Here is a 69,607-nt window from a genome sequence, read left to right on the forward strand (position 1 = left end):
CTGGACAGTCACCCTTCTGGGACAATGGCAAGAACGGTAACCATGGCCAAGAATTAATGCTGACGACGTGGCAGAAGCCACTGCAGGCTTCACATCACGGATGTCTGCGAGGCCCAGCTTGTCAGCATCAGTATCCCGACTTGCTAAGGAGGTCCCAGCTGCCCAAGTGGGCCAGTGGCCAATCTGGGATTCAAACTTGAACTGACTTTGGAATCCATCTGTGGCGCCTCCACAGCTTGGCAGATTCAGCTCTGATAGGTCTGACTCAAGTCCCTGCATGAGCATGAGCCAAGAGGACTTCACAGCCACCCCCAACAGCTACCAGAGGGGTGGCAGCAGCCCCGCTGTCCCTGGGAGTACCTGTGGTCCAGAGACATGGGTGATGGTGGAAGAGAGGCCTGGGTCTTAACCTTACTGCCTGACTCCAATTCAGAAGCAGGCACTGTGATCCTGCTGAAATCTTGATTCTGCCTGCTGGTGGTGGGGTGGGGAGGGGCACTGGAGCCCATGTCCTGACATTGTGCAGCCCAACACCCCTTTCCTAGGGATTATCTGAGGTGCTGTGTGGGTGGAGCCTGTGCGGAGACCCCAAGGCCCTACCCTGGAAGATGAGGTGCTGTCACAGCTCGTGGAGGAATGCTCCTAGGACGGCCCTGTCAGTCCCTCTCCAGGGAGGCCAGTCCACTCCTGGGCTCCCCCCTGGCCATGCCTACTGCTTGTGGACAATGCCTCTCTGTGGGGTGCTGGGGACTGGAGCCAGGGCCGTGGGCTGTGGCAGCACCTGCTTCCTGTCGCTGTGCCCTGCCACCCTGGGGTCAGCCAGCACAGCTGTGGTTCAGTTCCTGCACCTGCTGTGATCCATGGTGGAGTGGGGCTACAGTGGGGTTCATTGGAGACCACCAGCAGTGAGACTCAGGGAGAGGACGACGCCATCACTGTTGTTGCTGAGTTGACACTGCTGGTTCCAAGGCCCCAGCAGGCCCCACATCCTGCCCCATCTCCCTGAGACCCCAAAGCACTAGCTCTTTATACCCTTGGGGCTCAGAGCCACCCAGCCTCAAGGAACATGTTTTTCCACTCTCCTTTATGCACATTGTAGCAGTCTTCCTTTAGTGCCCCTAGACCCTACTACATGTTCCACCCCATGGCTGGGGTTAACTTTGTAAAGCTCTGCTCAGATCCTCCCCGGAGACCTCCAATGCCTACCCCTGTGTTATGTCTGTCATCCACCACTCAGCCCCTCTTCTCTGCTGCTTCCACTCCTGCTCCAGGGCCGTTGCACAAGCTGAACCCCCTGCCAGGGGTGCTTGGGTCCACAGTTTGAAAAAGCCCTTTGCTGGCACCAAGTTTGCAGCAGCAGCAGCAGCGGCAGAAGCTGGCCACTCCCATGCCGCTTCCAGGCTCCTGCTCACAGCTGTTGCCATTCTCAGCGCTCAGCCCAAGAGAGTGCAGGCATGGATTAGCAATGTCTGCTGCGGGCAACTGAAGAGGCTGCATTGGGACTGCATGCTCCCTGTCTCTGGTTAGAGATCATGGATTCGCTTGCGAAATCGGAAGGCGACAACAGTGTAGGGAGGGCATCTCTAGAAGACCTGAGTGTGCCGCTGCCTTAGGGCTGGTCTGCGATGAATGAGCTCTGATGTCTGCCCTCAATCACCCCAGTCGGGGTCCCTTGGCACCGTGGTGCAGGTGGACCCACAACCTGGGGTCTCCATAGGTGCTGTTGATGGAGCCGCTCTGAGGATTGGGCAGAGGACTGGCAGGGCTCTCCCTGCAGCATCGCCTGGCACAGGCTGCTATGGATCGGCAGAGTGAGATCTCCAGTTGCTGAGGACTGGCCACCAGGCCACCTACATCAAGCAAGGCAGGGAGAGGAGCATAAACCCTGTCTGGGAGGGAAGCCAGGATTTACCGGCTGGAACGGGCTTCAAAGGCGACCCAACACTCATGGGCCCCTGTGGTGTGATCGCAGCTTCCTCCTGCCCTCTTGGGAGTAACTTCCAGAATTTCAAAATCCTTACGCTGACTTCACTTTTGGAATCAGCAAACATCCCCTCTAAGTGGCTTGGAAATAAGCAAATAAAGGTTGGGCAGAGGAGGAGGAAGTGAAGGAGGCCCAGCTCCCTTCCCCAGGCCCCTCTGGCTCAGGGGGAGACAGCATGACATTGCTGATAGCAGCCACAAAAGCAGTCACGCCCATCCCAGCAGAAATCTGTTCTGTAAACTCAGGCGTCATCTCCAGTCCCGGAACTGCAGCCGAGCGAGGAAGAATCCGTTCTGGAAACTCGGGTATAATCCCTCCTTTGTGGGGCAGACTGAGATTAGAGTCAGTGCAAACAAACCATCTAAGCCAGAAGGCCTCCTCTGCCCTGCGTGGGGCTCCAGGTCAAGTCCGTGGAGGTGGAATGACCCCTCGGGCAGAGGGATGCGGGCTGCCTCTGTGGTCAGCCCAGGCCAAGCACATGGAACGCTGGGAGGGTGAATGGCCTGGGGCCGGTGATGGAGGCCAGCGGGTCATGGGGACCAAGTGTGGGACAGGGTCTAACAGAGGTGAGCACACAGAGGCCTGGTCACCATCTGACTGGTGTGCAGGGATCAGCCATAGCTCCCTGGAACCCGGAGGGGGTACCCTGCTAGACTAGGTGAGAAGATGCTCAGGAGGGCTTCCTAGAGGAGGTGACATTTGATCTGGGCCTGGGAATTAGGGTGGTATGGAAGGAAGGAGAGAAAAAAGGACAGGGCCTTCAAGCTTGTCAGACAAGCCCCTTCAAGCTTGTTTGAGAGCGTGGCTGGGTTGCTCACATCAGAACCCAGAAAGGGGAGCTGGAGGGGCAGTGGGGGTGGAGATGAGAGCAGAGCCCAGGGGCCAGGCTGGGTTCTCCACGTGTCCCAGAATGCTGCAGGCTGCGGCGGAGCCCCTGTAGGCCGGGGACAGTCCCTTCTGACCCCACAAGCCCCAGGTCCCTGCTTGCCTTTAACCTACGACCCCAGGGCTTCCAGTCTCTCTGTCTTGTCCTTTTGTTCTGCCCCCTTCTTTCTCTGCCCTTGGCTTGTCTCTCCTTCTCTACTCTTTCTCTGTCCTCTGCCCATCCCTTGGGTCTCAGCTCAAAGGCCGACACCTGCACACACCGGCAGGTGATCCGTTCCCTCTGTGTGGCCTTGGGTAAGGATCTTCACCTTTCTGAGTCTGGCTGGCAGAGGGACCATGGAGCCCAGCCTTCAGCCCTCTGCTGTACCTGACCTTGACTTAGCTCTGGGTGAGGGAAGCCAGGCAGATCCTGCTCCCTGGTGCTGTACTTACTGAACCCTGGCAGGAGCCTGCTGGGAAGAGGGCGTGGGAGTGCTGTAGGAGCTCTTAGCACAGAGCTGCACTCAGGTGGGGAGCGCCTCTTGTTTGGCTTCTGGCCTTGTTCCTGCACCTGCTGTTACCCCTGTTGCCAGCTGAGACTGTGTAGAGGAAACACAGAGGCTCACACCGTCCCGGGTGCTGTGATAACTCTCCCTTGGAAGCAGCTGCCTGTCTGTGGGCACAGAGGTTCCTGGGGGGCTGCTAAGTCCCTCAAAGCTAAAGCCTCCACTGGCACATCACCCCCAGTGACCTTCATGGGAGGGAGACCCAGACCCAGGCACCTCTGTGTGAACAGCTCAGGAGACTGGGCAGGTCCCAGCAATTGCAAGGCTGGGCTGGAGAGGCCGTGGCCTGATATTGGGTTGGGCGGTGTTGGGCTCTCTGTGTCCCATCTCTGACTTCCTTTCTGTAGCCATGCAGGCCGGGAGAGTGGGGGACAGTCAGCCAGCAGGCCAGTCAGTGGCACCGGCAGCTCTGCAACTCCAGGAGCCTTTGACTGCCCTCCTACCACTCAGTCTCCTGGCGAGTCAGAGGGCAAACAGGAAACAAAGAAGGACGTGACGGTGAAGAGGCTTCAGGTCCCTTCCCCAATGCACAACACACACACATATCCACACTCACCCATGCAACACACATGCATACACTCACACATACACAATCACAGGTCAATATGCAACGCACACAATTTACCCACAAGACACATATGCACACATGTAGCATGTGTGCACATACCTGCATGTGTATCCACACACACACACGCACCAGGTGCTTCTCCCTTTTCAGCTCTTACCCACTTGACTTGGGATCATAACTTTGGTACTGGAGGAAGGAGATGCTGGAGACTAGAAGCCATCCTCCCACCCTCTTGCCCTCCCCGCAATGGGCTGAGCCTGGAGCCCGCAGGTTCACTGCTGTAGACCCCAGGCACAGGTGAGGAGACAAAGCTGCAGACAGGCCGGCTCGGGGTGAGGAAGGAGGGGTGTTGTAGTTCTCAGGATAAGAGCTGGGATCCACCCTGGGATCTCGCCTCTTGCTCAACCTCTCAGCTCGTTTCCCTGAAGCAGCTGCTGTCTGTATCTGCCTCCAGCCTGCCAGTCCCCTGCCCCCCTTATGCTTCACCGCATCTGTCAAACTACGGGCAAGTGACAACAGGACTACCATGATCAATCAGCTAGTGACAGCATCTAGCTGGGTGAGCACCCTCTGCCCCCATGCCAGTCACTGCACTGCTCCCTGCTGTGTGACTCCCTTAATGCCTGGGAAATGGGCAGAGATGGCCACGAGAGGCAGCAGAAGAGGACGTCCCTCTCCAAAGCCTCTGTGAAAACAACAAGAGGCCGCAGGGCGCTGGCTAGCACGCCATAGGGCACCTGCTCCTAGAAGCCCATGCTTCTAGAACAGCCTACAGTGAGCTATCTAGGTTGCACAGGAAATGCCTTGTGGGAGCTGGAGTAGTGGATTAGCTAACTAAGCTGCTGCTTGCCACTCGGCATCCCATTTGGACACTGCTTTGAGTCCCAGGTGCTCTACTTCCGATTCTGCTCCTTGCAAAAGTGCCTGGGAAAGCAGTGGAGGATGGCCCAGAGCTTTGGGACCCTGCCATCCACATGGAAAATCCAGATGGAGTTCCAGGCTTCTCCAGGCTATTGTGGCAGATAAAAGATCTCTCTCTTTATTCTGTCACTCTGACTTTCACATTAATTAACCAATTACTTACATTTTTTTTAGATTTATTTATTTTTATTGGAAAAGCAGATATACAGAGAGAAGGAGACAGAGATCTTTCTGTCTGCTGATTCATTCCTGAAGTGGATGCAACGGCGAGAGCTGAGCCTATCTGAAGCCAGGAGCCCAAGAGCCTCTTCTGAGCCCCACACGTGGGTGCAGGGTCCCAAGGCCTTGGGTCATCCTCGACTGTATTCCTAGGCCACAAGCAGGGAGCTGGAAGGGAAGTGGAGCAACTGGGACATGAGCCAGCACCCATATGGGATCCCGGTGCATGCAAGACAAGGATTTAGCCACTAGGCCATCACACCAGGTCCAAATGTAAAAGTTCCTTCGTTGCTCCTGAGTGCGTCGGAGGGAGTCCAAATCTCTTACCGTGTGGGCAGCTGTGTCCACTGAGGACGAGGTTGAAGCCCAGGCGAAGGGAGATCTCCAACCTCCGAAGCCTCCCTCAAGGTCGTTGCCAGAGTTGGGTTCTTGTGCTACCTTTTATTTGCTCATGAGGTCACCAGGTTGCCCAGATGAGGAGCCCAGCCCCTGGGGATGGGGTGGGGATGCCAACCTTGCAGGAGGGGCCATGGCAGCGGCCCTCCACTGCCAAAGCCTTGGAATGGCCCGGCCTGGGGTCCCCCGCCCTCCCCACTGGGTCTCTCTGTGTAGTCACTCCCTGCTGTGCTAAGTTCTGGGAAAGAGGACCCGCTGTTCCCACACGTCTTCTTTTCTGAAGATTTACTTATGTATTCAAAAGGCACAGTGATAGATTGAGAGAGGGGGAGAGAATGAGAGAGAAAGAATCTGCTAATTTCTGGTTCACATTCCAGCATCCCAAATATCTGCAACAGGCAGCCTCAGTCCAGGCTGAACCCAGGAGTTCGGAGCTCCAGCTAGCTTTCTTTCTTGAGTGCAGGGGCGCTGACACTTGGTCCATCTCTGCTGCACTCCCAGGAGCATCCGTGGGGAGCTGGATGGGAAGCAGAGCATGGCAGGTAGTGGCTCGCTCTGCAGCCTCACAGCCCTGAGTTCCTTTCCCGGATAGCACCCCCAACTGCCCCTCTATCTGCCCACCCCTCCCCCAGCCATGCTTTTCCGGGTGCTGGAATTGGTGTTTGCTCTGGGGCTCTTGACCAGAGGCCCCAGGCAGCTGTCTTTTGTTTTCAGCATCCGGGTTCACCCGTACCACCCAGGTCCAGCTGGGAGGAGGTCAGCTGGAGTGCACTCTCCGCCCTTGTAGCCCACATGGCAGGACTTGGCGGCACCCCACCTGCCCACCTGCTGTTTTCCTGGAAGTTGTCTTTTGGGCCCAGGCCAAGGGAACAGGTGGCTTCCGCTCACCGAGGAGGTGGCTCTGGCTGATGCGGGGAAGCCTAACTGGGACTAGTTGTGAACACAGCAGGACGACCAGGCATGTACAGTTTAAGGGAGGATGAACCCTGCCCTGGGTTCAATGCTCCTATCTCATTGCAGGAGCAGCTTGGGACCATGACATGCGCCTGCATGAGCCAGTGTCCACTCCCACGCACATTCACCTCCACGGAGACAAAGGACATGGGTGAGTCCCGTGTCCCCGGCTGTCTGACAATGATCTCTGGTGGACAGCTGCTGTGTGCCACAGCCTGGGTACATCACACACAGGGGTGGGGGGCTGGCAGCCCTAGACCCCCAGATGCTTCTGCTCAGGCAGTGCCCAAGTCCTCCTCCCTGTTTGGGTCTGTCTTCCAAACAGGTAGATGTTGGCATCACCAAGGCAGCCAGTGGCTGCAAGGGTTTAATGACCCTGGTGAGACTGGCCACTCTGAACAGATGGACGTGGAGGACAGCTGGGGCGTTCTGCCTCTGTCCTGGCTCTCTGGGTATCAGGGACCTCAGAAACTACAGTGGGGAGGCTAGAGGCGCCTGACCCTTGGCCAGAGAATTCTGGGTCCAGGGAGGAGGTTCCTGGCACCGCTGCGTCTGTGGCTGTGGTGTTTACTCTAGAGGAGCACACTGGGGTGTGAAGGGAGGGGCACCTGGCCAGGTGGGAGCTGTCATGTGTTACAGCCAGAGCCCCATCCTAGCTTGGAATCCATCCTATTTCCCCCACTGGAGTCCCCAGCTCTTCCTCGAGCCCATACAGGATCTTACACGCATCCCCATCACAATTCCATGTGCTCTGTCTGGTCTGGTGCTGCGACCCAGCTGAACAGACAGTACATGCCTTTGGGTGTGTGTCTTGTTCCAGCAGATGTGCTGGTCCGACTCCTGCCCCGGCTGTGGTGACTGTGGCCACCTGCTCCTTGTGGGGCATTGGCTGCCATGTACAGATCCCACATGGGGCACTTCTCTAGGGGAGGGAGCTGGGAGGCAGCTGGGTGTTAACATTCAGCGAGGATTCCAGACCCACAGTAACCAGGCTGTGGTCCCCTCCCTGTCCCTGCAGCTTTAAAGCTGGGGTGCCTGTTGAATTTCACTTTGTTCCTCTTCCCTGACTGTTTGCCTCTTCATGACATTGGGATCAAGGACCCCTGAAGTCATGGTGACTCCTTATTTCACCTGCAGGCCCCTGGCCCCTCAGTGACAGCCGCAGCCTTCAGTGCAGCCACATCCTGACTGCGTCCAAAGGAAAGCATCCCACACCCCGCACACACGGAACCAAGGCCTCCAGGTGTTGCAATGGCTCCCTCTGGTGGCCACGCAGTGTGATGTGAGCGCCGAACCAGGAATTCCAGCAGTCAGGTTGGTCCCACTTGGGAGGAACTGTCCCCAAGCTCCCCGGTGTCCAGTCATTCACGTGCCACTCTTATTTGCTAATTATTGTCCTTTCCATTGTCTCCTTGGTCTTCATTCCAGCAACCTATTGTAATAGGAGACTTTGTATCATGAGAGTGAGCCAGGGTCCAGCGCCTGTTTCTGGAAGCAGAAGACAGCTGCCCAGAGGACACGGGAGCAGAACTGTGTCCTGTGTGATGTAGCAGGTAGAGGACTAGGGAGCCAGCTCTCTCGGGGTCTCGCCTAAAAGAATGGGCTGAGAGTATCCCCCAAAGCATCCAGCTCCTAGCTGAGTTGTGCTTGGTGCTGCCTGCAGAAGAAGGGGTAAGGAACTTGAAAAAGAACCAAGGAATTGCCCCACTGGGACACAAGGATATCCCACACCATGGCTGGGCACCACCTAAAGCCACTTTGGTCCACTGGCCCTGAGGCAGACGGGCAGGCACAGCCACCCCTTCCACCTTAGGGCCCCGCCTCCCTCTGGCTGGAGTGGAGTGGGATGAGAAAATCGCCTGTAAGCAAGCCACAAAGCAGGCATTCCAAACAGCGAAGATGCCGCGCTGCAGCCGCCTCCCCCACTGAGCGAAGGGAAGGATTTACTGAAGATGGGCAGAAATGAGCTCCCAGGCGGCTCATTGACCCTGGGAAGTGAGCCCCTGGGCTGTCGGGCGTGAAATATCATGCCTGGGGTAACGTCTGGAATGCGAAGGAATAGAGCAGCTGTAGGATACACCTGTGGATTTTTGAGACCAAGATGGACAGCATGTCACTGTAGCAGGCATGAGGAGCACTCTTGTGTCTGCCAACGGTCCTGGTTTAGGGACGAGCCCTCGGTCTAGTGACTGGGATACCGGTGTCCCATAGTGAAAGTGCTTGAGTTCAACTTCCTGCTGATGCCCCTGCCACCCAAGCAGGAGACCTGGCTTCGAGTTTCTGGGGCGTGAGTCAGCTGATGGGAATTCTGTCTGCCTCTCAGATACTTTGTAAAACAAATGATTTTGAAAGTTTCAAGCAATATTGTGACTTCCCACCTCAAATGCTGGAACTGTTTTTCAATTTCCCTGAACACAAGAATGGCTGTAGTCCATGGTAGGTTCTTGTTTTTTTTTTAAGATTTTTTTAAAATTGCAAAGTCAGATACACAGAGAGGAAGATCTTCTTCCGATGATTCACTTCCCAAGTGACTGCAACGACCAGAGCTGAGCCGATCCGAAGCCAGGAGCCAGGAGCTTCTTTCCAGGTCTCCCACACAGGCGTGGGGTCCCAATGCTCTGGGCCATCCTCGACTGCTTTCCCAGGCCACAAGCAGGGAGCTGGATGGGAAGTGGGGTTGTCAGGATTAGAACCAGCACCTATATGGGATCCTGGGGTGTTCAAGGCGAGGACCTTAACTGCTACGCTATCGCGCTGGGCCCGCATCTTACGTGTGTTGAGCACCTGTTAGGTGCCACACTGTTTTGGGCGTTTGGAGGCACAGCAGTGACCAAGAGAGACAATGAGGGAACCAGCAAATGAACAAGCAGTAAACACGCAGCGACTGCAGAGGGCGCTGAGTGACACAGAATAAACAGAGATGCGGAAGAGAAGGTTGAGAAAGGGTGACATGGACCAGGTGCCTCAGTGGCCTGCTGGTCCATATAGCTCTAAAGGCAACAATGGGACCTTTTACTGGACAGTGTAAGCCATTTACATATAATGCAATGACCGGCAAAGAGGAACTGCATGTGGCAATTTGTTATTTGTTTCCTTTATATATTTTTAAGATTTATTTATTTTTATTGGAAAAGCTGATTTACAGGGAGGAGAAATAGAAAAATCTTATATTCACTGATTCACTCTCCAAGTAACCTCAGTGGCCAGAGCTGAGCTGATCTGAAGCCAAGAGCCAGGAGCTTCTTCTGGTCTCCCATGTGGGTGCAGGGTTCCAAGGCTTTGGGCCGTCCTCCACTGTTTTCCCAGGCCACAAGCAGGGAGCTGGGTGGAAAGTGGAGCAGCTAGGACACAAACTGGTGCCCATATAGGATCCCAGCGCCTGCAAAGCAAGGATTTAGCTACTAGGCTATTGTGCCAGGCCCTGTTTTCTGTATTTTTAAAATGCTTCTGTCTTCCTCAATGGCTCCCTCTCTTTGAGTAAACTGTAGCTGCCTTAAGGAATGTAATAAACATCTTATTGTGAACATTAATTTTAGCATCATAGAATTTTTGCTCCTGAGTAGCTCTGTCCAACCCTCCACTTGGTGCTGCTTCTGTCGCATGCATTTCCTCTTTACACACTCTGTACCCATTTTAAATCAAAAAGGGAAAAAGAGTTACAAATGAAAATGCATTTACAGTGTGTGTCCATGCAGCGTAGAGAACGGCCCTTTGCCCCTCTCAGGGTCAGGGAAGAACAGAGGGGAGTGTTGAGTTTCCTGGGCTTCAGGAGGCTGGTGCTCACAGGGCAATGTGTCCAGCTTCCCCCGGGGGAAGGGCAGGGGAAACCGGAGTGATGACGTGGGCAGTTTGGGGATGGGGGACTGGAGCTAGGTGCCTCTGTGTGTCTGGTGTTTCCGTGCAGCAGCATGGGGTCCTTGGGGGTGTTTTGCCTGCCGGGGACTTTGACTCCCATTGTGAGTGCACCATGGCCGTTGGCCGTTTGCCTCCTTGTGTCGCAGAGTGTCACCACTACCCACCAGATCCTAAGTAGCCTGCTCACATTATATCACTACACACCTGCTCACTGCTGGGGTGAAACAAAATCAGAATGTATTTGCCGTCCTAAAAAATTAGGAGGAGGTTGTACTTGAATTTTTTCAGGAGCTATTATCAAGCCATGATTAGTCAAAACTTCGATTAATTGAGCAAGGGCTGTTTGTAGAAATGCTGTGTCCTTGTGAGAAATTAATATATCATCCATACAGTGAATAACATAAATTGTTGGAAATTTTTCCCTAAACTCCTGTAAGGCTAAGTCCACAAATTTTTGACATAAGGTAGGACTGTTTTTCATACCTTGGGGCAAAACTTTCCATCGAAACCGTCGAAAAGGTCGTTTTAAATTAGTGGAAGGCAGGCTAAAGGCAAATTTAGGCCTATCATTTGGGTGCAGAGGAATGGTAAAAAAAACCAGTGTTGTAAATCTGCAACAATGATATTATCTCCCCTCGGAACAGCAACGGGGGAGGGCAGTCCTGGCTGAAGAGCTCCCATGGGCTCCACAACAGCATTAACTTTCCTTAAATCCTGAAGTAATCTCCATTTTCCTGATTTTTTCTTAATGACAAAAATCGGAGTATTCCAAGGACTAGTAGAAGGTTCTAAATGTGCTAACGAAAATAGTTCGTGCTGAAAGGACAGCAGTCACTCTGTCACCACTTCGCTGCCCAGTAGGACTGGTCTGGAAGACCCCCCGATCAGCTGTGGACAGCAGCGGGCTGAACGCTGAGCTGCTCCCGTGATCCTTGCATGCCGGAGTCCAGCTCCAGCCGAGAGTTCGGAGCTCGGGAAGGGTGCGTGGCGTCGGCGATAAAGAAAGACACAGACACTGACTCTTGGTGTGTTCTTGCTATATGCTTTTTTTCTCCAAAAGAAGCTGTCCTTTTTATTTACTTAGACACATCACTAGCCTCTGCACAAACGTTTGATTTTTTATCTTTAACTTTAGAACTAAGACAGCATACACAGATGTCCAATTAATTTTTACTTCATGGTCAACCAGGTGCTCTTAAAGATAATTCTATAAGTTACTATAATCAGTTTCTTTAAAGCAAACCATTATTCATTCTTCAGAAGTAGCCATTAGGTGACAGCCAGAACTCCAAGGCCGAGGCACAGATGGTTACCTACTAATCAGTAAAACATTCCTACCTACTACATTTTATTTTCACAACTTATCTATCACATAATGGGAAAGTACATCAAAAGAAAAGAACATAAGGATCTAAGGGAAAAAGTTTCAAACATTAAATCCCCCTACAACTGCAAACCCTACAACCCCATAAACAATTAAACAATAATCAAAAGTATATCTCTGTGATGTTAGTAGAATTGCCCTATATTTCCTCTAGTTAAAAAATTATAAAAACGGCTAAAACAGCTGCATTTTCTATGCTCTAAAAGTTGCAAGGACAGGCTAACCTTTAAGGTCACAGTAACTATATATTTTTTGCCATAGCAGTTTCCACTCATACTCCCATCAATTCTGTTAGTTTGTAAAATTCTATTAAGCCATTTCCCAGAAGGCATGCTATATGTCTGGGCCAGATTTCAGGACAATGGGTAGGTACACAACAAGGTGTCCAGAAATGGCATGGGTTTAATTGTACTCCTGTGCGCGGTTAAAGGCCCACTCACCAAGACATTATCAGTAACATTAACTCTCAAGCTCATATTACTTGCCAAAGCCATCTCACAGGGGCAAACAATGCCTCAATAGATTACAGGATTCTTAGCGGGGTGCTTGAGTGTCCATGCAAAAGGGTGGTGAGACTGCATCAAGGTGGTCAGAGAGAAATCCGCCGGGCCCTGCCAAACAGCTGGAAGCTCCCCTGGGCCCTGCCAAGCAGGGGAGCTGTTCTCTTCACACCTTCGTGCCATCTACACCTACTGCACGGTCCCCTGCACTTGCAGGGCCAGTTACTGTCACCGCCCCTGAGATGGTGGTACCCCAGGCTGGAGTAGCCCGGTGCTGACCTGGCTAGTGCTGGTCGTCAGTCCTCTATGGGATGGAGATCAAGATCCTATGTTCCTCTTGCACTATTCTGGGGAGCTTTGGGACCTGCCTGCCTGTGAGCCAGATGGGGCCCATGCCACAGAAGTGAACTCCTAGGGCATGCTCACCCTTAGCTCTCAGCACCTGAGTTGCCAAGGGGGCTGCGACCTATACCCCTGGCTTGCTACCCGACACTGGTAGGGCGCTCTCACGTGATTCTGCAAATTGCTCTCACTAGCTGCTTCTGATTCCCATCCACAAAATCAGATGGGCTCTGTGGAGCCTGGCCAGCAAACAGAGTGCCTTGGTGGTCAGGCCCAACCTGGGCCCTAGGGTCCTATGGGCTCCGTTAACAATCCGCCAGCACACCTGAGGGGGTAGGGCAAACCAAGGAGGGGGGCTTCGACCCCTCCTGAGGCCACTGGGGCTGGATGCAGACATGCCCGCTGACCTGTGGTCCAGCTCATGGAGGCTCCGCTCAGTGAAAGAAGAAGGATCAGTTGCTGGGCACCACCACCACCTGCCAGAGATGGCCACCTTCTGACTGGGACTGGCATGGGTTCAGCAGGCAGCTGGTATAGGATCCACTGAGCTGGAGGTTCTCCATCCCACGTGTAATTCTTCCCTATGTGTCAATCAAAGCACCCCCTTTCCCAGAATGCATTTGCTCCATTCAGGACCTGGAGGAAGACACCTTGGAAATATGGAAATTAAGCTCTACATGGAATTTTTTATGGTGGGATCACAAAACACACAGCGTATTTATGCCTGTGAGGACACCGACCCTCTGACCTCATAAAAGAGGCCAACACCTGGGGACGCTCTCTTCCACTGGAGACCAGGACTGTAGGAGGTGGTGGGGTGCTCCCCCCGCTGCTCCCCTTCCTCCTCTCCTTGCTTCTGGGCCCGTTGCCTGTTCATGCTGAGTATCTCTCTAGGGCAATCCTGCTCACATGTGTGTATCTGCGTGTCTATATTCATTTTCTCACTGTTCACGTACAGTTCCTTTCTGTATGTCAGCACCCAGCTCCTAGCTTTGTGCATGACAAGAGCCTGGAACAGAGATCCACGCAGCCTGCTTCTCACCAGGGCCGACTTTCTCTGCCTGCTGGGCTGAACTAGTGTGGCAATGATGGCCACGCGCCACGCATCACACCTACCAACAGATGATTTTTTTTTTTCTGGACTGTGGCCCAGGACAGGGGAATGGCAGCTGGGTGGCCGGGTCATCTGTGTGAGGACGAGGACTGCAGCAGCAGCAGCTTCCTGCCTGGGAAGGACACGTGTCTGCCAGTCCTGTGGACACTTAGGAGGTACATGGCTAGTGCAGTGGTTCAGGCCCTGCTTGGGAAGCCTGCATCGGATTTCTTGGGTTTGAGTACCAGCTTCTCTGCTTTGGATCTGGCTTCCTACTAGAACGCACTCTATCAGGCAGCAGGTGATGGTTCAGGCGACCTGTGTACCTGTCACCATGCGGGAGACCTCAATTAAGTCTTTGGCTTCTGGCTTTGGCCTGGTTCAGCTGTGGCTGTTGCAAGTATTAGGGAAGTAACCCAGCAACATGGAATAATATTTTTTTCCATTCAAAGAATGAAAAACAATTGTAAATGCAGAGTGGATGGAGCTCGTGTGCCAGTCAAGCTTGTGCCCAACATGTGGCAATGGTCACCCACCTGATACATGAATGGGCAGGACACAAAGTCCCCGGCTGTGAGGGAGCCATAATCTGAGGGATGACAAGGAAGATGCCGAGATTAAGGACATAGTCAACACTAATGGATCTAAGTGAAGCAATGGGGCTTGTTAACTGAGGGCTCCGAGCTGCCTGGGTCTGCCAGACGTAGCACGTCAAGCCTCTGGCCCCTGCTGGGCAATGGGCAAAGGGGTTGGATGGGCCTCACCTGCTGTTTCAGTGTCAGGGCAGACCACCAGGAAGCCCATTGTGTGTCCTACCTGATCACATGGGGTTGGGCCTTGGGCCCAGAACAGCCTCATGAGAGATAAGGCAGCTGGGACGTGGGAGTGGGGCACCTGTGCTGCCTTATCTCGGGGTGTGGGAACACCTTGCCTGCTCAGACTCCCTGTGTGTTCCTTTGTTCTGCTTAAGCACCAAGCTCAAGGCTCTCGGGCAGGCTTTCAGTCCTGGGTGTTCCAGACCGGAGGGAAGCCTGACCAACGCCCTTCCTCTACAGCTCCAGCCAAGTGCACACTGGATGGTGGTCACTGGGCCAAGGCTCCTGTCACACACACACCTGCTGGCTGTGGGGACTGAGGCCCTGTCACACACACCCTGCTGGCTGTGGGGACTAAGGCTCTTGTTACACACACTTGCTGTCTATGGGGACCAAGGGCCCTGTCACACACACCTGCTGGCCATGGGGGATGAGGCCCCTTGCAACTCCAAGCCCGCTTTCTTCTTCCTTTTTTTTTTTTTTTTTTTTAAGGATATAGTCATTTTACTTGAAAGTAAGAATTACAGAGAGGGAAGGAGAGACAAAGATCTTCTGTACATTGGTTCACTTCCCGAATTACTGCAACATTCAGACCAGAGCTGGGCTGGTCTGAAACCAGGAGCCAGTAGCTTCTTGCACATCTTCCATTTGAGTGCAGGGTCTCAAGGCTTTGGGGGCATCCTCTGCTGCTTTTCTAGGCCCTAAGCATGGAGTTTAATTGAAAGTGGAGTAGTCAGGGGCCCAGTACGGTAGCCTAGTGGCTAAAGTCCTTGTCTTACACGCTCCGGGATCCCATATGGGCACTGGTTTGTATTCTGGAAGCTCTGCTTCTCATCCAGCTCCCTGTTTGTGTCCTGGGAAAGCAGTCGAGGATGGCACAAAGCCTTGGAATCCTGCATTCACAGGGGAATTCTGGAGGAGGCTCATTGCTTCTGGCTTCGGATCGACTCAGTTCCAGCCATTGCGGCTGCTTGGGGAGTGAATCATGGGACGGAAGATCTTCCTCTCTGACTCTCCTCTCTATATACCTGACTTTGCAATAAAAATAAATACATTTCTTTTTAAAAATGATTGAACAAAAGAAAGTGGAGCAGTCGGAACTAGAATTGGCACCCATATGGGAGGCCAGCACTGCAGACAGACGACTAGCCTGTATATCACCTTGCCAGCCCCAGGAAAACGGCCCTTTTATAAAACTCTATGTAATCATGTGGCATTGGCCTTGAGCAACTGCTGTCATCTGGTCTCTTGGGGCTGTGGCAGCTACCCGCTCCAAACCGTGTGTTGCCTCAACAGTACCCCCCCGCCTCTGCCTTTACTTCCATTTTGTATGGCATGGGGCCTTTAGTCAGGTGGAAGGGAGAGCTTAGGGCCTTCTCCGGTCTTTGTTAAATGCAACTGTGGCCCCCGGATATGCACGTGGCGTTTGGGGCTCCAGTAGTGTGTTGGAAACTTTTCAAGCTCCATGCGTTGGACTGTTCTCAATAGCTATCATGAGGTCCTAGAGGCGGGGGAGTTACGGGAAAAGCAGTACTTAGCTTGCACATAGATGTTGGAAGTCTGCACCGTATATGTGCCAGCCTTGGCAGAGGTCCCCTGGCATCATCCCCTGGCAAAGGGCATCATGGTGGCAGAGTGCATGCAGAGACAGGAAGTCCGAAAACCCTTGACCCATGGCCCCCACATCCTAAACCATCCACACCAGCTCCCCACACGGCCACGCCAGGGCCCCAGCTTCCAGGACATGACTCCTGCCACACCAGCCCACAGCAGCCACACAGATACCTTATGCCCTAGATCTCCCCAGACACTTTCCCTCAGTGTATTGTTTGTGCCACCTGTCACTGTGGCCCCCGGGGCAGCTGTAGTTACGCAACTCTCTCTGTTTTTGACAGTTATCTCTGGGGCAAAGGCTACTCACATTGGGTTATTCAGAACCCCTGCCCCCCACCCCAGGGGAGGGGAGTGGGTTGTCCCAGAAATCAGTAGTCAGGTGCAGTAATGACAGCTCCCTGGAAATGAGGGCTGGAGCCTGCTCTAGCTCTCCTTCTCCCGCCCTGCACTCCCCAGCCTCCAGGGGATACTGGTTTTCACCACGAGGCTGAGCTTTTGGTTTTCAAGGAGTGTGTGCTTGGGGAGGGGTGGGAGAGCAAGGATGAAACAGCATGCTGAGACAGGCAGTGGGCAGGCAGCACAGTCCAGTACAACGGACAGAGGACGGTAGACCCAGTGCTGAGAATCCCCGGTGTGTGTTCAGTGCTTGCCCAGCTCTGTGCCTGGGCATGCTCAGTGCCTGCATTCTCTCTGAGCCCTCTCTGGTCCTTGTTGCTGGCTTCTTATCTGGTAGGTCCTGGGATATCCGGGTTGCCACCATGCTAGATGTCTACCATGCTTGTTTCTCCGTTCAGAGAGTTTCTGTGAGAGCTCTCTCTCCTGTAGGGGTTCCCGGAAGACACTCTGCCACAGCAAGCCTTCCAGTCTCCAACTGTGGGATGCCTCCTTCCGCAGGGCCATGCCGACCAGCAGCCACAGTCAGCAGAGAGAGTCCCAGGTCTGGACTTGGGGGTGACAGGTGCTTGGTGGGGTTTGGGGCAGGGGTCCATCCTTGCTCTATGGCTCCTTGGAGCCAAAGGGACTAAGTTGTACCTGCTTATCCTGACGAGGTTGATGGGGTCTCCCAAGAAGCAAGGGGCAGGGTTTTCTGTGAAGTTTAGACATTTCTAGTCCTTCCTTGGCCTTTTTGTCACCAGTAACCTGGGCATGTTGCACGCGTGCGTGCACACACACACACACTCCCATGCCACTCCAGGCCTCAGTATTCTCATCTGTAGAATGGACACATTGGGCTGGGCCGTAAGCAGTGGTGGCCTTTGCGTGCTGTGTTTGCAGCCTCAGTGCTCTGCAGATCAGGCAGTTCCCCTTCTTTCTCCTGCGCCCGAGTTTTCCCAGAATATTATCTGTGCCTGTGGCCCCGATCTCCGTGCCTCTGTCCTCCTCTTAACCCCACAGACCACACCTGCTGTGGCTGAGGAGGAAGGCCCCAGTGCAGCTTCCACATATACTCAGTGCTCAGGGACCCTCCCCTTTCACCCCTTTCCGGGACCCTCCCCCTCCCGCCCCTTTCTGCCTGTTTTCCAGCCTCTTTGCAGTCAGCCCTGGGGCCTGGTATGTTCCTGCTCACATCCTTTTTGTCATTTCTACTCTTATCTTGTTCACAGAGCAGAAGAAAGGCTCCTGGGATGGCTGCCAAGGAAGCCGAGAGAGCATGGGAAGCAACTTGCTCTGTCTCCCCTGCCTTGGAGTTGCTGGATTCCTGAGGTCTCCCAAGTGTTTCTGCGCAGAGGGGCCACACCCAAAGCACAGTTACTCTTGGACCCCTCACCCTCCCAGGCCCCCCTCCTTCCCAAGTGGCTCTCACTCGGGCTGCTCAAGGCCTGTCATCATGACGCCTAGAGTGTTACACGCAGCCTGGCCACCCTCCTCAGGGTGTCTGTGGGTGGCCATCTGGTCCCCAGGATGTGGGAGAGCCCCGGGAGCTGTGTAGAGAGGTCCAGACAGCCAAGCCAGCCCTTGGGAGCCCTCAGGTGACAGGAAGAATGACAAGGCCCCAGGTGCAGCAGAGCAGCTTTATTTGTGAGTGAGGAGACGTTACACCCACTGGGGACAGGGCGGGCAGGTTTCTTGGAGAGCACGTGGACCCACCCCTGGGAGCCCAGGCAGCTGGGTGGGACAGGCTGGGCTGAGTAGCAGGGCGCAGTCCTGTTGGGAGAAGATCCCGGTCAGCAAGGACACTCAAGGATGCTGACTCTCAGAGGCACCGGCTGCTATCACACCCGCCCTCAGGAGGAAGCTGAGACCCCAGGCTGGGACTTGTCACAGCCACCCACAGGGCTGCCCAGGCTTGGTGTGTGTGTGTGTGCGCACATGCAGCTGCATCAATGTCCACGTGTGTGTGTATGGCTGTGTGTGTGTATGGGTGTGTCAGGGCCACGTTTGTGCCTCTGTGGAGCTGCACTGCTGTCACACCTCTCCCCATCTCTGTCAGCTTTGCTCTGGACTGCTCTGTGTGTTCGTGTGTGTATGTCGTCCTCTGGATGCCACCGTCCCACCCCTCCCCCACTGCTGCCCTCTCCCGGGAAGTGGGAGCAGCACTCACTGGCTTGGGGAGGCTTACAGCCGAATGACAAACTCCAGCTTGTTGATCAACAGATCTGCAACAACAGGAAGCAGGCTGGAGTCACTGTCCCCAGGGGACTGCCCACCTCCTCTTCCCGCCCCCCCAGAGTGGGAGGGCTGGGATATGGGGCTCTGGCTGGTCTAGGAGGCAGCAGTCCATCTCCCAACCAGCCCCAGGGGTCTCTGCATCAGGCCTGATGGAGGAGGCGGGATCTCTACCTCAAAATTCAGGGCAACAGAGGAAACCGAGGTCAGAGAGAGCCAACTGTCCTGGGGGTGTGGAGCAGGCTCCTGGGGGGGTGCTGTCCCCAAGGGGAGAGGGTCCTGGGAGGGGCCACTTACGGGCAATGTCGTGCACCAGGCTGATGTCCAAGTGGCCCAGAATCCCGTTCACCAGAGGGCACACCTGCCATGGGGGCAGAAGAGGGAGTTAGGTGGTGGGCAACTGTAAGGATCCCTGGGGAGATTTTCCTGCCTGGTGCCAGGTCATCCCATGGATAGACCCGTGTTAGGCCTGGGAATGTGGAGCGTCTCAGCTGCCAGCACAAGCCCAGCATTCCCCAGGTTGTCATAGTGTCAGCTTCCAGGTTGGGTGGGGGGCTTTGAGGAGGGGTGAGCTTCTGCTCACAGAAGGCTCTGCAAGCCTGCCTGTGTGTGGCCAAGGCAGGCCAGATAGTGAGCATCTAAGGCTCACCCATTCAGCTTAAGTCTGGGCATGCACAGAGCCTGGTGCAGAGCAGCTGTCCATGGAGGCATTGGGAAGGATGGACAGAAGGCAAACTGGCAGGTGCAGCCCCAAGCGGACAGTGGATGGGCCTGGGCTGGCTCAACCCAGGGCTGTCTTCAGCCTGAGATGCTCTGAGATCCAGCACTGGGGGTGTGGGGGTGTGTCTCTGCTCACTCACCTTGCCCTGGATCAGATCTGGAAGAACTTTGGTCAGGATCCCTGTCAGGCTGTCCACAAGATTTTGGATGGCCGGGGGAGCCGTTCTGAAATAAAAAAAAGCCACGCGGCTGTGCAGTGGTCTGGGGTTGGTCTGCATGGGCCTTGGGTGGAGCTTCTGTGCATCCCTAGTTTTGACACTCCAGGTCTTGCCTCCCCATAGCCATGGCCACAGTCATGTGCAAGCCAACAGCAAGCACTCTTTGAGACTGGCACTTGTAGGCTGGAATGCATAGACTAAGCTGAATGCCAGGGCATGTGTGCAGGTGTTGGCTGAGACCTCAGACCCCATACGTACACACGCGGGCTCAGTGGTGTACAAGAGTGGGGGCTGAGCAAGTACATACAGGTGGAGCAGGGAGCATGCATTTAGTAGCTGCTAGCTACACTGGGGGCAGCTCTTGCATGTTGCGACGGACTCAGTCTCCCCGTGTGACGGGCAGCCAAAATACATAACCTGGTTAGGTTCCTGATCTACTTTCCTCTGCAATAGGCAAAGCACAAGCATTCCTAGGATTTTGGGGGATTCTACCAGGAACCTCAGTCGAGTTCCATGTTACAGATCAGTAAGCTGAGACCGAAGTAGGAGATGCTGGGTCCAAGTGCACATAGCAGGCTCTCCATTTTTCTTTCCACCCCCTGTAACAGATGGGACTTTGACCCAGATGGTGCATTGCCTAATCTAATACACTGCAGGTTAGCCTGGATAAGTGACTTTCATCCATCCATATTCCTGTCCATTGGTCCATAAATCTATGTCCAGCTTTCCTTCTATCCTCTGCTCATCCCTCCTTTGACTGACCACTGACCATCCATCCATTTATCCATCTGTCTCTCCTCCTCCCACTCACCCACCCATCCATCTTTCTCTTTTTTCTCATTCTGCCATCCATTTCCTTAATCTTCCCTCTTCTCCCTCATTCTCCTATTGGTCTATCTTTCTGAAAACTCATCCATCATCCCATTTCTGCTGTCTCTGAGCAAGAGAAGGCACTGCCTGGTCTTACCCATTTAGAAGGGAGATTTCCAGGCTGCCAGGGGGATGGGTGCAGTCACCAACAACCAGACGGGTCTTCCCCTGGCTGTCCTTCACAGCCATAATTTCCGCGGTGATGTTGAGCTGCACAGCCAGCTTCAGCAGGTTCCCGACCAGGGGCCTATAGAGGAGACAGCCCTGCTGGCATCTGGCCTTCCACACTCCAAGCCAGACAGGCGTTCTCCTTGCCTGAAATGCCAGCCGCATTGTCCTCCACCTTGCTCACCACTGTACTCAGCCTATTTCCTAGCACGGGGAGCCAGGTGAATTTCCCAAGCCACCCAGTATTGCTCAGCACAGCAGTAAATGAGCTAAAGTTGAATGAAGGATCAGGGCTCTTGGATTCCCACACCCACCTCTTCGACTACCTATGATTGTCAAGGTTCTGGTAACCTGTCTGCCCCCATACAATCTTGGGACCCACTCACGTGTTCACTTTGAGGATCAGGCCCAGGGGGATGGTGACATAGAGGCGATGGCCAGCAGGACTCTGAACAAGGCCAAGTTCCAGCAGCTGGGGATTGGTGACCTTAATACTGTTCAGGAAGCAATGTTGTCAGGAAAGCATTAGTGCATCCACCCCCAAACCCAGATGCCATCTTCCACTGCCATCTTGCCTGTGCCAGAGAGAGACCACCTACCTGGGGTGGGGACAAAAAACTACATGTGTCCTTCTGATGTGATCCTCACCCACACACACACAGATGCACACTCACACACACACACCGTCCTCTCCTCACCTCAAGTCCATGAGTTACTCCAGGCTGAGTCTGAGTCTGTCCTTAGTTTGCCTTCTATGTGCCAGCTCAAGGGCTTACAAGGGAAATGGTTACTACATATTGGCTGTCTGTGTGGCTTCATGGGAGTGGGGGACAGAGGAATGTGTGGGTGGATGGATGAGCAAGGGTGCAGTGAGAAGGAGCGAGGAGCAGATGCATGCACAATGGATCGGTTAGTGGATGAGTCAACGATGTATGGACAACTGGAGTAAATTCTGCATGAATGTTCATGGTGAGCACTCTTCCTGTCGCGACCTTCAGTGCTAAGCGGGTCCCCAAAATTTATCATGGGAATGGAGAGGCAGGAAGTCAGTGTAGAAAGGCTGGAAGACAGACCTCCCCAGTCCAGCCTGCAGGCTTTTTGACGCTCTGTGGGTACCACAGTCTTCACTTTACAGATGGAGAAAATGTGGCCCCAGAGATTGGAGTTCTCCAGCAAGTGAGTGGTACATTTAGAAGTCAAACTCTATCCTTAAGACGGGAAGCAACTACCTGGCAGGAGCTGGGGTTAGGCTCTTGGACATGGCTCCACCAGCCTGAGCTGTCAGGCTTTGCTTAAGTGTTTCTTGCTTGGTGAGCTTTCATGAGTGTTGCGGCGAACACCACATTAGAACTTCACCCTGACTTACATGATGCTACAGTGGGAACAGGCAGTGTACACTGTCTAGCTTCTATCAGAAGGCTGCCTGGGTGTCAAGGGACCACACAAGTGGTAGTAATGTAAGAGGCCTTGACTTTGGGCCTTGCCAAGATAGGGTCTGCCTCATCCCAGTGACGGGAGACAGATCCTTCCTGTGACTTGGTTTTCCCAGCTATACTGGAGATCACGGAGCACACTCCAGGGCTGCCTTGAGAGTTCTAGGAGGTACAGGAGCTTCCAGACTGGTATGGGAGGGAGGGAGGCAGGGGGCCCCTGCTGGACCAGAGAAGAGACTCAGAGTTGAGTCCCAGTCCCAGGTTCTGAACACTCCATCGCTTCCTTCTGGGACATTTCCTGAGGCCGGCAGCTCCTCAGTCAGGATTCGTGATGGGGAACAAGGCCCTGTTTTAGGACAACTCACTCAATGATGCTGCTCAGACCGGGGATCAGTGAAGTCACTTTTCCCAGCAGGTTCCCAAGCAGGCCACCAGAGGCACCTCCAGTCCCTAGGAGGTCCAGGAGCGGGAGGTTTTCCAGGGTGCCAGCTAGATCCCCGGTGAGCAGGCCACTGCTAAGCGCTGGACACACAGAGGAAAACTTTTGGCAGTCGGATCTAACAATTCCAGAACATCAGACCCCTGCTTCATTCATTCTGGCTGTGTTCTCCCTGCCCCCATTACCAGACACATAACGGCACATGCATACACACATGTCTGAAAGAGACCATCACAGATTCACTTACCATTTGTCAAGCTTCCAGCAAGCTCTGTGGGATCTGTGGGCAGGGCTGGACCCACAGGCAAGGCCAGGGCCTGGTTCAGAGGCAAAGGCAGGTCTGGACTCGCTGACAATGGCAGGGCCTGGTCCAAGGGCAATGACAGGGCCTGGTCCAAAGGCAAGGACAGGCCCTGTTCCAAGGGCGAGGGCAGGGTCTGGTCCAGGGGCAAGGGCAGGTCTGGACTCGCCGGTAATGACAGGGGAAAAGTAAGGTTTGGACTTTCTAGCAAGGACAGGGCCTGGTCCAGGGGCAAGGACAGATCTGGACTTTCCAACAAGGCTAGGGCCTGATCCACGGGCAAGGTCAGGGTCTGGTTCAAGGGCAAAGACAGGGCCTGGTCCAGGGGCAAGGACAGATCTGGACTTTCCAACAAGGCTAGGGCCTGATCCACGGGCAAGGTCAGGGTCTGGTTCAAGGGCAAAGACAGGGCCTGGTCCAGGGGCAAGGACAGATCTGGACTTTCCAACAAGGCTAGGGCCTGATCCACGGGCAAGGTCAAGTCTGGACTCACAGGCAAGGGCTGGGCTTGCTTCAGGGTCTGGGTCAAGTCTGGACTCACAGGCAAGGGCTGGGCTTGCTTCAGGGTCTGGGTCAAGTCTGGACTCACAGGCAAGGGCTGGGCTTGCTTCAGGGTCTGGGTCAAGTCTGGACTCACAGGCAAGGGCTGGGCTTGCTTCAGGGTCTGGGTCAAGTCTGGACTCACAGGCAAGGGCTGGGCTTGCTTCAGGGTCTGGGTCAAGTCTGGACTCACAGGCAAGGGCTGGGCTTGCTTCAGGGTCTGGGTCAAGTCTGGACTCACAGGCAAGGGCTGGGCTTGCTTCACAGGGCTGGACAGGGCCTTGTTCAGTGGCAAAACCGGAAGCTGGGCCGGAAGCAAGGGAAGACCTTCCAGCTGCACTATGGTCTGTACCAGCAGCCCCCAGCAGACAATGAGGCCTCCGACGTGCGACATCTCCTCCCTTGATCTGTGGACAGAATGATGACTCCCAATGTGGTCTGAATTTCGCAGGAGCTGGTCCACCTCCTGCCCTGTTTGTCGTGGGGTGGGCCTCTCATGTCTCCTTTCCCTGGAACTCCTCCGCCCACCTTGGCACAAAAACACTGCTGTGCCCATCCTCTGTGCCAACCTCAGGCTGCTTCCTGTCCCCTCAGTGTCCACTTGCATCTGTGCTGGATCCAAAGGCACTGCACAGCCCAGACTTGGCAAGGGTAAGAAGTGTCCTCCAAGGCCCCAAGTGCACAGAGGAGGTAGGAGGCAGATGTGAAACAGACCTGCTCGACCTGGAGACCTCTGTGGACATGGAGGGACTGGCTTGCTGCCCCTGGCCTGCGTCACTGCCCCTGATCCCTGCTCTCAGACCAAGCATCTGCATGGCTGAAGAACTAACCGCCCCTGTTGAGGCTTTTGGTCTGGGTTCAGGCCATCATGGTTTACAGGCTAAACAGACTCATAGCCGTCCTCTCATTAGGATCTCTGTTGCAGAAATTTTGGCTGTTTTAAGAACTTGGATGTGGAGAACCAAAGGACCAGAGAGGGGTAGTGGCTTTTCCAAGGTCACACTGTGATCGGTGGCCAAGCTACAGTTGGAGGCAGGCCTCCAAAGCCTCCTGAGACAGTCTCACATAAATACACAGGCTCTTTTGGCTCTTTCTCCCTCAGGCTTGCCCCCAGGGGAACTGAGGCAAGCCGCAGAGCTTAGTTGTCTTTGGACCCAGATACTGCCAATTCACCCCCAGGTCTATTTGGCAAGCAGCGAAAGCCTAATCAGCAACCACAGGCTGATTGGGGGCCTGCATTCAAATGTGCTGGCTGTTAGGGCAACCCCGGTCAGCCAGTGCACTTTGCTGGCACATGCTCACTCTGGGGCTGGGATGAAGAGTCCTTTTGGGTCCCCAGGGCTGGTGTGGCCCCCCTTGGGGAGGGGAACATTGACCTCTGAATGTCTTTATGATAGATCCTTTATGAACGCAATAGAAGCAAAACATTCCCAGTTCCAGAAAAGCACACCCAGATATACAAACTCCGGTCAAAATCTCAGAAGGTTTGTGGATGATCCAAATCCACATTGGAATTTGAATCCCAAGTTCAAATTCATGCTTCAGAGCTTTCAGTCTCAGGCATGAGCAATGCTCGTCTTTGCACTTGACCTAGGAAGGCAGAGCGAATGTCTGCCCCTCAATCCTGACCGCAGCCTGTCCTGAGTCCCTGGCAAGGCTCACAAGTGTGTGACCCTACCCGTGCTCTGTTGCTGCCTGCCCCACTATGGGGAGCCTGGTACCGTCTCCCCACCCCTGCCAGCCTTGGCAGTGGAGGGACACGGAATAGGCCCATCTCACCTGCGCTTCCCGGAGGTCTCAACAGCTCTCGTGGTCTCCTCCTTCCTCGTCTCCTTGCTGCTGCCAAGGAGGCAACTTCTTTTATAGCACGGGAATCAGGAAATATCCGACGGGAGGATGACTTTCTAGATGCTTCAGCAATCTGGCAATGTCTTTCAGAGCTCTCCAAAGTAAATAACTGCCAATCACACTGGCAGGTGGGACTGCTAAGCTCTTCAGTCGACAAATTAAACAGGAAAACTTGAGCTGTTACTCAAGACTTGGTGGTTTGGGAGCAAGGCTGTGGTTGGGGACCCACACTCGTGGTGGCCTAGGAGGGCACACGCACTGAGAGAAGAGCTGGTCAGAGACCAGGAAGGGATTTGTCTTATCTCTTGGCCACTGTTCTTCTCTCATCCGATTCTTTCTCTCCAATTGGAGAGCACCTGCTCCCAGGGTCACATGAGCTGCGTTCTGGCTTCCCAGAGCTGGTGTGCTCAAGTCCCACTGATGTCAGGGAGGGGGTCTCCCTGTAGCTCGATGGTCCTGGGAGTGCGGGGGATGGTGGGGCCACTGTTCCTCCTTGACAGAAGGGGAAGCTGTGTGAGGTAGGAGTAAGTTTCTCTAAGGAGCAGCCTGAAGCCCGGAGTGTGTAATGACAGGAGTGGAGTGGCCCAGATGGTCCGGCTTGTCACTCGCCTTGGTCCCTCCTTAGTTTCTGTGCTGAGAAATGAAGAGCACCCCAACTCCCTCTCTGTGGATCTCGTACTCCCCACTTACACAGCCCAGGTCCCCAGCGTTTCAGGCCTGAGGGCTCCCAGGATCCTGGGTGCTCTCCTCACTCTGTCGCTACTGTTTCCCAAGCAAAATAACCTAGCACTTGTCATTACCACTTTGAAGAAAAGAGGAGGAAAGGGAAGAAGCACTTGGCCTGGTGGTTTTGAAACCCGTGTCCTCTGGTGGAGTGCTGGGGTTCGATTCCCAGCTCTGGCTTCTGACTCCAGCTTCTGACCCGTGCGCCCCTGGGGGGCAGTTATGTAACCCAGTTATGTTACCTGGTTGGAGTTTGGACTCCTGCCTCAGCCCTCTGGTTTCTGTGGGCACTTGGGGGTGAACCAGCAGATAGGAAGACATGCAACTTACTAACACCTGTGTGCCAGCTCCAAGCCTTATCTTCATCAGAAGTGGTTGGTGTTGGTACCTCTGATGCATCAGTGTGGGGACTGGTGGGCCAGGGGGTGGGGTAGGGCAGGAACACACAACATGCAAGCAATGGAGTCCATTTAGCAGCCCCCCGGCTCACTCCCACTGAGGGGTCATCCAAGCTGGGGGGCCTTCCTCTCACATCAGTTCTTTCCCACCCTGCTCCTCAGCCTGTGCGAGTCCAGGGCTGGCTAGTAGTTGCTTCTTCATATCAGTTTTAATCAGAATGTTTTGATTAACATGTGATACTTGTTTGTTCTTATGGTACAATGGTGCAACGCATGCATAAACTCATCAAACAGGGTAATTATCCTTTCCTTACATTTGGAGCTGACTAACCCCTCTTACAGTCCCTGACACATCACACTAGAACTTGTTTTTGCTTTTTCAAACATTTTAGGGTATGTGTGTGTGTGTCTGACATTTTGGTATTGAGGATTAAGCCACCACTTTCAATGCTGGCATTCCATATCAGAGCTCTGGTTTCAGTCCCAGCTGCTCTGTTTCCAATCCAGCATCCTGCTAATGCACCTGGAAAAACAGAAGTTGGCCCAAGAATTTGGGTCCAGGTACCCGTGTGGGAAACCAGGATGAAGTTCCTATCTTCTGGATTCAGTCTGGAGCAGTGCTGGCCATTGCAGCCATTTAAGGAATAAATCAATGGGCAGAAGATTCTCTTTTACCCTGCCCTTCAAATAAATCAATCTTTTAAAAAAGACTTTAGAAATTATTTATTTATTAGCATGTGCACGAGAGACATTCTGGTTAACCCCAGATGCCTACAATGACTGGGGTTGGGCTGGGGCCGCAGCCTGGGAGCTCAATCCAGGTCTCCTGTGTAGGTGGTGGGACCTGATTACTTGAGCTATCATTGCTGACTCCCTAGGGTCCACAGGAGGCAGAGGGTGGATCAGGAACCAAAGGCAGGGTTAGCACCTGGCAGTCCCCATGCTGATATGGGACATGGATATCCTGTCGGGTCTATTAATCACCAGGAAGCCTAGGAACTCAGTCCAGTTCTCTCTATTCTATAGAATACAGAATAGACTATGCAGCTCTCATAGTCTATATTAGTAGAAACCAGGATGCTCCACTTCTCCTCCTCGTCCTCCTCCTTCTTTTAAAGATTTATTGATTTGAAATGCAGACTTAGAAGGAGAGAAGAAGGGAAAGAGAGAAGAGGCAGGAAGAGGAAGAGAGATTTTCCTGTTATTGGCTCACTCCGCAGACGACCTGCAATGCCAGCATTGGGCCAGGCAGAAGCAGGGAGGGTCATTGGGTCTCCCACATGCGTGCAGGGACCCTAGCACTTGGGTCATCTGCCATTGCTTTCCCAGACCATTAAGAAGGAGCTGGATGGGAAGTGGAGTAGCTGGGACTTGAATTGGCACCCATATAGGTTACAGGCACCAAAGACAGTGGTTTACCCTACTATGAGCCACAGTAGTACCCGCTATTTTTATTTATTATTTCTTTTTCCAAATTTGTTTATTTTACCTTAAAGTGAGAGTTGCAGAGAGAAAAGGAGAGACAGAACGATAGATCTCTATCTGCTGGTCCATTCTCCAAATATCAAAATGGCCAAAGCTGGGCTGATCTGAAAACTGGGAGCCAGGAATTTCTTCCAGGTCTTCCATTGCAGATATAGGTGCCCAAGGCCTTGAGCCAGCCTCTGCTGCTTTCCCAGGCCATTAGCAGGGAGCTAGAGCTAGATTGGAAGTGTAGCACTTGGGACATGAATCAGTGCCCATATGGACACTCATATTGCTGCTGCAAGTGGAAGATTAGCCCATTACACCACTGTGCCAGCCCCTAATAAATTTTTGATAAAAAATATATATCATGAAAAGAACCCTCTTCAACATATATGGGCTCCCACTTAAGCCTCCAAGTACAGCAGGACACAGCGGAGCTCTTCAAATCCTTTCCTGCTGCCCCCTTTGAGCCTTGTTTTCATCACCTGTAACCTAGTGCTAACAGCATCCAACACCCCAGGTGGGCAAGGGCCTGCACTAAGCATCCCAGCATTCAGGGCTGAGCTCCAGTGTGCACCACCCCCACCAGGGACCCTGGCTCACCAGAGACACCCATTATTGAGTAAGCACTTCCCCGCCCCTTCCATGAACTTGAAAAAGAAAACAGAATTTGAGAAGTCCCAAGAGGCCCCTTGAGGAAGCCCCCAAGCAAGCCGAGGATGAGTCAGGAGGAAGGCGACAAAAGCCACCTTGAGTGCTTGCCAAGCGCTGTCGCTAGAGGCTGGCCCAGCCCTCCGTGCTTGCCCTTTCCCAGGGGAGCAGGAGGAAGCCACACACCCCCAGCTGTCACCATGAGATGGACACAATCTGCGAAGGCGGGTGGTTAGGGTTGCAAATCCCTGGTGAAGCGTTTCGGATTAGGGCACTGGGACTGAGAGATGCGGACACCAAGCCTCTTGGCCATGACCAAGCTGTTGACACTTCCTGGTGCGAGCTGGTCGACCTGGCTCAGCACCCATCTCCTCATGTCTCCTTCCCTCACTGCACGCAAGTGTGTATGTGAGCGTGCTGATGTGTATGTGCGCATTTGTGTGTGTACAGGTAAGAGTGTATGATGTGTGTGTTTATGTGCGCATGAATAGGGGTATACATGGTGGAAGGGAGAGAAGGCTGGGATGTGGTAGGCAGTAGTTGGCATGGCCTTGGGCACACATGGAGCCTTTTAGGCTAGGTTGCTGGGAGGCCCTGATGAGATGTTGAACATTAGCTCCTGAGCTCCGCGCTTGGCACACAACTGCATAATCCTTAGTGCTGTTCTTATAAGTAGGTACGTGTCATTGCCCCTTGATTTCTCAGGATGTCTTCCAACCCGTGGACAAGGAGGGTGGAGAATCAGTGCTTAGTCAAGAAGCAACCAATAGCCAAGTAATTACCCACCGCCAGGATGATGGATGGCAGGCCTTGTTTTGGACATCAGGCATATTGCAATCATTTTCAAGCACTCAACCCAAGCCTCCTGTATCTATCTTTTAAACTGAAAGTCATTAAATTACTGCCTAGAAAAATGCACCCAAGGAACAGCTCCAGAGACAGGACACAATCTGGGAAGACCCTCCGACCCTTCAACCCTGGCTTAAGGCATCCACTCTCTGGCCTCGGGTTGGGGTGTGTGTGTGTGTGTGTGTGTGTGTGTGTGTTCAGTTGCTTTTGAGTTTCACTCCCAGGGGCACACATCAGGTGCTCTTAGAGACTGGATTCTTTCCACGGTGTGTATGGCTGGTGTTCATGTTCGTTACTTAGGGCACTCCAGTGGACAAACGCCCCACAGGATATTTACTCATTCTTGTTATTTATATTAAAAAGTGTATTGTTTATAAAATGTATTTGAGAAGCAGGGAGGGGGTGCAGAGAGAGAGAGAGAGAGAGTTGATTTATCCTCTCTGAGAGCCAGAGCTGGGACTGGAACCCTGGTACTCTGGCTTGGGCTGTGAGTGTCTTGACCCCAACATTCATTTTTCTGAGGGGCACTGGCAGGTGTCTTGTTGTGAGACTCGGCGCGGGACCACGGTGTCCGCACGTGTGCCATGCATGCCGTAGTGGGATGCTACATGCTGAGTGATGGCGCTCATGGTCGGCGTGCTGCCACTCATTCCTCTCCAGTGAACAGAGTGGGAAGGCTCCTGCCGCTCACATCCTGCAAGCTTTCTGTTCCCATTCTGCAGATGGGAACACTAAAGGACCAAGGACCCTATAGTGAGTCCTAAGGCACAAGTGACCACAAAGATTGATGGAGCTCACACCTAGGCCAGCCCCTGCTAGGTTTTGGTGTGTGAGGAGTCAGATAGGGTAGTAAGCAGTTAGGGTCTCTGGTCCCTGGTGAAGTTCTCTTTAAAATATCAAATTGTGCTTCTCCCTGTAAAAATGGGGGCCCGGCATGATAGCCCTGTGGCTAAAATTCTATCCTTGAACATGCAGGGATCCCATATGGGCGCCGGTTCTAATCCTGGCAGCCCCACTTCCCATCCAGCTCCCTGCTTGTGGCCTGGGAAAGCAGTCGAGGACGGCCCAATGCCTTGGGACTCTGTATCCGTGTGGGAGACCCAGAAGAGGCTCCAGGCTACTGGCTTCAGATTGGCTCAGCTCCAGCTATTTTGGCCACTTGAGGGAGTGAACCATCGGACAAAGATCTTCCTCTCTGCCTCTCCTCCTCTCTGTATATCTGACTTTCCAATAAAAATAGATAATTTAAAAAAATGTAGAAACGGGGCTTTCCCCTATTTCCATATCCTTGCTGAAGCAGGTTGTCCCTCTGGGGAGGGAACAAAAGGACAGAATCAGGATATCAGTCCCCATCTCCTAGAGCAAGGCGTCATAGCCTACACCAATCTCATCTCTGGGTCGCTGTCAAAGGAATGGTGCTTTAGTTCAGCTCATCTTCAGGACGGGAGAGGGAAGCCGCAAGGTGGTAGACATTACTACCCAGTGTGAATAAGTTTTTTTTTTTTTTCTTTTCTGCTTCGTTATCTCCCTTACCCTTTGAAGTAACTTCCTTGAGATGGTACATAAAAGACACGATTTCCACCATTTCCTTGGGTCTTTCCTCCCTTGGAGCCCCCTCCTGTCATTAAGACAGGATTCTCTTTCTTTCTTTTCTGAATAAATCTTGCTTTGCAAACTAGAGTTTGCATGAAAATTCTTCTTTCCTGTGAGGCAAGAAACAAGGCTGCTGCCGTGTTTCGTGACCAATTCCCTACAACAAAGGGGCTTCGTGGTCCTCAACAGGTGTTTTATGCTCTCCTGGAGCTTCTAAGGATAAACTGAGCCTAAATGGAACTTAGGCCTGTTGGGCACCCATGTTTGTGTAATTTCACTCCGTCTCCCTTTCTGTACCTCTCCATGGAGCCCAACAATGCTGTTGGCACAAATCAGGTACCCACTGAATGAAGGGGCACACTGGTGAGCAAACCACGGGTGGGCTTCTGGGTGAAAGGTGGGCTGGGGTCCCCTTTGGTATTTCAGGGTAAACCTGAGTGTTTGTTCCAGCTCTTACTCCTGGACTTGACATCGGGCTGTGGGCAGAGGGGCCTGGATCGTCTTCAGAGCTACAGTTTATTGTGGAAGAGGATCCGATGTCCGCAGGGTCTGGGGTCAAGGTTTCCAGGGGGCAGCAGAGCTCCACTTTGTGGGAGACTTGAGGTCCTGAGGTGTGGAAGCTTGCTTTGGCCAACAGGGGGCAGCTAAGAGGCCCTGCAGTCCGGAGTGTATTGCCTGGGTTCACAGTTGATGAAGTTCATGAGCAGAAGCTTGTTCTGAAAAGAGAAGAGGCAGCCTCACTCCCCAAAACACCCAGCCCGCCCACCCTACCCTGGGCCCACAGCAGAGGGAGTGTGTATCCATTCAGGACCATCATAGCTCTGGCTGAATGACACTTAACCATTCACTTCTCATTGTCTTCCTCCCCCTAGGCTGGAAGCTCTGACAGCCGGAACTACAACTACTTATTTGCACTCAGAGTGGGTGGGGCCAGTGGTCCTGGTGGGATTGGGTGGTGCTCCGGGGACAAGCTGGGATCCTGGTACCTCTATGGTTCAGGGCTCAGTTGGCCTGGTCAGGACCTCCTCTGCTGCCCCAGCTTCTCAGGGACCGGTGGTATGTGGCCACCACTCCTGTAGACACCTCACTGAGCCCTCCAGAGCCCCTTGCCCATCCTGAGGTGTGTGGTCCCCGTACTTACCCATGAGGCTCTTCAACAGTTTCACATCCAGCTGCCTCAGGATTTCATCCATCAGTGGACACACCTGGACAGAAAGGATAGCGCCCGCTGAGCACCAGCTTACATCGGGTGCTCTGCGTCTTCACAGCAAGTACAGATGGGGAAACTGAGGCTGGGGAGGCTGTGTCTTTTTCGCCCAAGGACACACAGAAAAATTTAACATTCTGAGTTGAGATTTTTTTCCAAGCTTACCAACTTGCTAATAGATAGGCCTGGCATTTTTTTTTTCCCTTCAAGTTTACCTGACTTTCTACCAGGCGTGGCATGATTTTTTCCAGGTTCTCTTTGAAGTTATAGACAAAATGCTTCGTCTTGGGTGGGACAGCCCTGGAGAGAGAGGAAGGTATGTGGGATGGAGCCCGTGTGACCAGGCAGCACCAGAAGAGCCCACTCTGATGGGTTGAGGACACCTTCTGTTTATTTCTAAAAATTCATTAATTTCATTGATTTGAGGGGGGAGGTTGCAGTCTGTGTGGTTCCTGGCATGTTGTAGATTCTTGGGAAATGTAGAAATTCCTGGGGAATGAGAACAAGCTTTGGAGATCAGAGTGGTCTGTGTAAGGCCTGGTGCTGTGATGCGATGCGTGCTGTGGATGGGCTGGGAGGCCTCAGGCAGCAGAGCTGGGCAGACACTGGACAGGGAGGGCCCTGAGTGGCCTCCAGGAATAGACTCTGTTCTGGAACCAGTGGGGACATTGCAGTAGAGGTCGGGGTTGTGGTCTGCTCTAGGGCAGAGATCCGAGGGAAGCAGGCTGCTGCACTGGTGCAGGGTGTGAAGCGAGAGCTAGGGTGGTGTGGAGGGCTGGAGGGGTAGGGAACAGTGGGGGCCTCCAGGATGGGAGCCAGCGAAGGCCTGGCTTCCAGGAGGGTGGTAGGGCCATCGCTGCATGGGGACACTGGCAGAGGAGCAGATTCTCACAGCAGACAGAGTCAGTTTGGATCTCCTCTGGGAGGAAGGGCAGTACAGTTGGGGTGTAGCCTTACTGGGTGAGAATCTGCACATGGTCCCCGTCGGGCTGCACCTGGCATTTGCCCATCACCAGGTCCCTCCGGCCGAACTCGTCTTTCTGCAGCCAGAACTCCACCGTGAGGTTCATGCGCATCAGCATCGCAACGGCGGTGCTGCCCACGGGCCTGCAGGTGACAGGAGGAGGAGAGGCGGTGGTGGTAGCAGCAGCCAGCACGAAGGCTGGCTCCCCTTGTGGGTCGAGACAGGCAGTCTGAGTCCTTCCCACAGGTCAGGCCCAGGGAAAGCCTGAAAGCTGCTTGGGGAACCAGGAAATTCCTTACAATAAACTGCCCCTTGGAGATTCCACAGCTGAGAGTTAATCTCAATGCAAAAAAAGTCTTCCTGTTTGGCTTTGTCTCTTTTTCCGTAGGGACAGCAGATGCCGAGGAGTCTGATGAGCAGAGGGTGGGCAGGAAATGCAAGGGGGTCCCCCTTTAATTAATTCCCATGTAGCAAGCTGTGCTGGGTCTGAAGGAACATCAGGGGCACCATCCCATTTTGGCTGCAGAAACCAGGCTCAGAGAGATCAGATGCCCTGCTCAAAGTCACACAGCAAGTACAGAGGCCAGAGTTTGAACTCAAAGATCTGGATTTCCCAGGCCACCAAGTTCCACCTCCCACCCTCCGTCAGTCTGGCCAAGTTCCCAGGGAGGAAGAGTGGCACTTCCTGAACTCACAGGCCCAACTCAATGTCAAGTTCCAGTGAGATGTTGGCTGAGAACCACTCCTTGTGGAAAGACATCTGGATCCCACCGTAGTCCAGCTGGACGCTGGCGAGGCTGATGCTGCACGGGGAGGACAGACAGAGCAGAGGCCCGCAGCGGGCAGGCAGCTGAGACACAGCCTGGGTCTGGCCGCGCCACCTGCCATCACTTCCTTTCCCGACTGCTCTGAGGGTGAGACACAGGTGCAGGAGCTGTGGGCTGCCCCAGAGTGCCCCTCACCGATCTTCACTCTGTGATCGGTGAGGTCCAGGCCAGCTGTGGGTGAGCTGTAAGCCGAAACCCTGGTGCTAAATTCAGGGCAAACCTCTCCTCTCAGCAGATGCCCCTACATCTGCCCAAAGCCCAGGAGCTGTCTCCTCTCCATTTCTCACCCCTAAACTCAAACCATGCTGGCTCTGTTCACTAATGATTACACATTGCTATACCCATGTCTGGCCACTTCCGGCCCTTACATGGCTTGGTCTAGGTCACCACCACCTCCTGCCTTGAGATGATGCGGTTCCTTCCTGATTCTCCTGCCACGGTCTTGGCCTCAGGGGCCCTAACACTCACCTGCCACTCAATAATCCCTGTCACGTATTCATGGCTCTTGGAATGAAGTCCAAACCCTACATTCCAAGAGCTGCAGTTTTAGGTCTCCCTGTGCCCCTGCTGCTCACCCCTGCAGCCCTGTCTCCTCTTACCTTTGCGTGCTCATCCAGCCACGTGGAATTTTTTTCCCTTCCTCAAAGGCACTGACTTCTTCCCGACCCCAGGGCCTTTGTACTCACTGCTCCATCTGCTCGGCATGCTCTCCATTTGTCCCCCAGGTCTCTTTCCAGATTTCTACCTAAGGCCACCTCCGTAGGCCCTTCTGGTCAGTCTCCCTACCTGTCCCCCTTCATCCATTACCTTGCTTAACCTGGCTCTGTAACTTGCTCCTTCACTTGAAATTATTTGCTTCCTGTAGCTGATCACACTAACCGGCATGCCAGATCCCAAAAGGCAGTGACTATGTGTGTGTGGTTCATAGCCCAGGTCCTGGTATACAGTAGGTACTCAATGAATAACTAATGTTTAGTGAAAAAAAATCAATGCAGGGCAATGATACTATCCTGGGAAACACCGCTGGTGTTCACTGGGCTCATGAAAACAGACAGTGAGGCAGGCAGGAGGGCAGAGCAGCCTGCAGCCATGGCATTGGCAATGCTCTGGAGCCTGTGGAGGTCTGGGGAGCTCCCAGGCCTGCGTCTGAGAGGAAGGAGTTAGAGCGGAGTGGCTGGGAGCAGCATAGGCCCGCGGTGCAAGGAGAGTCATAGTTGTTGGGGATTGCATGGCCATGGTGCACAACAGCCAAGTCACGCATATGCCTCAGCAGCTCCTGGCAGCTCCCAGAGGCAGGCACACCCCAGTTCCCAGGGAGACCCCTGGACGAGAGCTCAGTGTTCTCAGATGCCTTGCTCAGAGCCATGAGCTGCCAGGGACCTGGGTGCCTGATGCTAACCCTGGGCTTGTCTGGTGCCTGATGTTTATCCTGGCTGTGTTTTAGGTATAAAGTGTGTATGTATTTTACAGATAAGTCCAGCAGGGTCAACAATTTCCCCCAAGGTTGGTGGCTGAGCCAGGATTTAAGCCTAAGTATTCCTGAGTTGTCACATTCAATGACCCTGTTCCACCAGTGCCCAGAGATCCCTGGCCTGGAGTCACTCCACTTTGTTCTGGGCCCTCCACCTTCCCTTCTTTCAACCCCCTTCCTTCCCGCTCCATGGCCTTGCACTGCCATGCTCCTGGCTCTGCCTTCTGTCCCAAAGTCATGGTCAAGGGTGCAGGGGCTTAGGGTGGAGCTTAAGGTCTCACCTGATCTCTTGCTGCTGCTGCTGGACATTCATGCCACCGATAAGCCAGCCCACCATGCCTGGGACTGCTTGCCCAGAGACGTTCAGACTGTCCAGGAGGTGCAGGTTCTGGATTCGGTCCTCCACATTGTTATTCCTGAGGCCTTGGGCAATAACTGGAAAGGGACAAAGGCCCAGTGGTGACATAGCCCTGGCAACAGGGGTTCCTTCTGCCTGCTGAGTGACTAGAGCCTGTCACCACCTCCCCCTGCCCAGATCTACATCCTTCCCAGATGAAAAGTTTGTTTTGCAAGATTGCCATGGGAAGTTAAAGGCAAACACATGGCCAGCCATCTGCAGAGGGCCTGGCAGGCAGCGGTCACTCCTTTCCGATTGAGAAGAGCCCTGGGGCCTTATCTCCGAGCTGTTGACAGCAGATGTTTGTCAAGAGACAAACAGGCAGGGACACATGAGCAGGTGGAATGCAAGCCACTCCTGCACCAGCCTGGGAATAAACTCTAGCAACAAAATGAGCTTCTAGCTGAGAAGAATGAATCCCACAATGACAGGAATCCTAAAAGCCATCTTGCTCCTGCAGATCCATTCAGCTGTGGGTCATATTACAGGAAGATAAGCACATCCAATTTGAACCCGTGGATGCTTCTTTCTTATCCTTATAGTCCAAGCAGGTTTGGGCAATAGCTACCACACAACATTTGCAGTGTATTAAGCATGATCCACAATCTGGAGATGATGCAGGCAAGCCAGAGGGTTGCGTAGGTTATTTGCAAACACTGCATCATTTGCTACAAGACTCAAGTACCTATGGAATTCTGCACCTGCTGGGGCGGGGCTCCTGACACCCATCCCCATGGGTACCCAGGGCTGTGCATTAATAGCAGTGTTTAAATCTGACAGGGTTCTAATGCTGAGTACATGTTAACAGTCAAATCAAAGAGGGTGAACAATAAACAAGAAAGCCCATAGGAAAATGGTCAAAGGCAACAGGAAATTCAAAGGAATCAAAATGGTCTCCAAATAACGGTGAGCTGTCCAGACTTCCCCCTCCTCAGCAGGGTTAAGCCAAAACTTTCTGTGTCACTAAGCCACGCACCAGACTGCCAGGAACTTAGAAGATGTGACAGATAGAATCATGCTTCCTTCTCGCTCCTAGGTGTGACTGGATTTGGAGACATGGCCATCAGAGAGGTCATTCCCATTAAATGAGGTTGTAGGGGCAGAGCCTAGCCTGGTAGCTTACAAGAAGAGGAGGAAACAGACCTTGAATGCACACAGAGGCCAGGCTGCGTGAGGATGCATCAAGAGTACAGCCAACTCACAGGAAGCGAGATACATTCAACCAGAAGCAAATCTGCTGGTGCCTTGACCCTCCCACCTCCAGAACTTAAGTAAAGATAATGTCTTCCATGGAAGTCCCCAGACCGGGACCTCTCTGGAGGGCTGCAGGGGTGCTCCTCTGTTCACGGGCCATGCGGAGCCCAGCACAGCTCTGATACAGAGGATGCTGGGAGTTTTGTTTGAAATGAGTTTACTTCTGTCCATGGCCCCACTGTCCTCCTTCCACATAGATTCTTGAGACTGTCTTCCATGGGCCAAGATATTCATTTCAGTGTTTTGTAACAGTAGGGTGTTAGAACTTGCATGTGCTCCTTTAGGGGCATGGCCTAGGAAATGGGGATGGGTGTAAATGAGGGAATATGCACCCACTGAAGCATAGTGGGGTTAACAGTGGTGTTGCGATAAAACTATCAAAACCAGGATATGATGCGTGCAGCACCCCAGGCACAACTTGCGTCACATGCCCATGACCAAGTCCATGCCTTAGACATACTGCGGTGCCCACTGCAGCCACAGGGGAATGGGAGCAAGACTTAGGGTCAAGCAGGGAAATGGTACAAAATAAAGCAGAGGGTGGCCTTGCCAGGATTCACGATCCCGTCCTGAGGATCTGCTATGGACTAGCAAAAAGTTAACCAACCTCAGCTTTCTGTACTTGAGGCCCCAGAAAGGAGAGAAGAAAAGAAGCTGAGTGACCGATCGCAGTCACCCAGCTGGCCAGAGGCAGGTGCCCAGAGAGGATACCCACAACTTCCCCACCCACTCTGTCCCCTCGGCAGGTAGCCCCCAAGCTGAGCTTACCTCTTGCCAGGGTGGATTTGCTCTCTGTGTGGGCCTTGGCCAGGCCAGGCCATGGCTGCCTGGGCAGCAGGACCGAGGGCCAGGCCAACAAACCAAGGAGAATGAGGAGTCTCCAGAGGGGCCACATCTCGGGTTCTGGCACCTGCAGGTGTCCAAAAGGGTCAGACAGGGCATGGACAGGTGGCTGTGAAGGTGGCCACCTGGGTGGATGGGCTCATGGTTGTCTGCAGGTAGATGACAGCAGAGGCAGCCCCCAGCATGCTGTGCGAAGGTGTGATCAGCTCTGACAGCTGCCACCAGGGTTCGCTCACATGGCATGAGCAGCAGGGGAAGCCCTGGGTGGGGGAGGCAGGGCTCCAGGGGGGCAGCTTGTTGCTTGGAAACACTGACCAGGGCCCACTGTTGGGTCATCCAACAGGAGTCTTCCCAGACCCTGGTGTAGGTTGGGTGCTGCAACTCTGAGGGAATAAATGAATGAATAAATGAGTGAGGCTGGCTAACCCCTTGGCTCTCCGATTGGCCTAGGGCTTTTTTTTTTTTCAAAGATTTATTTATTTTTATTGCAAAGTCAGATATACAGAGAGGAGGAGAGACAGAGAGGAAGATCTTCCGTCCGATGATTCACTCCCCAAGTGAGTGCAATGGCTGGTGTGTGCCGATCCGAAGCCGGGAACCAGGAACTCTTCTGGGTGTCCCACGCGGGTGCAGGGTCCCAAAGCTTTGGGCCGTCCTTGACTGCTTTCCCAGGCCACAAGCAGGGAGCTGGATGGGAAGTGGAGCTGCAGGGATTAAAACCGGCACCCATATGGGATCCCGGTGCTTTCAAGGCGAGGACTTTAGCCGCTCGGCCATGCCGCTGGGCCCAACCTAGGACTTTCTTAAGGGCAAGACCAACCTCAATCCCTATCATGATGTTTGCTTGCCAGAAATCAAGTGTTTAGGAAGGTGGGTTGAGTGACTGATTGAAGAGTTGAGTGAGGGTGGCTGAGCACTAAATTCTTATTGAATTAGGAGTTTCTGGAAGTCAGGGTGTGTCCCCCATCCCTACCTCGGGGCAGGTACAGATTCTTGCTTGTTAAGTGACACAGGTGCATGGAGGACTGGTGGATGGGAGGATGGAGTTTCCTGATCCAGAAAAGACTTGGAGGAAGGGAGGTTTTGAAGCCCAGGCTTATTCTGGAGTCCTGGGGTTGGGGGTCAGGGAAAATTCACTCCAAACACCAGCTTGAGAAGTGGCTCTGCAACCCATCCCCTGGTCCCAGCCTCACCCTGGGCTCTCATGTTATCTCGCACAGCCCATCAGACAGGAAACTCACGGAAGCTTTCAGAATCTGATTACATCCACTAATTTCCCAGTCACTGCCATGGTGGCCTGGGTGAATTGCCAAGGCATCCCGAGAGCCTCCACTTCCATGCCTGTCACCCGCAGCCTCCTCTGCCCATGGCAACCCGGCCCATCTATCCGAGATGCAGACCCAACTGTGTCACTCCTCCCACCAAGTGTTTCCCATTGTGCACAGACCCGCTGGGCCTCCCCAAGACCTGTTGCCTTTTGCAACCCCATCTCCCATCACTCTCTCCCTTACCAGCTCCATTGCAGCCACACAGGCCTGTGGGCTGGGCCCTTGGGTGCCACCTCCTTGAGCTCTGAGACAAAGGCCACTGCCACTGTGCCTGTGCCACCTTCCGGTCTTGAGAGGGGGGATGTGCAGGGTCCCTCTTAGACAAGCGGTGGGATCCTCCCCGAAGCCCCGGGGCTGACTGTGGGCCATGTCTGCTGTTCTAGTAAGGGCTGCTGGCTGCCCAGATTGAGGTGTTGGTTTTCCTTCATCTCAGGTCCTTTCTGAGTTCATGCCCCTCTTGGGGATGTTTGTAGAATCTCAGTTACTTCTAGATGTACTTTGCTGGTCTTCCTGGTCTTGTGTAACCACTTGGAATTTGTTATTTTTTTGTCAATAAAATCAGAGAAGAGTGGACACGGCTGGGAGCACAAAGCTGTTGTCCTTGGCGCTCTGGTGGTCTGGACCCGGTGGTGGGAGTGGCCATGGGCGCTGTAGAGGGTGGGGGCCACCACAGGTGACACATGGCTGATCCAGAGCGATGAGGCTGCTGCGCCCAGCCGGGTGGCACTGGATCTGCAGCTAGCTTGACAGGCACCCATGTACGACCAGGAGCGTGCAGAGTTTGGTGTGTTGCAGACCAAGGTTCAAATCCATATCAGCCTCTTCTCTTCTTTAAGGACTGGTTTATTCATTTGAAAGGCAGAGGTAGGCAGAGGGAGGGTGGGAGGGGGGGAGAGAGAGAGAGAGAGAGAAAGAGAGAGATCTCCCATCCAAAAGTTCCTTCTCCAGATGGCTGCAATGGCCGGCCTGGGCCGGTACAAAGCCAGAAGCCTGGAAGGAACTCCATCACGGTTTCCCACAGGGGTGGCAGGAGTCCAAGCGCCTGGGCCATCATCTACTATCTTCCTGGTGGACTCCGCTCTGGGGTGGGCAAAAGCAGGACAATACAGACCCCTGAGCTGCAGTGAGACAGAGAGGGACTCCTCCCTGCTGATGCTCTAATCCCCCGCCCATGACCTCAGCTGCAGTGTGGGCGGGGCAGGGGAGTGGAGACATGTGAGACATAAAGCCCAGTGAGGGTGCTGGTACCCAGACAGCAACCAGCACATGACAGCACCCACCCCCAGCAGACAGGAACACGGAGGTGCTCCCCCACGGGAGCTCTGCATGACCATGGGGATGGGGGCCTTTGCTGTCAGTTCACCAGCAAAGATACTCAAGTCACCTGGCACTGCATGCCAGGCACGGCGGGCAAGTGCAATCTTTACACAGGCTCAATTGATGTGGAACTTGAGCTGACAGTCAAGGGCAAAGGGCATGGGTCTCCCAGGTCACCCCCTCCAGGGAGGGCAATGGCAGGAGGAAGCCTACCCCTGAAGGATGGTGGCTGATGATCTGGTCCCCCTACCCAGTGCTAAGCCTGCACTGTGAGTGATTGCTCCCGCCCACTGGCCACACAGGCCAAGGACAGGGCCTAAGAAAGCCAGGGTGATGCTGGCTGGCTTCTCCATGAGCTCTCTTACCTTCTCATAGTGGCCCAAGCTGGGATTCTGGACCCTGCAAGACCGCCTTCCTCACCAGACCCCGCATCCCCTACCAGACCTCCTTTCAAACTCCGGCAGCCCCTTGGTTCTTCCAAGCGGCTTTCCTCAGAGCTGGCTTGCTCACCTTGTGGGGTGCATTTTGGAAAGGAGACATAAACTTTGGTTTGTCTTTCCATGAAAAGGACATCTGGGGGGATGAGGTGTCTCAGTCCCGGGATTCCGGGGAGCCCCCAAGCCTCTTGTCTTTGGCACCATGTGGAAACTGTGGCCTTCTGGGTAACTGGTTCGCAAGCAGTGTGGCTTGGGTGGGTGAAACCGGCTCATCCATCCAAGCAGCTGTTATTCACTGAGAGCCTATGGCGGGCCAGGCCCCAGGCTGGGTTCCAGGCAGTGGCATCCGGCTCACCACGTGTTGTGGTGCAGTGAAGGGAACAGCCAGTGGGAAAACTACAGGCTGTTCTGGAGGATAAGCCTGGTGTGTGTGTGCAGTGGGAAGGTCTTGCAGAAAAGCCGTGCTGGGGGCAGATAGCAGAGGAGGTGTGCCAAGCAGAAGGGACTGCAAGGACACAAGTCCCTGAGGCTAATAAGGGCCCAGCAGGTTGGATTCACGGGGTAAGAGGTTTGTGCCTTGAGGCTGACACTTACAGCAGCAGGTAGGCACACACGCGCCCCCCGGTGGCTGGTCAGGGAGCCTCCGATGCAGCGGGCAAAGCACCGAGCGGCGATTGCTGAGTTCTGTCCGGTAGGGGGCGGGTTCTGTGTGTCTAAATACCGCTGGACACTAATGGTGCCGGGGCTTTCGTCCATTCAAATCACACATGGTTTCCATTGTATCTTCGTGTCTTTGCGTTCTTCAAACTCCTTGGCTTCTCCTTGCCTTTCTCAAAGGGGCTGCATCTTTCTTGGTTTGTCTCTGGTTTTGGACCCCAGTCCTCTTAATAATTTTTGGTGACCTTGTGTCATCCTAATTTACTAATTTAGTGATCCTAATTTTTTAAAAAAGACTTAGTTATTTTACTTGGAAGAGTTACAAAGAGGGAGAGAGATAGAGAAGAGAGCTCTTTTCATCTGCTGGTTCACTCTTCAAATGGCTGTGATGACCAGACCTGAACTAGGGCTGGTCTGAACTTGGGAGCCAGGAGCTTTCTCCAAGTTTCCCATGTGAGTGCAGGGGCCCAAGGCCTTGGGCCATGCTCCATTGCTTTCCCAGGCCACAAACAGGGAGCTGGATAAGAAATGGAGCAGCTGGGACATGAACTGATGACCACGCAGGATGATGGCACCGCAGGTAGAGAATTCGTTTGCTATGCCACCACACCAACTTCTGCAATCATAAATTCTTACAGTTGCTAAAATAGCTGCAGAGTTATACTTCTGTGCACGGATCCACCCCCTAGGAACTGGGGGAATTGTCCTTGGCAGGGGTTGTGTGATCTGTGACTGAGGAGGGGGCATTTCTGGTCCTGTTGTGTGCCATGCGTAGCAACTCTGAGGACACAGCTTTTAATTCTTTATGAGTCGAATTTTGCTGGGCAATTTTTGGTGCCAAGCAGTGATCAAAATGGGCAAAACACCTGCTTTTACTGAGCCTGCATTGAGGTGGGAGATGGACTGGACAATGGGCAAGGAATTACGTGAGATGATGTTGCAGGGTTATAGGAAGTAAGATGGAATAGTGAGATGGTGCCTGGCAGGTGGGAAGAAGCGGTGCTTGTAGAAATGTTGGGTGCAGATGTTTTCAGGTGTTAAGAAGAGCCATGTGGGGACAGGGGTGGCAGAGATGGAGATGGGCTCAGCACCACTGTGGGAAGAGCATGAATGCCAGTGTGACCTGTGACCAGGGTCAGAAGGAAGAGTGGTAGGTCCTGGGATCTGACATCTGCCTGGAACTGATTGATGCATCCTTGTAGTCCATGGTGGATGGCCCATCCCCTCTCCAGTGAACTGTGATTAGTTAGCAGGTACCAGATATCCTGGTGGTCTGCCAGATGCTCTTGCTGTCCACTACATCTAGTTACTGTCAGCTGAATCTTGCCACTTGCTCTAATTCCTTTGCAGCTCATCGTTTCCCCCCCAAATAAGCAAATCCTTCTCAGGAGCAGCGTTTCCTAGGCAACAGAGAAAAACCAGCCCAGAGCTTTGAAGGAAACTGAGAACTCCCCAGAGCCTTGCTCCGTTTCTTACAGAGGGGTTGTCTTGGGGTCCCTCGTATGATCTGCATGGATTTGCAGAAGGTAAATTCCCTTCCATGTTCCCAACTCCTGCAATTTTCCCTTTATATGAGGCCTGGGAAGCTCTGGCATCCCAGGCTGCTTTAACAAAGGTCTCTGTTGAGTTCTGTCTTTACCAATCTCCACAATGAACTGTTGAGGCCATTTTTAGCCGTGGGACCCAACTGGAGATCCAAGGTCTTTGGTAAATATATCCATTAGTGAAGTGGAGTGACCCAGGGTTGCTTGGTCTAACATCCTTAGAATAAGCTGCCACATAAGTTCAATGGGCGCTGATAAAGATTAGGGGGACACGGCTATTGTTGTGTAGTCTACAGGGTATTTGCTGCCCCACCTGCCCTGTATTCTTGTCCTCTGGGACCATGTTTGAGATGTGAATCTTATGCTGTATCTATTGACAGCAAGGCATGGTCGGAGTGAGTTTTGGAGAAATGAAGATCTTGCTGCAGAGACTGCCCCAACTACAGCTGCTATAGAGTGGGACAGTCTGGAAAAGCAGGGAAGAGAGAAAGGGCAAGGCAGGGAAGGCCAGTCTCTTCAGACAGGTCGGAGTATTGCTCTTATTGGCAACAGAAGCTCAGAGTGACTCTGGGATCCAAGATACAAATTCTGTTAGATGCCCCTATCTCAACTTTCAGAGCCCACATCCTTCCCAGCAAAGAACTTCACTTTGACAAGTGTCACCTGCTGAGCCTGTAGATTCAACCTCCCTGGTGTTTATGTGACCCCTGAAAGTAAGTCGTGATTCCCTTTTCTGTCAATCAGCCTCGTAACTACCGGAGGGATTTCCTTTATCATCACTGTAGGAACGCATTGCTTGTGTGCCATAGACTGTGTCTGTATGTGGACTCCAGTTCACTGACAGCCAGACCATCTCACCTGTAGACTACAAGAATGCCACAGAGTTGTAGCCACCATGTGTGCTAAAAAATAGCACAAATCAGTGCTTTCTCAGGCGCAGTCATAGGGCTACTTGGCTTACCTGTGATGCCACTATATTCTATGGATCACTAGCACCCAGTACTGACCTTGATCAGGGCTTGATAAGAAAATAGAGAGCACACACATATTTTGAGGATGAAGTCATATAAGGAGACGGTTAACTGATATTGAAGAACTGGAGTAAAAAGAAAAAAATCACACAGTGATAGTAGCTGCAGAAAGTGCTCTCAACTCTAGGACTGGAGAGCAAAGGGAAGACTGGAGGCTGCAAGAATTTCATAGGGGGAACTGGACTCTAGAAATTGAGACTCCACGCATCCAACTCTGGTGCCTCAGGGTCTTGGAGGAGGTGTCCTGGGACACGGATGGCAGACATCCAAGAAAGGGCCATTGTGGCTAAGTGCAGTATGTAGAAAGGGCATGATCAGGCTGGTTTGGGGAGCATTCAAAGGAAAGCGGGGACAGGCCTTGCATGCAGCAGTTAGGTGTTGCTTGGGACATTTGTATTTTGTGTTTGAGTGCTTAGGGTTGAGTCCTGGCTCCACTCCTGTTTCCACTTTCCTACTAGTGTGTCCCCTTTGGAGGCACCATTTAACAGCTCAAATAACTGAGTCCTTCACATCCACGTGGGAGACTCAGATGGAGTTCTTGACTCCTGGTCTGAATCTGGGCCTGTTTCAGCTGTGGCAGGCATGTGGAAAACGAATCAACAAATGAAAGATCTCTCTTTCTTTCAAATAAAAATAAATGAACAAATAAACATTTCAAAAGGAAAGCAATGTTATGAACTCAAATCAACTTTCATGACTGAGTGAGAAACAATTGTTATCCGACACCTAGAAGAAGGTTCAGGAAAGGGAAACTTTCTCTTCTCCTTCAGTCTTGCAGATCCTCATAGTAACCCCTGTTGGCCAGCCCTTATGAGGAGCAAAGACTCTGTGTGCTTTGCAGACACTCAAGCCCAGTGTCACAAAGCAGAGTACAGAAAGATAAGAGATTTATAACCTTCAGCCTGTCTGTAAGAGTAAGGGCTGGAGTGCTGTGAAGGGTGTGGTTGAGTGACAGTCATAATTCAAGATTTTCCTTTTAAGTGGTAATGAGGAAGCGAAGGAGGAGCCGACAGGGTGTTATTGGAGTCACCTGCTCAGGTGTGGATTCTTACGTGACTTGAGGATGTAGACACTGAGCAGGATTCCCTGAGGATGGGCATAAGGAGGACAGGTATGATGTCGAGGTTATTTTTAGCAATTGAGGACAAAAAATAGTTATAAAAAGTACCAGTTGATGAAAGCAACGAAGAACACACATGTCTCTGGAGAAGCTTGGTGATGCAGGGAGAAATTGGGGCACCAGGGCAAACACTGTTTTTGGCTAGGGGACACTTGAGAACAAGACCTACCCCACTGCTGCCCGTGAGGATGATGTGGCCAATGAGATGGAACTATGACCTCCACCACACGGTGCTGTGTGAGCAGGTCAGTTTGCAAACATTTATTGGAAGATTCAGGGGAATCAGCACATGGTTCTGGTGAGGATTCAGAGAGAGTCTCCATTCCCAGGAAGTGAGAGGGGTTCTGGGCCCACCAGCAGAATCACTGCCATGATCTATGCAGGCGGAGACCTGGAGCAAGCAGGATGGAGTCTGTGGGAGAGAACACAGGTGTCAGTGCTGATCTGCCCGCTGTCCGTGGTGCTGAACCTGACTCCTGAAGGACCATCCACTGCCCATGGCCGAGCAACATTTTCTCCCTGACACTCTGGACTCCCTTTCATTAATTAAGAGAGTGTTTCCTCCTCACATTGTTCTACACAAGGTTGCAGACTATCACCAGATGCCCCAGTGCCTCAATAAACACTTTGCTGATTCCCATTTATGAAACACGTTTTAAGCTAAACCATATATGTCTGTGGTGTGACTATGACATGGGGTCACCAGTCTGAGAATTCCATGACAAGTGGAAGTGGCAGCCCAGAGGCATCTATTTGTTGAGAATAAAGTGAGATTCTGCAGGCCTTTCACATTTTTGAACTAGCTACAAGTTAGCTCAGTTACAACGCCACTGCCTGATATTTTAGCCACCTGCTAAATGTGGGCATTAAAACCTGACATGCAGCTAATGCGAACTGAAGCATGTTGTCAGCACAAAAGATATAGCAGATCAAAGACTTCATACAAAACAGGATTTGAAGAGAATCATGATTTTATGTCAATTCTGTGCATAAATTAGGTAAATAAAACATGGCTAAAATTAATATCTGTTTTTCAACATCTTGGCTGGGGCAGTCAGGATTATGTGTGTGTCTGTGTTATATTTCTACTGCAGCGCACTGGGTTAGGGCAATACATAACTGAGTTCATTAACCCAGGAATGTAGAGTCAAGTGTAGTGCTGACCACTCAGTTTATTAGGTGCCCTGTCATGGACCGTCCCTTCCTCTCAGTTGTTCGGTTGATCACCTGCACCCTCGAGCTCAGAAAGTGTGTATATAGCTACCTATACATTGATCTTTATGACTCAGAGGAGGGCCTCTGCCTCCATGACACCATAAAACCATGACCTGCTGCTCAAAACCTCTCCCCATTGTCCAGAATGCCCAAACCTCATGCCTGTGTGTCTGTGAATGTTGTACTCTCTGCTTATAATACCGTTTCCCATGGTGAAGTCCAATCATCCTCTAATACCGGCTTACATCTGGGATCCTCAGTGAATCCCCTTGCATTAGCTGCTGGGTCTTCCCTCCCATTTCCATAACCCCCATTCAGATCACATTACTGTACATGCCTTTGTCTGTTTATTGTTTTTTCTCCTTCCTATCCTGGGGGCTCTGGTGTTCTGAGGTTGTGCATAGGACTCATGTCTTTAATTGTGGCACCTGGCATTTATCTCTTAGTGTCCACATTCTAGAGGCAAAGACTGAAAATTGTCTGTTTGTTTTATCTCTTTCCAGACTTGGGACTCTGGAGTCCTGAGGCTGTGGATAGGATTCCTGTTTCTACTGTGGCATGTGGCGTTTATCCCTTAGAGTCCACATTCTACAAGAGAAGACAAAAAAGAACACTGTGAAATAGTAGGAAGTCAGACAGCAATGAGTGTTATGAAGAAAAATAACCAGTGAAGAGGGTGGCAGCTGTCCCATTTCAGAGATTTGAGCAGGATAGTGAGAAATGCAAGGGAGACGAGTCAGTAAAGTCATCTCGCTTTGACAGAACCCTCTCCACTTCTCTGAAAACGTCATCCTTGTACATATGCCTTCTGTACCTGAGCTTGCTTCAGAGCCCCTCCAATTCAAGCTAAGTCCTTCACTTTAACGAGGAAACTTGCTGATTCCTGCCTCTGGGCTTGGTACATTCACACCTCGTTGCTTAGGATGCTTTTTCTTTTGGGGTTGGGACAACATCTTCAGTCTTTTCATCCTGAGCTCAGCTGAAATACCTCTCTCTTAGGGAACCTTCTTTTGATCATAAACATTTGAGACTACTAGGTTGCCTTCAAACAAGTTTCACATTCTCATGTTTTTTTTTTTCTGCATGTTACCTGCCACACTTCAGAACTGAGTTGCCTCTGGGTCTAGTTCCTCTTTCACTCTTTATTTATCCAATTATCTCTAAGATACCACAGTCCTTATGTGTCTCCCCAGCAACCAGAACAGTGTCTATCTGGAGATGCTGCATCAATATTTCATGAATGAGTGAACGACACACGTATGATGATCCTAATGGCAAAGAGCAGCCACTACAAATTGGAAATCATTGGGCCCAGCGTGGTGGCCAAGTGGCTAAAGTCCTCACCTTTAAAGCACCGGGATCCCATATGGCACAGGTTCTAATCCTGGCAGCTCCACTTCCCATCCAGCTCCCTGCCTGTGGCCTGGGAAAGCAGGGGCGAAAGACCCAAGTCTCTGGGACCCTGCACCTACATGGGAGACCTGGAGGAGGTTCCCGGCTCCTGGCTTCAGATCAGCGCAGCAACGGCCGTTGCGGTCACTTGGGGAGTGAATCATCGGATGGAAGATCTTCCTCTCTGTCTCTCCTTCTCTCTGTATATCTGACTTTGCAATAAAAATAAAATAAATCTTTTTAAAAGAAATGGAAACCGTCTAAGGTTACTCACCAGTTTAGTACAGACACCGTTCCTTCACTTGGCGCCCCTACCAATGGGGTCTTGAATACTATCCTCTTTCAGAATTATGTCTAGAATACAGAGGAGACCCTGCGGTCAGTGGGAGTGTGGGAGGAGCAGAGACCAAAAGAGTAGGTGTGGCTGAGGGGCTGAGGCAAAGGCATGAAGACAGAAAACTGTGTCTGGAGGCCCTTTCCTTGGTTGCCACATGCCATCTGGCTGACAGAGCCATGTGGAGGCCACACAGGGACCATGCTCTGGTTCTGCACTGCTCTGTTGGAGTGTGACAGACATCCCACCTGTTTGTGAGTGCTCATGTCCAACATGCAAATGGTAATAACAGTTTCTGCCCATGGTGGATATGTGGACTGGTAGAGCTAAGGCACAATAACCCTTCCCAGGACAAAGGCCTGAAACACCCTGTTGCTGCCATTTATATTACTTTTTGCTAAGTAATTTTGAGTAACACATTTAGAATTCTTGAGGCTAAGTTCCATTATGCCTAGGCTGGGAGTAGCCACTTCTTTCAAAGATAGCTGCTCAAGAGTGAGCCAGTGGAGGAAGCTGGTATTGCAGCCACCAGAATTCTCATTGACTGGGCCGTGTGCCCAGAAAAACTAGTGTGAAACCATGGTGGCTGTGTTGGCAGAGCTGCCCATTTAAAATTCTTTTGTGTGTGCTTGGCTTTGGGAGTTTAAAGATTCATGCATACCAACAACTTCAATCTCCCCACATCACACATAGTGAGTCCAATCAATGGAATCTTTTGAGCAGCACCAGAAGACTGCTGGCTCCGAGAACCACTTAGAGGAGTTTTAGGGTCCCAACATCTAGCATGTGGAAAGACTATGACTACCTGGTGAGTGAAGAAAAGGGTTTTTCAATTCAGCAATTCTGCTGGTTTTAGAGTCCTATGGACACACTAAGATCCAACCTCACATGTGTTACTTTGGGTTCTGACAGACATGAAAATTGGTGTGCTGGAAGCACAGACTGCTGGAAAGAGGCAGATTTTTGTATGGGCTGGAACCAAGAAGGTATTCTGCTCCTTATGAAACAGCAAGCATTTAAGGCTGGTAGAGAAGGAATCAGGCTGCTTTAGCCATACATAGCTCAGCTCTCCTATGTTTTGGGGACCCTAATGGAAAACAAGTCAGGTTGGCCTAGGCTAGTGGTGGGGGTGCAGTGTCGAGGCCAACTACGGGGCTTGACCCTGACTTTGGCATTTGCCTCCACCCATCAAAAGTCATCTAAGGTCAAAAGAAAGGTTCCACACGTGTCAAGGTAGCGTCAGAGGAGACGAGGCATGAAAGGTGAGCAGGTATCTCAGCTTCCATCCAGAGATTGACTGTCTCTTCACACCTCCAGGACATACCAATCAATTCATTGGCAAAGCGCTGGTCCATGTTGTAGAGCCACTTGTTGATCAGGGGGCATACCTGTGCAACAGGGAAATATGCAGAGTCAGTAGAAAGGCTTTGCCAGTGGAACCTGTGTGGGGCTTATCATAACATGTCCCTAAACCAGCCAATCCTGGGCAACAGCTGGGAGCAGGGACTTGGTGCGGGGATACAGGCTCTCCTGGGGTTAGCTCAGCCGCTTGGCAGCTGCGGGACATGGAGAAGTCACTGGCCCTCTCTGGAACTCTTTCTTGAATCTGGAAAGTGAGGGCAACAGGGAAGCTCCAGGATGAGGTTGATTGAAATGTGACATTCATCTCAGGCAGTGAACACAGTTCCTACGTGCACCATGGAGGCTGACCATTAATTCAATGACTACTATGCCTATTTTGCAGAGTATTGGGAAGACCTAGCAACACCAGTAATGATCTCATGAACTGATGAAGTCTGTAAGACATTTACCCATTGCCTGGTGGCAGAACTGGGGTTTGGTAGGTGCCACCTGGGGTTTTTCAGGCTCCACTTTCTCACATTCCCTCCTCCTGGTCTGGGCTACCACACGTGGACTTGGATCAGAAGAGCACAGAACTGGGTTTTTGCACTTACTGTTATCTCCACACTGTAGGCTATCGCCTCTCTCAGACTCCTGTTCATTTCCTTAAGAAGAACATCTGAGAAGGGTAGCAACACCGATTCTGGAGGCATTAAACTGGCAAAACGGATCAGTTACTTTCCATCACATCTTTATTCAGTGACTGGTAGCACTTATCATCTCTCCCTGCGACCCTTCCTCCTTCAAGTTCATCTTCCTATTGCTGTCCCCTCCACTGCTTCATCGTTACCAGTGCTATCTAAGTGTATGTCAACTCTATCAAGGGCTTGCATGAAAACTGCCAGACCCACAGGTTCAAGCCTGAGAACTCAGATTCCCTGCTTCCCCCAATATGGAAAGATGTACGGAGGGGCTCTTTGCAGGCAGAGTAGGGTGGGGTAGGCGCAGGGGATGAGCTGTAGCCTAGGTGCACTGTGTGTGGACCAAGAGGAGGTAATGACTGGAAATGGGCCAACGTGTGAGGGTTGCACAAGGATTCCACTCCTTCCAGGTCTTTCTGGAGACATGAACAACTGAGATGAGTCTGAATATCTGACACCTAAGTGCAAATGACAGGGCATAAAATGAAATCTTTTTGTCGACCACTAGCTGGAATTTCCTGTGCATTTCAGCCTTGATTTTAACACTTCTTGAAAAAAGGTTAGCTTTAGAAGAAAGTAGTAAGATGGCAGTTAATAGAAAGGCAATGCCTCCGGGGACAGTTCTGCTCAAGAGTGAATGTCACTGACAGGTTGACAGACACACCTGCTGCCCTGACAGAATGTCGAGGGAACAAGTATCACATCAGTGAGACTTGCCACCTGCTAAAGAGGAGAGCTGTGAAGGCCAGCATGACTGGGCCAGCCTGGGTGTGGAGTGAAGTGTCCAAGGCCAGCTTGAGCTGTGTCACCTGGTTCACTCTTGACATGTGTTTGAGGACTCACAAGGCATTGCCTTGAAACCAGACATCTTAGAACTGGGACTATCACATGAATGATTTTAGACACCTACAACAATGAGACTGTTCTATTTTTGAACAATTTTCTGAAAACCAAAGTGTTCAGGATGATTTATGATAAAGAACACATCAAAGGAACTTAAGTACCAACAGAGGGTAGAGGATCTCACTTGTTCCATGGGATTATTCAGTGAGTTTTTTTTTTCTTCTCATGGCCAAGGATCCACTTTGCGTAGGATCCAATTCCCGAGGAGCACAGAGTTCTACTTATGATGTGCACAATCCTACACAAATGCGACTCATCTTACAGGGCAGAGTTTTGCAAGTAGCATCGTTTAGGAGGTACCTCAACACAGGGTACCGAAAAAGAAGCACAGAAATCTCACAGGTACCTTGATTGAATCCATACAGCTTCTGGTGTGAGTGAGCAGTTCTTGGAGGTGAGTTGGTATGTGCTGTTCAAATCCTCCAGGGTCAACTGTATCTTGACATCCGTCCTCACATCAATTGTGCTTGGCTCATCAGACAGTGGATCTCTGTTGGGCGATCTAAGCCTGGAGCGAATGATATTGCTAACGGGCCTGGTTGAAGAGAAATGCAGCACCTGCTAAATCCCGAATCAGGGTCCTCTGCGTCCACGCTGAACCGCGGAAACACTCTACAGTGATCATTTCCTCATTAAAAACAATTTTTAAATTCATAACCAGGGCAGAATGTAAGACAGAAAGAATATCTTTCATCTGCTCTTTTACTCCCCAAATGCCCCCAGTAACCATGGCTGGAGCAGTCAGATGCCAGTTCTGAGGCAGAACTCCACTCTGTTACCTACCTCATAGCCAGGATGAATCCCAGTGGGACTTGCAAATCGGCCTCCCCTCTCCTTAGAGCACGGTAGAGGTAGAGTGGCAGCACGTGAGGCTCTTGCACACTCATCCTGGGTGGAGAACACACACAGTCAGGGTGGAGGGCAGGCATCCTGGGGAGCAGGGTGTGTGTGCATCCCCTATGCCACCTGCACAGCTGCTGTGGCTCTCAGCAGGGGGACACAGTCCCGAGGGAGAGGAAGTTTCCACCAATGTGCATGTCAGAAGGATCCTGTCCAGCCCTTCGTCTCACAACAAGCAGGCAAGAATAAATGAGCAAGTGAAAGAATGAAAGCTGTGTACTTCACATGGTCTACATGTGTGGAAGGAATGGGAGTGTAAAGTCATAAGCCAAGGAAGAAGCGGGAAATGGAGTATGACATGGGGTAAAATGGAGTTTTAGGCAGTGTGGTTGGGGAAGGTTTCTCATAAGAAGTGATGTTTGGAAAGAGTAATGAGTGAAGTGAAGCTAAGAGCCTTGGGGACAGTCTGGAGAAGAGAGGGCCAGGCAGGAGCTGGTGTTTGGCACAGCTCTTGGAATCCACACAGAGTGCCTACATCCTGTGTTCATCACGGCTTTGGGGCTCAGCTCGGCTTCCTACTGCAGCTTCCTGCTGGTGTGGACATTGGGAGGGTCAGTGAGAGCTCAGGTGTTTGGGTCCCTGCCACTTGTGTGGGGGACCTGGATGGAGGTCCGGGCTCCTGGGTTTGTCCTGGGCCAAGACTGGTTGTTGTGGGCATTTGGGGAGTGAACCAGTGGATGGAAGATCTCTCTTTCTGTTCTACTCAAATAAATAAAAATATGATTTGTCTAATAATCAAAAGCACAAGTTCATACAACAGATGCTAAGGCCTGAGGCTGGCAGGAGGCTGGTGTGTTGGAGGAACAGCGATGTACGAGTGTGTCTGCTGGGTAGTCAGGTGGGGGGGGGGAGTGGGAGGAGGAGAGGTGCAAGGTTGCCAGGGCCAGATGTCAGGGAACCTTGCTGGTCAACGGTAGAAGATGGGTTTGGCTCTGAGAACAACGAGAAGACATCAGTTAGGAGCAAGGGAGTTATAGAGTCTGCCTGCTTTTTCTTTTTTATTTTATAAAAATACTTATTTGAAAAGCAGAGTGAAAGAGGGAGAGAGAGTTCTTCCATCCTCTGGTTCATTCTCTAAGTGGCCACAATGGCCAGGGCTAGGCCAGGCTGAAGCCAGGAGGACAGAACTCCATGTGGGTCTCCCATGTAAGTGCATAGATCCAAGCACCTAGACCACCTTCTGTTGCTTTCCCAGGTGCCATAGCAGGGAACAGGACTAGGCATTTGCACAGGTGTTACACGTACTGCTCACTGCAGCATTCCAGGGAAGCCCTCAGACCTCCACTTAATAGGGCACAGTTGAGGCAACGGGAGGGGAAGAGGTGTCGCACCCAGAGTCGCTACCCTCTTCCCAGACAAGGACATGGAATCCCTCCTCTGCTTCCCACCTCTGTCCCCAGTGGGGATTTGTACCAAGCTGGGTTAGGTGTTTCAGGTCATAAGAGCTGGAAGATGGTCTTTGTCCAGTCAGGAAACATTTGAAGAGCTGGGCAACCCCTGACCAAGTAAGGCTTTCCCTGTGGGCAGGTTGGGGCGATAGGCTACTCACATAATGCTGCCGGTGGGAGTAAAATAGTAATTGATAACAAGGTTCCAGTCATTTTTCTTGTGGGTGTGGAGGTAGTTGTGCAGCAGTTGCTCCATGTCTGGTGACTGCAGGCTGACGAACAGGTACTCCTGGAGCAGTCCCACACCCATTGCTAGGAAGAAAGCAGGGTACCGCAGACTCTAATCAGAAATGGAGATGCTCAGGTGCAGCCTGAGCTCTGGGCATGTGCCCCCTGGACTTCTGTTTCTCTCTTCTTTCTGGTACTGGGCCAGGTTCTATGGTTAACTGTCCAGCACATGTTGGCAGAGGCCTCCAGTGTTCCAGACCTATGTCAGGGCTGGGTCTGCAGCAATGAGGATAAACGAGCTCTTGGCTCTCCTGTAGTCACATTGGGCTGAGGCAGACACATGGGAGTGCAATGAGGAAAAAGACAAGTAGGATCTTCATGCAGCTCAATGCCTTAGATAAGTTGCTTTCAAAGTCTCTAGTGGCCAGCATCGTGGGCACCAGGCAATTGAGGAGGCCTTGGCAATGGCTGAGCAGCCAGTCCCAGGCAGGACCTGGTGTCACTCCGGTGTAGAATGGGGGTGAGGAGGAGTGGCCATCTACAGAGTCTCCCAGCTGGCATTGCTTCCCAAACAGTCTAGAAAAACTTCTGTTCTGATGTATTAATGGGAGATCAGTCTAACGTGGGAGGGAGGAAGCAATAAGGACATGGGGTCAGGGCAAGGTGTGAGCAGAAACCCACACGGAAGCAGAAACCACCCTTGGTTTCTGTGCATACCTTGAAGGCAAGTGGGGCTGCTGGGGCAGGATGGGGCAGGTAATGTGGCTGGGGAGGCAGTAGACCCAAGTAGTTGCCATTGGATTGGGTCCCTTGGTGGAAGTCTTAGAAGGTGCAGGATAAGAAGAGTGGGAAGTTGGGGGGAAAGAATAAAATGGAGTGCTGGCCAGGACAGCCTCACTAGGCTGGTGACAACCTAGTTGACATTGCTCATAACCTGGGCTGACAGAAACAGCCAGGTGTGACGCAGGGCAGGGCAGTCTCACCTTCTCTGAGCTCAGGAAAAGGTAAGAGCAGGTTCTCTTGTGCAGATGACAAGGTGAGCAGAGAGCTGACCTTGCTCCTGGCTGTGGACAGGACCAGGGAGAAGGGCTCGTTCCTGTTTCTGGAACAAAGCTGACCACTTCCTCCTCCTGCTCTGCTGCCTTTCTCCCAGCTGAGCAAGGTGTGTGCAGACCCAGGGCCACCTGTTCTGGCTACTTCTCCAAGCTAATGTGGGGTCACCGAGGTGGCCAGGGCTCAGGAAGAGAGAGCCCTGGTAGGTGTTTCTCTGTCCCAGCCTTGTCCTGGGAGTACCTTTCTCCCAGTTTTCCTGGAGTCACCTCTCTTCAGTTCCACAGCCCAACAACCCATCTCCTGTGCCTTCTTAAAAGCTGCGTTTTCCATGTCTCAGCTGGTCCAGCGCCTGCCTTTATCCTCTTCCAACCACTGCCGTGGAAACTCCCTGCAGCTGAGAACCCCATGGCCTCTCTCCTGCTGTGAATCATTCCATAGCCCCCTGGTTCTCCGTGGACAGACATTCAATCAGCTCTACTACATGGCTCGTCTTTTCCTCTCATTCAGTCCACGTGTACACTGCATTCCCCACAGGTGACATGGCTAGACTGACGGCAGAAGCATGTGTGAGAGCCCCATTGTCTCTTATTGTCCCTGTCACCAGGGAGGGCTTTAAAATGTAAAACAGAAGCACTCTCCTCAATAACAATGCTTTGTCAAACATAATTACTTAAAAAAAAAACTATGTCATGGTACTTGTGGTGGTCTTTCAAACTAATCCTCTGCCTTTACCACAGGCATCCCATACTGGCACCACCTCTCCTGCAGCTGCCTACTAATGACCTGGGAAAGCAACAGAGTATGCCCAAGACCTTAGGTTCCTGCACCCATCTGTGAGACCCAGAAGAAGCTTCTGGCTCCTGGCTACAGATCAGCTCCAGCTCTGGCCATTGTCAGCCATTTGCAGAGGAAATCAGCAGGTGGAAGGTCACCCTGTCCCTCCTTCTCTCTCTGTTATATAGTGTGTGTGTGTGTGTGTGTGTGTGTGTGTGTCTGTGTGTGTGAATGTGTTCATTTCTTCTGTGGCAAATATTAATCAGTGGAGCCCACAGAATACAAGGCTCTCTGTTTCTAGAGGGTGCCAAACAGAGGGACTTGGAGTTCCCATCCACAGGACCCAGGGTGCCATTCAAGGTCCTGTTCTCCACTTGACCCTCGCTCATGCATGCTCCAGATGCCACCACCTCCCAGTCTTTGCCCATTGGGTGATTTCTGCTTGGAATACCCTTTCCTCCCTTTTCTGACCATCATCCTTCCGATGTCAGCTTGTCAGCACCTTCTCCAGGAATCCTTCATGGTTGTCCCCTCACCTCCAGGCAATGATCAGCGCTTGCTGGGCTCTCCACACTGTACCAGGAGGCTGTGTAGCTTTGTGATGGCTGGGATAAGTGGCCCCTGCTCCTCCCACAGCACCCATAGCTGGCTCGTGCAAAGCAAAGCACATTCTGCACCTGTTGAACTTGGCATGGCACTGCTCCATCACCTGTGACCTTCCCATACATGCACGGAGGTGGGAGTCGCCCCACACAAGCACACTTGTCATGTTTCAGGGTCTCCTTTCGGGGTTCTTTCCCCCTTTGTTTTCTGCATTGTCTGACCCCAGCGGAGCTCGGTGCTATAGCCTGCATTTCCACCCATCTGGAAACCACAAGCATTTCTGACTCACTCGCTTCTCAGTGCTCAGCAGACAGTCCATTGTGTGCCTGTCACCTGCTGATCCCCTAATTGGTCACCTTTGGCCTTGCCATCCAAAGAGTAAATACTGGAACACAAAGTGTTCATTTACTGAGCAAAGAGCTGGTGAAAAGTGTATGTCTTGCACTTGGGATGAAGATGAAGATCCGGCTTGGTCAACAGTTGCGAGGTGTCCTGCTGGGTTCATAGCAGTTCTCGGAAGGCAGGTGGACTTCTCTCAACCCTGCCAAGCTCTCACGGGAGCCAGGGTCCTTTCCTCCCATGCAGTCCCTGTGCTGGCTCTCCCTGATGCCTGTGGACCATTATCTTCAACCCCAGAAGCTTCTGCAAGGCACGACATGACCTCCAGGAAGCCCTCAACCGACCTCTGATGCCTGAAAGGCAAAGGGCCAGAACTGGTCATGGGAGCGCCAGGTTGGTGAAGGTGGACATTGCACTCCTGGTTGCCAGCCACCACTCCTGACCCAGGTCACATCCATCACCAGCACAGCTGGGGTGCCTTGCCCTGCTCCCTGCCCGCCAACCCTGTGCCCTGGCCTCTCCTACCTGCAAGCCAAGTGCTTGGTCCACAGCTGCCCACCCTCCCCAACTGCTCACCACCACAACTACCATACTCTTTCATGTGGGCCCCATAACAGGATACAGTGGACAAGGAGACTAGAAATGCAAGGGCCAGGCAAGTGGGGGCATATGCAGGGCTACTGGGGAACTGTGAGGGCCCCCAGACCCTCTATGTCAGGGCGGCAGGTCCATCAATCCCAGAGCTGTAAGTTCAAGTCTTGGCTCTGCCCCTTGCTTAGTGTCTCCACTTACACAGTGTCCTTTTCCCTACAGGAGCCTGTGGGGTAAGAATGGCATCTCCCAGAACAGGGATTTGGGGAAAGAGTTCATGCATCATGTAAGTCAGCAGGGGGATGCTGTTCCCACTGCAACCCGGCATGGCCTGGGGCACACAGAGCTCAGGATGTGGGTGCAGGGACAGTTGTGGGGTGGAGGAAGGAGATGGGCTCTAGGGGTCAGGTGAGAGTCCCCAAGGGCTGGGCTTCTAGGCAGTCTGGTAGGTGGACACTCAGGCTCTCAGGACCTGCCAGGCGAAGAGGCCTTAGGTCTGATGGCATTCTGGCTTCCTGGGGCAGGGAGGGGCAGGCAGGGAAGGGACCTCAGACTTTGTATGGTTCTGTCCTGCACAATCAGACTGGGGATCCCCTGATTATTCACAGTCCTTCAGGCCCCTTAGAGACAGACGCAGGAAAACAATGTCCCCAGAATTTGACCGTCTGGTTCCCACTGCCTGGCACAGGGCAGGTGCTCAGCAAGTACCCACTGAGTGTGTGAATGAATGGGTCAGGGCTCCAGCTTTTATCACCGTGTGTGGCACCCTGTGTTCGTGCTGGCTGTGGGACCAGGCCCACATTCTTGCCCTCTGTGCCTCGGTGGACCCCTGTGCAAAGCAAGAAGTGGAGAGGGGTGGTTGTTCCTTCCTGTATGGTCTTTCCAAATCTAGGTCTTTGTTGCTCAACTGTGTCTTCTTCCTCCCACCACTCTGCCAATGAACCCCAAAGCACGGTACAGGCCACATGGGAGGCTGCAGAAACGGACTTTAATCACAGGAGGGGGTTGAAGCAATAAAAGGCGGAACAGCAGCTTGGCAGCTGTCATTGGGGAGGCTGACGCGCACTCTCTCATTCCGTGACAGGTGCCACAGGGGAGCCCCGTCAAGCAGCTGGGAGCCAACCTGCAATGAGACCACGGGCTCAGCGACATTTGTGGCAAAGGCAGCTGCCTTTCCAGCTGTGCTCCCTGGACATGTGGCAGGACCTCTGTGACTGGCTCTGCTGGCTCAGCTCCCTCCCACAATACCCTGATGGGCCCCATCCTCTGGGTGGGCACTGATGCCCATAGATTCCTGGTACTAAATCAGCCTCAATGCCCAAGCTGCCCTTCATGATGGTGGTGGATGTGCAAAGACTGCCTCGAGGGCACAGCTGGAGTCCCTAGGGGACCCCAGCTCTACCTGACATCAATCTGCAACTAGAATCAGCTTCTATCTGGGGCTAGCCATTCAGCTCAGTCTGGGGGGTATGATCCAGGCTCAGGGCTTGGTGGGCTGGAATCAGGGCAGCCAAACCTTTGTCTTGCTCCAATTCAGGTCCCCCCTGGTGCTCTGGGCCCACAGCCTGGCTGCTCACCTGCAAGCGGGAGTCATGGCAGGCTTCCTCACAGGGAGATGTTCTATACCACTTGCTGCGACTGCTTTGCACCTGAAGGAACACAGCCCACCCACAGGCATGCCCAGGCTTCAGTCTCCACCCCTGGGTACTGGTGGAGCCCAGGCCCCAGCAGGTCAGAGTGGCAGGTGTGATGCCTGAGGCACACGACTCTGTCTCTCTGAGCCTCAACTGGTGCATCTGCAAAATGGGTGCAAGGCAGGCAACCCCCCCCCCTTCCTCTATCACAGGGCTGTGGTTGGGGTGGGTTGAGATAGGTAGACAGAGTGAGCTGTGCTGGCTGCCTCAGCTCCAGGGCCTCCTGTGGCCCCATCCTGGAGACCTAAAGGCTGAGGAGAAGCCCCAGCCGCACCTGGTTCAGAGCAGGATTTTTTTCAGCTGCTCCAGGCTACCTGAGCAGAGTGGCCCAGGGAAAGATTCAGAGCTGTCCGCCCACCCGTCTAGCCAGGTGCCCTTCCCCTGGCCCATACGTACTGTCCATGAGGTTCTGCAGGAGCCCCGTGTCCACGCTTTGAAGGACATTGTTGAGTAGCGGGCACACCTGCAACAGCAGACAGGAGGGCAGTGAGGAAGACTGCCCTCCCATCTGACTCAAACATGCATGCTTCCGGGGACCCAGAACCCTCAGGCTGCATCCTGAGGCCACAGAACCCAGACTTAGAAACCTCGATCTTTTCCAAGCCAGGAATTCTAAGTGGGATGGAGCCCAGGCACCCTGGAGCGATTTCCTCATGTGTCCCCATGATGCAGTTTCCTGCCAGGGTCCCAAGCCACATGTCAGGCTGCCCAGTGAGGTGGACGCTAGCCACAGGGTGCCGCGAGCCACTGGCCCATGATCTCAGCTTCCTGCTCTGTTTTCCTACTGCCTAGTTCAAAACCTGTAGAATCTGGACTAGGAAATCCTGCACAGCATTGTTCAGGACCTTTGTGGGAAATGGAATTAGAAGATAAGTTTATTTCCAGGCAAAAACTTTGAGATTCACGCCCTCTAGTGTGGTGGGGTTTTGAGTGATTTACAGATTTTTTTAAAAAATGTATAGGTTTGTGTTTACTTTTTCAATCATTCATATGGTTTAGTGCTATTGGTTTCCATATATGGTGGGGATAGAAAATCTCCCTGTAGGGCCCAGCATCGTGCTATAGTGAGTTAAGCCATTGACTGCGGTGCTGTTCTTCACCATATGGGTGCTGGTTCAAATCCTCCTACTGCTCTTCTGATCCAGCTCCCTGTTAATGGCCTGGGAAATCAACAAAACATGCCCCAGTTCATGTGGGAGACTTGGACGCAGTTCCACACGCCTGATTTTGGCCTGGCCCAGCTCTGGTCACTGTGGCCATTTGGTGAGTGGACCAGTGGGTAGAGGCTTTCTCTATGTTTTTCCCTCTTGCAAATAAATAAATCTTTTTTTAAAGATTTATTTTATTTTTATTACAAAGTCAGATATACAGAGAGATAGAGAGGAAGTGGAGCTGCCGGGATTAGAACCAGTGACCATATGGGATCCTGGCGCATTCAAGGCGAGGACCTTAGCCACTAGGCCACGCCACCAGGCCCGCAAATAAATAAATCTTTAAAAGCAAATAAAAGTCCCCCTCCTCCAAGAGAGACCTGGAGTAATTTCCTGGCTCCAAGCTTTGGCCCTCCAGCTGTTGTATTTGGGAAGTGAACCATAGAAGAGAGCTTTCTGACTTTGTATCTCAAATGAATGCAATTTAAAATTTGTCAACATAAACAAATCTCTTGAAGTAAAATCGCATGGCTTAAAAGAAAACACTGGTGAAAAGGACATAGTGGCCGTGCCTGGGTGTGGTGACCAACTCCAGTCTAGAACCCAGTGATGTCAGCAGAAGACGGACCCTGATCCCTGCCTTCCCCCACCAGCCTGGCAGAGCTGTGGAGGAAGCACCTCCCACTGATCTCCCAAAGTGCGCCTCACAGCAGGGCAGGGGCCCCCAAAAGACAGCCAGGACCCTTCTGCAGGCCCCTCCCCTGAGCCCGCACATGCCTCCCGCTCCCACCCAGCCTGAGCAGCAGGGGACTCACTGCGTCCTCCACCAACTGGGACACGACATCGGACACGGCAGTGGTCACGGTGTTCAGTACCCGGCCAAGCACTGGAGAGTTTCTGCAAAGACAGGGCACCCAGAAGACCTGGTCACGTGGGCAAAGCTGCCCAGCAGGATGCCAAGATAAAGTCCACAGCCCCACCACCTTCACATGAGGACCTGCACCTGCTCAGCAGCTGGCACCCAGACCTCACCACCACCAGCCGGAGAGAAACATCACTAATTCCTCAAACTCTAACAACAGAGCCCAGATGACAGACCAGGCACCCAACTTGGGGTGGGGTGCCTTGGGGACACCAGGGTGAGCAAAGGACAAACAGCCCCCACCCTGGCGCTGAACATTAAGGAACTCTAACCAGAGTTGCCCCTCTAAGTGGGATTGCCACTTCCTCAGGGCAGCCCTCCCTGACTGCCTATCTCTGGGAGGACCCTGTGATGTGTGCTGGCCAGCATGAGCCATTTTCCCTGTGGGATGGAGCACTCCTCTGCCTGCCTGTCTTCTGGGAGGAGCACTGGAGTCAAGCATTGCCCGTCTTTGTCCAGGAGCAGGGCCTGCCCGATCCACGGCAAACGCTCCTCGCATCTTTGTCCAAGAGAACAGAGGAAGTGCTTGAACAAGCACAGGGTGAAAACGTGACAGGCAAAAGGAGGACAGCGTGAAGACCCTGAGAGGTGAGAAGATTCATGGAGGGGGAACGAGGGGACGAGGACCCTGGGGAGCCAGAACAGCTCTGAAAAAGCCCTGGGGTTGAAACCGTTCATCTGTGGCACAGACCAGGGGTGCAGGTGCCTGGTGAAGAGCTGGGTGGGAGTAGAGGCTGCAGAAACAACGGGGGGGTGGGGTACGCCACAGAGCTGACACAGCCACCGTGAATGGAGTTGAGGGCTATGGTGGTGGGCATAGAGTGGATGTGGGTACTGAATGAAGCATCAGGACGATCTCAGGCAGCATCCAGCCTTACTAGCTGGCATCAGGTCACAGAGCCTCTGCTGGGACTCAGGAGGGTTTTGGGGTGGTCTGTGAGTAGACGCCTCAGCAGGGGGAAGGAAGAGCAACCCTTGCCCATGACCATCAGGGTCACAGAGCTGGGGACCCAACCTTGTTCTCAGTCCAGGATATCCGGCCCAACCCCTCGGTCTCTTGTGCGGTCACTGACCCTGTAACCTTTCCCCCTACCCCAGCCAAAACTCCTTTCAAACACCCGCTGTAAGATGCACAGAAGTGAATTTGCAGACAGCGACATTTGGGTGGGAAGAAGTCCGCAGTCAAAAAATCATTTCAGGAATCTTCCAGTGGGTAGAAAACGACTTGGGGACAGGGTGACATTGGGGCCTTTCTCACCTAATCCCTTCCTAACCAGAGGCAGGAAGGCAGAGAGCACATTAAAATCATTGTCACTCTAGAAGGAGTTTGTATAATGGTAAAAGTTCAGTTTGCCTAAATACTCATGCACCCCACAACAGAGCTTTCAAAGGCACAAAGCAAAAAATGGATCCAGTTGAAGGGCAAAAAGCCAAGGTCATGGCTACAGCTGACAAGGTCCCTCCCCAGTGACAGACAGAACCAGTGGACACCAGGACTACTGCAAGCAGCACGGTGTGGCCAGCTTGGTGCTGGACGCCTGTGCTTTCTCATTCTCTCAGCTCGAAGTCCATAAGCAGGTATCAGTACTGTCCTCTTTTTACAGATGTGAAAACTGAAGCTTACTAAGTTGGTTGTAAGGTACAGGCCTGGAGGCGAGCCAGAAGCTTTCCTGCACATTCCATCACCTCCTGGGTGTTGGGATGGGGCAGGACTTGGGGGCCCTTGGTGCTACTGCCATGGCAGGCACATGGGTCTCACTTGTTCAGTAAGGTGAGTGACACGCTGGCTGCGTCCTTGCTGCAGCTTCCAACGACCACCGTGGGCAGGCCGGTCTGAGCATCTGTCCCCAGTTTGAGTGCAGACAGGAGGTCCAGGGTGGCCTTGACATCGACGAGCTGGCCTACGAAAGGCCTGCAAAAGAAAAAAAAAAAAAAAAACACATGATGTGAGTTGGGGTGGGAAGGAGGTGGTCAAGGAGGCTCTTCACACTGTTCACGGGTGAAGCCCACCTTGACCAGGTAAGGTCAGCAGGGTCCCTGGCTTATAAGTTCATGTTGGGGGCTCCTCTCTATTTTCTTTTTAAAATTATTTGTCCAAAAGGCAAAGTGAGGAAGATACAGAAAGAGTGAGACAGAAACAGAGAGAGAGAGAGCGAGCTTCCATTTGCTGATTCACCACCACCCCCAGATGGTCCATTGCAACAGCTGATGGTTGGCCAGGCCACAGTCAGAAAGCACGAATTCAACACTACGTGGCTGTCAGAGACCCAACTACTTGAGTCATCACCTGTTGCCTCCAGGAATCAGGAACCACGAACCCAGATTGGGAACTAAGTCAGGCATTCTGATGTGGAACCTGGGTGCCGTACTGGTAGACCAACCCCTTGCCCCCACCCCCATTCCAGGGCCTTTCCAAGGCTGGGCCTTTAGGTTTCTGTGGCAGACTGGGAGAGTGGTGCGCAAGGCCCATGCAGCACACATAGGGGCCCAGGTATCCGCACTGCGCCTACGTACAGGGTCAGAGAGACGTCGGTCGTGACAGGGATCCTCAGATTAAGTCCATCCATAGTCACTTCAGGTTTGATGCTCACGACGAGTGGGTTGCTGATTTTCAACCTGTGCAAAAAACCCCGTGTGTCCTCATCATCCCACGTGGGTGTCTGTTGCACGTGTCTCTGGGGCAGGGCTGCGTGGAGCTTGCAGTGGACACTGCTTGGTTTCCTGACTCGGATTCCAAGAGGAATAAGAACGAGCACCAGAATTTGAACTTAAACTGGCCTGACTTGTGAACCGGCCTATGTGGAGCCACTCCCCAGGTGGTATCCATCCTTGCTTCCCATCCCTTAAAGGGGAATTTCAGACAAGTCTAATTCCTTGGAAAACGGACTTGAAGCACCAGCAGGCAGCAGGAGGCAAAGCCAAACAGGGTGGTCCACCTTGACCCTGGTGCTGTAGACCACGGCTGCCCAAACACAAGGCAGCCTGGTGGTGCTGGAGCCCAGCCCTGCTTTTCCTCCTCCTCCGGAGGGTCTGCCCTGGACTGCCCCAGCCCACGGACTGCAGGGGAGAGGCGGCGACTTTGCAGCCACCTCTGAAGCTCTTCAGTGAACCTCCCCAGAGACCTGTTCTTCACCCAGAAGCCCCGACTCACCCCAAAGCCTTCTGCATGGAAAGGAGCCCCGAAACAGAACTGCCAAGCCCAGACACTTGCTGGACCAGCTGTGAAACCCCAGAATTCTGAAGCGCCAGGTTGTCGTTTAGTTTCTGTACGCCACCTGCCAAAGACAGTTGCCGTTTAGTGTTACACAGTGCTCTGGTCCCCAGTGAGACAGTCGGTCTTGGTGATTATGATGTGACTTTTGTGCCACCCCATCAAGGTAGCAATTGTACATTCACCTTCCTGTGCTTGTATTACAGGCAAGGACATGAAGGTTGCAGAAGGTTAAGCTGCATGTGCAGGCAGCCGTTATTCTGTCCTTGTGCCCTCCACACTAACATAAACTGATCGTTTATCAACAAAGAAATCAGTCAGTCGACCTGTCTGATGGCCCATCATACCTCCGCCTCTTGGGGTGACCTGAGAACTTATTGCTCTAAATGAGACACTCACACAGTGAGTTTGAAAAGCCACGAGACAAAATGAAAGACTGAATTTTAAAAACTAGAAAACCTAGCTCAAGGAAAACTTCCGGCTTTCGTCCAGGAAGCTGTGGAGAGCAGGTGCACCGTATCCTAACGGGAGGTCTCCACAGAGTAGGGGGTGGACATAAGATGGAGGATATGAAAGGAGTGGGATATGTATGTCAACAATAATTCAAGAGAGAAACAACAATGCAATTACCAACTAGGAGAAAAAGATCTCATGAGAAAAGAGATGTGATCTTTGGCACCACAATTTGCTTTTGCATCAGACGGTATCTCTCTGGGTTGTCTTGATGCTAAGCCAATTTAAAGAAACTGGGAATGGAGTAAGATCTGCCTGTAGGGCTCTTCAGAAGACCTCACTCCACACACTTGTGCTGCTGGGCCTTAGCGTGCGAAGCTTTAAAGTTAGCAGTAGACTGGGGCCGATGTCATGGCATAGTGGCTCAAGCTTATGCACGCGGCACTGACATCCCATATGGCAGCTGGTTCATGTTCAGGCTGCTCCACTTCCCAACCAGCTTCCTGTTTATGGCCTAGGAAAGCAGAGGAGGACGGCCCAAAGCCTTGAGAACCTGCACCCATGTGGAGAACCCATAAGAAGCTCCTAGCTCCTGGCTTCGGATTGGCTCAGCTCCTGCATAGCGACCATTTGGAGAGGAAACCAGTGCATAGATCTCTCCTCTCTGAGAAAATAAAACAATCTTTAATAATAATCTTCCAAAAAATTAGACGAAAATGGATCCTTTTTTGCAAGTTTGCCCGGACAAGGTTTAAAAGTCAACATTGTGCTACCTTTTCTCGTAAGAGCTGTCATGTGCTGTTAATGTTGTGGTCAACCAGCATCAAAGGAGGTACAATTAATTACGAAGACAGAGGACTTCATAGATATCTGCTAGGCAGGACTAATTTCCAATGAGTTAACACAAATCAACAAGAGAAAATTAATCAGCCCTGTACAAGGATATGCTAAAAAAAAATGGGCAGAATAGTTAAAATAGGGAAATGAGTCACAAAAACGTGAAAAATGAAAGGAATCTCTCAGAGTTAAAGACACACAAAGGGAAATGAGTTAGTCTTCTCTGAGATCAACAAGTGGCTGGAGCTGTCCCTGCTGCTGCTGGTAAAGGGCAGGCAATGTCACAGTCGCTCGGAGAAAATGTTCGTCAACCCCTATGCTGATTTACACTGTACAGACTTGTTGAACCTCTGAAACGTCATTTTATAAACTTACCCTACACACACATCGAAAGAAGTTTATCAGGGTATACTATGCGGAAGGGCGCTCACGGCAACATTGCTTGTTTCTTGATAAACAAGTGTATGAACCAGAAATTGAACGGCCATCTGTTTTAGTCAATCATCCTTGAACAGCGTGCTCCCTGGTGGCAGCCTCTGGTAATGCAGGAGCGGTGCTCCCCAGGCCATGAGTCCTCACGGGTGACTCACCTTCAAGTATCTTATCCACACTGCCAGCTGCTGAGGCTTGCTGAACAACGCTGTCCAAAAGAGCCCCTGAGGTCCCTGTGAGCAGGCTGTACATGAGAACCAGTGTCCAGAGTGGCGCCATCTCGGGTCCTGAAGCCTGAGTGCTGGGGGTTAGGAGCCGTGGTGAGTGTGCTGCCCAGAGCACCTGCCACCCTCAGGGCTGCTTTAAGAGAGGCATGCCTGCCTTCCAATGTGGACAACGCCAAGCCAGGTCAGGCAGTGGGAAGGACCGGCCCGGGCACATGCAGCCATGTTGAGGGTATAGGGGGGAGCCAGGACTGACATCAACCATGGCAGGGCACATGGCACCTGTCACCGCCTCTTCCTGAAGAGCCTTCCCTGTTCCTCACCTTCTCTCCTAAGCTAGTCCCCACCAATGCTTGGGCTTCTAGAAGGTATGAGGCTCTCTAGGTAGCCTCTGGGGGGCTCCTCCTAGAACTTCTAGACCAATCTTGCCACCTGCATTTTCTGAAGGAGCCTGGGTACCAATGACCAGGCCTCATCTGCCTTCCTACCCAGCTATGACCTGCTCAGGACAAGGCCTGTGGCTCCCATCGCTGCTGAGTCCCCAGACACCTGCAAAACGCCTCTGCCAATGGATGAACAACCAAACACTGGTGGGAGAGCCGCATGAACAAACTTGGGGGCCCCAGCCACCAGGCCTCATCCCCTGCATCTCATCTGGGGGTGTCTACGTGTGCTGGATCTGAAAGGTCAGCGAACGCAACCAGCCAGGGGCGCCCTCCCTCCACCGTCCGCAGCCCCAGGTACGGCCTTCCGAGAAGGCCCACTCACAGGTTTGGAAGAGGATTCTGGTGTGCTGCTGGCTTCCCGGCTGGGTGTCCTGGGATCCTGCTAGGTGGTGGCGGCCGTTATATAGCCACTACAGGAGGGAGGCATCCTGGCCCCCAGGCCCTCGAAAGTGATGCCAAAGAAAATAAGTCCCATTCAGGGTGAGGAGAAAGAATCTCAACCCAAAGGTTGCCCAGGAAGCTGGGGGCGGAGCACACGGATGCAGGAAGGACTTTATGCCAAGGCTAAAGCCAGGTCCCCGTGGCACTTGCAGCTGCCAAGGCCATGGCTGGTGGGGGTAGGGAGAAGTCCTCCTAGGTCTCTGGGGGCTCAGAAAGAGAGGAGACTATCAGGCTACAGTCAGCAGCAGATCAGGGACAGAGAGGGGCCACCCATGGGAGCTATAGGCAGGCAGTGGCCACTCCACCCAGTGGTCCCTGGAATGCCTCCGCAGCATTCCTCAAGGGCAGAGTCAGCCCAGCGATGATGCGGAGCTCACTACCTACATGCCTGCTGGCCCCATCTCATAGATGCTCCTCTGAGAGTGGACAGAACTACATGTGGCCAACAAGGAGTTTCAGAGGGGGATGAGCCTGGCCCAAGGCTGCACAGCCAGTATCAGAGATGCCCACCTCCAGTCTCGTTCCCTGTCCCCATCCACACACCTGGCCAAGGCAGAGCCAGGAAATCTTTGACCTGAAGTCCTCATGGAGCCTGTATTGTCTGCCCACCGCCCATCCCAGCTCCCACTTCCCCAGCCCGCCTGCTCTAGGCGCTTCGCACAGGCCATCCTCTGACCTCGGCCTGGCATCTCTCACAACACCTTGCAGACCATCCTACCCAATGTCTCACGCCCTCGCCGGTCGCTTGTCTTCTGCCCTCAGCACAGGCCTGCCTGTATGCCCAAGAGGAGAGGTCAGCCTGTTCCCAGAATGTGCAAAGTTTCTCTCTAGGGTGGCCTGGGAGAACTGGACAAGATGGCGGCTATGAGCTGAGAAAGCCTGTGGGCCTGCTGCTTGGCACTGCAGCTGCACGACCCATTATCTCCCCTTCCGGTGTCCCTGTGGACCTCTCCTTCCTGCCCTCCCATCCTAGAATTCCAGGCCTGTCCACTTGGAGCCACAGTGGCTCTTGTCCCCTCAGGGGGTGGCTAACCAGTGAGGGAAGCAGGGACGAGGGGGACCAGGTCCCAGCATTCAGAGGTACCTTGCACCCCCACCCCAGGGTCAGGACCCAGCTCCTGCCAGATGTGGCTGCCAACCCACAGATTAGCTCTTGGCAGCACGGCCTGCGGAGCCCAGACACGTGGCTCCCGCAGCTGTCCTTTTCCTGCCCACATCCTCACTGGTGCATTCCCACTTCGCCTGCTCTCCCGCCCTTGGCAGCAGTGCTGCCCCCAGAGTCCATTGCTTCCACCCCAGGGTCCCAGAGGGGTAGGTGGACACCTGGCAGCCACTTCTGAGCCTGACATTGGCCCCTTGGCACTGTGGCTTGACGTTGGCTGTGGGCCCTCGTGGAAACTCTGTGAGTGAGAAAGGTTTTATTTATCTTTATTGGGAAGGCAAATTTATAGAAAGATGGAGAGACAAAGATCTTCCATCTACTGGCTCACTCCCCAAATGGCTGCAACAGCCAGAGCTGAGCCTATCTGAAGCCAGGAGCTTCTTTCATGTCTCCCACACGAGTGCAGAGTCCCAAGGCTTTGGGCCGTCCTGTACTGCTTTCCCAGGCCACAAGCAGAGAGCTGGGTGGGAGTGGAACAGCTAGTTCATGAACCCCACAATCCAGTGAGGAAATATGAGGCTAGGGGAGAGAGCCTGCTTGCCCTGGCTTCGCAGGGACAGAAGCCGGCCGGCAGGTGCCCAGGTTGAGGCCAGCTGGCAGGCACGAGCATCCTGTTTTGCCCTGGGTCGCTGCTGTTTGACTTGGTTGTGACGACTGGTACGTTGGGCCTGTGTCAACAGGAACCGCACAGGGAACACACTCAGTGTCCACGTGGCCTCAGGCCGGGCAGGGCTAGCAGACAGCATGGGGGCTTCTGGAGTTCCACCTGCTGTACCTCAACAAGCACTGTGGGCACACTGTCCCAGTTGTGTCAGTGACCACGGTGAGGGCTGTAATAGGACATGCTGTTCTGGGCACCACGTTGGCCTCACGCTCACCGCAGCACCAGCATTGGAGCCAAGCAGGTCGGTGGCAGCGTGGGTAAGAGGCAACTCTAATGGACAATCCACTGTTGCCGTGCTGTGATTGCTGACAGGTCCTTACACCCCCTGAGCTGGTCCTAGGGTGGAGCACCTAGGCCAAAGCTGGGGCTGAGGCCTAGTGAGAGGAGCTTTCCCACGCCAGGAGCACCTCAGAGCTGGTCGGACTTGGCCTCAGTCACCTCCTTGGTAACACAGAGTTCACTGTGACCTAATGAACAGGCAAGAGCAGAGGAACTCAAGAATGTGTTGGTGAGGGAGCCCAGAGGTCTGCTCCGAGTACCCCTTCACACTTCGTTTTGTATACACGGCCACCGGCCCTCTGGGTGACTGTTTCCTGGGCACCTCCCAAGGCCAAGTCCTCTGTGTGCTGCAAGTCAAAACTGACCAGGTTTCTACCCTCATCTTCGAGACAGGCCACCCTCTGGAGCTACAGACGGGCCACCACAATGGCCGCATCAAGGATACCTGCAAACAGGTAGAGGTGGGTGCCCCCAGAGCATTTTATAGACAAGCAAATTGAGGCACAAAGCAAAATGAGCTGCCCACGATCATTCACCTAGTGCAGATGGGATGGGATTAGAACCCAGGACGTTAGAATCCAGAGCCCACGTCCAGTCAGGTGCCAGAAGTTGGGAGAGCAGTTCCCCCAGAC

At 52.8% G+C, this 69,607-nt stretch overlaps 2 protein-coding genes across 2 annotated transcripts; both read right to left on the reverse strand.

Moving 5' to 3' along the window:
• Positions 1-18,073: 18,073 nt before the first annotated feature.
• Positions 18,074-23,927, reverse strand: BPIFA1 (BPI fold containing family A member 1). Its single transcript, XM_058679615.1, has 9 exons — positions 23,613-23,927; positions 22,778-22,895; positions 22,457-22,613; positions 21,045-21,152; positions 20,588-20,737; positions 19,543-19,627; positions 18,980-19,043; positions 18,618-18,672; positions 18,074-18,220 (listed from the first exon to the last, which is right to left on the reverse strand). The coding sequence occupies exons 1-8, from the start codon at positions 23,925-23,927 to the stop codon at positions 18,632-18,634; spliced, it is 1,038 nt and encodes a 345-aa protein (XP_058535598.1). The 3' UTR covers positions 18,074-18,220; positions 18,618-18,631.
• A 7,472-nt stretch (positions 23,928-31,399) lies between these two features.
• Positions 31,400-38,144, reverse strand: BPIFA3 (BPI fold containing family A member 3). The gene is made up of 7 exons (XM_058679597.1): positions 37,789-38,144; positions 35,651-35,804; positions 33,767-33,874; positions 33,065-33,214; positions 32,323-32,407; positions 32,042-32,105; positions 31,400-31,616 (listed from the first exon to the last, which is right to left on the reverse strand). The coding sequence occupies exons 1-7, from the start codon at positions 37,913-37,915 to the stop codon at positions 31,582-31,584; spliced, it is 723 nt and encodes a 240-aa protein (XP_058535580.1). The 5' UTR covers positions 37,916-38,144; the 3' UTR covers positions 31,400-31,581.
• Positions 38,145-69,607: the final 31,463 nt, after the last annotated feature.

This window comes from Ochotona princeps, chromosome 22 (genome assembly GCF_030435755.1).
Source record: "Ochotona princeps isolate mOchPri1 chromosome 22, mOchPri1.hap1, whole genome shotgun sequence".
NCBI lineage: Eukaryota > Metazoa > Chordata > Mammalia > Lagomorpha > Ochotonidae > Ochotona > Ochotona princeps.

Coding starts and splice junctions, on each gene's coding strand:
- BPIFA1 (XM_058679615.1), bottom strand. CDS start 23,927: ATGGGCACAGCAGTGTTTTTGTGCCAAGGTGGGCGGAGGAGTTCCAGG. Junction 21,153..22,456: donor GGTCTGAGCAGCATCATTGA/GTGAGTTGTCCT, acceptor CTTCCTGAACAG/TATTAAGGTCACCAATCCCC. Junction 18,673..18,979: donor CCTGGTGCACGACATTGCCC/GTAAGTGGCCCC, acceptor CTGTTGTTGCAG/ATCTGTTGATCAACAAGCTG.
- BPIFA3 (XM_058679597.1), bottom strand. CDS start 37,915: ATGTGGCCCCTCTGGAGACTCCTCATTCTCCTTGGTTTGTTGGCCTGG. Junction 35,805..37,788: donor CAAATCCACCCTGGCAAGAG/GTAAGCTCAGCT, acceptor GTCCCTTTCCAG/TTATTGCCCAAGGCCTCAGG. Junction 32,408..33,064: donor CATGTGCAGATTCTCACCCA/GTAAGGCTACAC, acceptor CTCTCTCTCCAG/GGCTGTCCCACCCAAGACGA.